This window comes from Stegastes partitus, unplaced genomic scaffold (genome assembly GCF_000690725.1).
Source record: "Stegastes partitus isolate 25-593 unplaced genomic scaffold, Stegastes_partitus-1.0.2 Scaffold290, whole genome shotgun sequence".
In the NCBI taxonomy this organism is placed as follows: domain Eukaryota; kingdom Metazoa; phylum Chordata; class Actinopteri; family Pomacentridae; genus Stegastes; species Stegastes partitus.
The window spans coordinates 106676-177135 of NW_007578021.1; the positions used below are offsets into that span (position 1 = coordinate 106676).

Below are 70460 nucleotides of genomic sequence, written 5' to 3' on the forward strand. Positions count from 1 at the left end.
AGAGGCTGCATGCTGCTTTTAAGCAAGGCCTGTCATATGTTATTACATAGCATACTCCAGTCACACTCAGAATAAGGAAAATCAAGCAATAGATACACGTCATAACAAAGCCAGGAATGCACAGACAAGCTGGCAAACCTGTGTGGTTGTGCTTGTGAAGCTTTTATGCTGATTTATTTATCTTAAGATGCCAACATTTGGTATTAGCACTAAACACAAGGTTTAACTGAAACTGGTGTGTGTGAAAGTTGAATTTTGACTTGAACATTTCAGTGATCATTTACACCACTTTTCACTCCAATCCAGTTAGTACCTGTTGAGACACACATACCAACCTCATGAAAGACATGTCACTAAACTTTTCAACAAGATTTCACACCCACATGTTGAACATTTATTTTTATTCAGTTTTGTGTCTCAAAAGCTTGGAAGCATGAAATAAAGGCTGTGAGAATATGAAGAGACTTACAGCTGCCATTCCTGTGCTGCAGTGTTGTCTGACAAACTCACCATCCACAAGCTAAAAACAAAAACTGTGCTGTGAATCCATGTGCTGTGCTATACTTCCATGTGAAGTGATTGTTTAGAGCGAAAGTTGGAAGTGATAAAAAGTCTTGGTGGTTCATCTTTCTGCCATGCTGTCAACACAGACACAGAGAGAGAGTCTTCTTCCTGAAGGGAGCGTGAACAGCCCATTTAAAACAGAGCTGAAAGCAGGAGTTATACAGTGTGGTAAAATTAACCAGCTTTGTAGTTTTTTGTATTGAAAATTTGAACGACACATTCAGGGAACATGTGTGACTTTTATTAATTAACTGAAAAGGAGCACAATGTGGAACCTTTTATGTCAATCCATTCCATAATTGTTGGGCTATTACAGTCTGGAGAGTATTAAAGGACCAGAAAACTCCCTGATTATCATTTCTATTCTTACAGTCAAGCTGCTCATGTGTCTAAAATTGTCATATGTGGTGTAGAAAAATATTTATAAAGTCACTGATTTCCCACAGAAAACTTGCTCGTAAATAAATGGAAGATCAGACTGCAATGAAAATATATAATAGGTTTGTTGTGCAGCTTATGTTTTGAATATTCCAGTTACTAGAATTGAAATGACTCACTACTTATCCAACAAACTTCCCAGGTAATTCACACACTGTCTTTATCATTTTATTGATAATTGTTTTGTGATTTGTCCAGCAGGTATTTACTTTTGTCTGGCTTGTGAGTTAATCTTCCTGCTGTTATCGGCTAAATGACAATAACAGCTGTAAAGAAACTGCAAGGAAGTGAGTGTTATGAGCAGTTTTTCCCGTTAAAAACATGATGCTCATATAACTGAGTAGCAGATGACTTTAATGTAAATGGTAGCCTATAATGTAGCAGCAGAATACTATTTAGTACTAATGTCTAAATGGAAACCACTAAACTTTTCTTATTTAGTCTCTTGATGCATCATTGCCACAGCTTGTTAGTTTTTTAAGGAGCAGCGTGTTAGTATACAGATGTTTTTTTGAAGTCAGTAATCTGACTTATTGCAGGATCCTCATATATTTTGGAGCAGCTGGGTTGGAAATATACAGGCCTAATAGGAAGCTGTGTAAAGTGTTGATTTATACCATAAACTGCATATAATAATGTAAACAGTCCATGATTTGTGCTCTAGACATGCGGCAGTCTCCCATTTTTCTTTGCGGCAGTTATTTTGTTCTTCACTTCAATGCTGTCTTCAACCAAGTTAAGAATAATTATGTTTCCCCCCCAATAGGAACGTATACCATTATTTTGCCATTTCTGTTGCAGGTGAAAGCAGTGATCTAACTCCATGACAACTGATACATTTGCTTTTTTTGGGAAGGTTTGGTTTTTTAAGACCTGATAGACCAATTGTATTTTATTCGAAGCTGTGGATGTGTAAAGGGCCGATTTAAAATTAGATCTATTTATCTTTAAGTTGTAAGATTTGGGAGAAAAAAAATTCTTGCAGCTTGTCTACAAATATCGTTAAGAAATGCATTTTTATCCAGCTGCGATTACTTTTGATATTTTGTGGTTGATTACCAATGCCACAATTAAAAATTGTATTTGTATTTGCAGTTCTGCCGTTATCTCTCACATGAAATATATATTAGAATATATGTTATTGTTAAATTATACCTTTGCACTCTCTATTTTTGTGCACTACATGTTGAGATTTGTTCTTATTAATGTTGCTGCACTTTGTTCTTTTAAATCTAATCTGGGTTTTCTTTGTTTTGTTTTCCTTTTTTGGTGGGATCACCTCCATGGCCATATGTTTTCTTTAAACATTCATGTTTTAAGTATGATAGTTGAACTAAATTCATCATGTAGTTGAGTTCAGTTAGGATTAAGTAATATTTTATTCCCACACAACTGCTTATTATTTTGATTTTGATTTGATTATTATTGTTGTTGTTGTCATTATTATTATTATTATTATTATTATTATTGCTGAAAAATCAAAGGGAAGTGAAGAGGCTGACTAGCAGGACCGAGGGCCTGTTCCATGCTAAGAAAAGTGGGTATTAAAGTCCAACACTTGACTTGAATGAACTTAACAAATCAGCCGGAACCGAAGTGGTTCCACAGAGGTCAGTTTAAGTTCACACAGTCAGGCTAATTCGTTACAGGTTTAAATAGAAAATACATGCATGATGCAGAGAATACATAAATGTGTTTTCATGCTTGGTCCTGATTTGTTTTGCAGTGTTGGTACTGCAGCGAATAGAACACAGATAGAAAATTAGTTAATCTATTAGCATTTATCACAGAGAACATTCAATAACAATAATTTCCCTTTGAGTTGTCATGTTAGAAATAAGCATCTTCACTGAGAGCACACTGAGTGGTAAAATGAATATACTAATTTATACACTTAACAATTTTCTACCAGCACTTCTCTCTTGCATCATTTGCTGCAACTGTACTTTGTGCCATAATAAATGTTTATATTCCTCATTGTGCTTTATTACAACAACCTGCTCCTTTTGACTGAAGTAGGCGGCACGTGATTGCTTCATTTTGTGCGGAAGAAGAGTCACATGATACATCAATGGCCTGTTTATTGTGAGCATACTCAGAGCTTGATGAAGAAAGTTTGTGTTGATGAGTATTTTGATGAATATCTTTTCAAGAAGTACATAAAATAACCCTAAACCAATGCTTCTGCATTGCTAAAAAGGTATTTAATGACGAAAAGAGTCACTGGGTACATTGTCATAAACATGTGCATGTTATCACACAGTCACATGATTATGAACTGGAATGATAAATATGCTGTCAAATAATGATACTTTTATCTGATTTAAACAAGTGTATGATCACACATAGTAACAGTGTGATGAAGTAGTTGTGAATATCTGAACATTGTGTACAGTTTTGGCCAGTTTTTGTTTTGTTTTGTTTTTACAGGCGACATTTAAAAATGATTTGCCATTTTTACAGCCTTAATATACATACAAACATCTGTATAACTAGATTAAAAAAAAAATAAAAATAGTGTTAAACAGTGAAACTTTAGTTCACACATTATAAGACAAAAAAATTACTATTTATAAAAATACAGTTTTATGATGTGGACACTGGGCAGTGGTGACCCATTTTCATATTAATACTTTTTAAGCAGATTTAAATACAGTAAAAATAATATAATTTAACTGTCAAATAAAAAATAATAAAAAATCATTCATACAAATACAGATTTTTGATGTGGACATGGTGTACAATTATCACCTGTTTATTCACTGTCAACATACCCTTTTATTTTGTAATGTTGCTAGTCATTTAACATAACATGGAAAATCTGTGAATAGCAGTAAATATACTTCCTACTAGCTCCTGTTGTAAATATATGTATAGATTCTTATTTGTCCTTTCATACTTTTACTTTTATACTTTTGCACCACTGGAGCTGTCTTTTAATTTTGTTGTACTTTGTGAATGATGACAATAAAAGCATTCTATTCTATTCTATTCTATTCTATTCTATTCTATTCTATTCTAAATTGAAAAAAATGAAGGTAAAAACTAATCAACTGAATGAGATTTTATTTTTTAATTTTTTTTAATTATTATTAAACTGAATTTGCTTCATGGAATCGGAATAACCTGACAGTAAATCAGACTAACTGAAATAAGTCTGGTTTATTTGCTAAAGTGCGGAACAGGCCTCGGAAGTCCGGCGGACGCAGAGACCTTTATTGTGAAGGGCGCGGCGGGGTGCGCGCGCTCATTGACGGCAGCTCAGAGGAAGAAGCGCCGCCAGGCAGCAGGACTGCAGCAAACACAGCAGTCTCAGCCTCATGCTTCGTCCTGGTCACTTCTCCTGCTCCTGTCCGCTGTCGAAAACATTGTGACACTATTTATTTCTCATTATTATTTTTTAATTATTCAGTGACAAACATAAGAAGTGAAGGGGCTGGCAGCAGGGGGCCGAGTCATGGAGCTCTACTGCCTGGAGTCGGACGCAGCCGTGAGAGCCCAGCCTGACCCAAACATCCTCTATGATGACAGAGTGCTGCAAAGTTTATTAACTATCGAGGACAGGTTTTTACCGCAGTGCTCGTACTTCCAGCGGGTCCAGAAGGATATTCAGCCGTATATGAGACGAATGGTCGCAGGCTGGATGCACGAGGTTGGTGGGCATTTTGTGCATTGATGAGCTAACCTCACCGCTTTAAGCTAATGCCACTTTTTTTTTTTTTCCTTTTTCTTTTTTCTTTTTTTTTTTTTTTTTGCATGTTGACACACACTTTCAAGCTAATTTTGGCTCCTAAAACTGGGTGTTTTAGTCCACTGAGAGTTAACCTGTTTGACAATTGAATGAGAATGACTCACAAAGGCGTGGGAGAGTCGGAAATTCCACAACGAAGAAAATGCAGCTTCAAAGAAAGAGCCTAGCTAGATATTTACATTGGTTAACAGCTTCCAAGTTGGCGTTTTCCGCTAATGAGCTAGCTCACGCGATAGGGGACAAGTTAATCTTAATTTACATGATCGAAAACCCGATGTTTTCCACCCACAATAATTATTATTAATTTTTAAAAGTGGCCCAGGCTCAGGGCAAGGCAAGGCAGCGTGAGTGCACAGACACTTTCATTTTCAAAGATAAGAAACACTTAGTGTTGGCAAACTCTACCTGTTTAAAACTGTCGGGAAGTGTTTCAGCAAAACGTGTGGACATTTTGCACACTTTGTAAAGCTTCTACGTGATTTATCTGAATTTTAAAAAATATTTCTTTGAAATGAGGCAAGCCCCAACAAGGAAGAGGAATTGAATGGCGAGGGGTGTTTTTTTTGCTGAAAGACTTCCTATTGAACTAATTTGTTTCTGCTTTGCTCTGACTTTGCAGCTTTGCACAAACTAAAGAGGTGTGAAAATGATTCATTTAACCTTTAACCCAATGACAACACCACAGCAGGAAAACATTACAGTCCTGCCTGCAAAAATCACGCTCATCTCAATGTGCTGTTCTGCTTTAAAGCAAACAGTGCAGCCTGTTCTGGAGGTTTTTCTTCTTGTACATCCAACTCAACGTGTGTCCTGTTAAAATTTCTCTCTCTTTTTCCAGGTGTGTGAAGAGGAGAAGAGTAATGAAGACGTCTTTCCTTTAGCCATTAATTATTTGGACAGATTTTTAGCAGTGATGCCCACAAGAAAGAATTATTTGCAGCTTCTGGGAGCTGTGTGCATGTTTCTGGCCTCCAAGCTAAAGGACTGCAGGCCGCTATCAGCAGAGAAACTTTGCGTGTACACAGACAACTCCATCACACCACGGGAACTGCTGGTAAGAAGTGGGATTTCAAAAGTCCCATTCATTCATTCATTCATTCATGGGAGCAGAAAAAAATGTTGTCACATTTTTGGATGATTTTATAATGCTAATAGCTGAATTGGTTTCACAGGAAGTATCCCATTTTCCTTATAAGTGGAGCTGTGCTCAGTACAGCCACATCCTTTCTTTGGATCCATGTGGACTGAGGAGGAGTGTGATGCCATCTAGTGCCAGTTATGCAGCATAGGATATGGATGTCATGCAGCATTCTGGATTTCAATTGGGCATAGAAAATATTCTACTCCTCCGTTTGTCCGTATGAGTCTTAAACATAAGAATCCTAATGACAGTCACCAGAACACTTTGGGCTCTTTCTCCCCAACATGCAGCTTATGAACCAACCTTTAGGACACGGATGTGAGTTATCGACCAGGAAACTGTGAAACGCTTCTCTTGAGAGCAAAGTAGTCCTATTGTAAGTTTTATGGCTTAGTTTTCTTTATTTATTTGCTCAAAAACATTTTACAAAATTGTAAAAGGAAAAAAAAAAAAGCCACAGCCTAAGATGACGTCTTTAAATGTTTAGTCCGACAAAGCCCAAAGATGATTCATTGACCAAACTGATTAAGCCCACGTACAAGCTTGTTCTTGACCTTCTGACAATATCACATGGTGCTCGCCGGCAAAATAGGTTTTCTCTGAAGTGGAGCTGCAGTTGATGATTCATGATCCTGAGATATTCTGCGTATTAATAAAGAGGAAAGACGGAATTAGTCAAGTAAAGATGCCGAGTGTTCTGTCCTCTGGCTGTCCATTGTGATGATTTGCTGCTTGTCTTTATGCTCCATGATAGTAAACTGAACATCTTTTGGATTGAGCATCGTAAGCAACTTGAAGACATCAAACTGTGGATTAAAAAGTTTAAAAGTTAATTTGTTGACATCAGTAATTGTTAGTTGCATGTGGACAGTAAAGCAACAGATCTCACCAGCTAAGAAGTTTGGACATTTCTGTTCTAAAAAATTACTTAAGGGCCGCCGCTTTAGCTCACCTGGTTGAACTGGCGACCCGTGTACAGGAGCTGTAGTCTCAGATGCAGCGGCCATGGGTTCGAATCCCGCTCATGGCCCTTTGCTGCAACCCCTTCCCCCACTTTCCTGTCTCTCTTTCGACTGTCCTATGCAATAAAGGCAAAAAGGCCAAAATAGTTACTTAAAAAAAAAACAAAAAAGTCTTAAATGACTACTTGTTGGTCGATGAACCATAAATCAGCTCATTCTATCAGTTCCAGACCAATGCACATGCTGAGGTTAAACCTGTTTTTTATTTCGGCCGAACTGCTCCGCATGCTCACTATACATCCTCCTGCATCGCCTACAGCTGTTGAGGGAAATGACATTAGTCCCATTTGATGCTCCATATTGTCGTAAGACTCCAGATTCCTGGATATCCTCCCAGGATGCACTGAGCAGGCAGCAGGAGCCTGTGAAAGCTGTAGCATCTCTTCCTTGTAATGAACACACTGCTGCTGCTGCTGCTGCTGCTGGCGCTTCAGCTGGAAGAGAGAAGTTTAAAGGGGGGTGGAGGGTTTTTTTGGTTTTTTTTTTTGTCAGGCAGCTGTCCAGGAAGTGAGCGTACGACAGCAAACCTCCGCCTCGTTCATCTCACAATCGCCGAACTTCACTCGGGCAAAAATAGGTTGAAGAGAAACATGTCTGCAGCAGGTTATGTTCAGGAAACCCACGTAAATGTGAATGATGGTTGACATTTCACATAGCAGATAAGCAGGTGTTGACGTCGGGGGGACCGTCCCTGTCAGTTGTTGGGGTTTCAGTGTTTACTACGTTTGCGTTTTTGGTGACACCTCTCCATAGTGGGAGGTGAGAAGTTGAAACGTATGTGTTTATTCATGACAGTGTAGAAATGTTGAATATGAATAGTTTTATGTGCGTCCAGTTCTTTGCACAGCTTCACGTTTTGTGAATATAAAAATGGTTTCTGTGTCAACACGTCTGCTCTTTTGGCTTTATGCAGCTCTATCAACCTTCTCTCTTCTTTTTCTCCCCTTATAAGCGCATAGTGAAATGACACAGTCAATCTGGCCTCTTCAACTTCCAAACTTTTACAGATTTCCAGTGTAAAACAAGATAAGGGAATTTAGTAGGATCTACTGAGCTTAGTGTTTAAGTTTTAATAACTCAGCTGTTCTAGTTTTGATTTTCAGACAACTTTGTGACTTTTGAACACAAGTTCCCATGATTTGAAATTCTGATTTTGAAAAAAACGCATCAAATTGCCCAACACCGACATATTGGTAGACTTTCCATTTCAGAGTCAAGTTGCCAGAGATCCCTTTTTATTGGTAATTTGAAGAAAACACCAGACTGCAGACTAAACCTTTACACCGGTGCCACCAAGTCTGTCACATGGTATCACCACAACCAGATTTGGTGGCACCACTTCCGCAGCCATGAAAGAAGGAATGTGTGTTTTCCTCGAAATGTTTGAAATCCCTTAACTATCAGATCTGAGCACATTCTAATTATTATTATGACATAATGAAATAACACGAGATAAAGTGCAGCATTGTTTCATGTGGAACAAAGTGTAAAACTCGGATCAAACACAGATGTGTAGAAACAAGGGCTAAATGGAAATGCATAATAGCACTTTATTGGGAGCCTGTTTTCCTTCCAGACAAGAATTTATGATTTGACTCAATAGACGGCATCTCCTCTGTAGTGATTTGATCTGCCTTGTTGAATTGGTTCACAGATCTGCATGCTGTTGTTGTAAGGCGCTAAGGTTTGGTGTTTAAAGTTTTTTGAGAGTGGTCATCAGTCTTGTTCTTCTCTGTACTGTATCTCAGCAGGCGAAACTTTGCTAACCACTGATGTTGAAATACACATTTTTAGTTGTTAGCTTTACTTTCTATCTCATTGTTGCTCATCGCCCGTGGGCTATTTGTTAGGTGTGCTGGGAACGAAGTAAGAGTCTAATTTGTTACTCAGTCTAACCAATACATCAATAAGAGCTGCTGGTATTCATGTGGTCATGCAAACATTGCTGAGATAGTTAGCGCTCAGTTTTCTGCATGGAGATTATATCGCCGACTATGATTTCAAAAAAAAAAAAAAACCCTTTAAAAACTTCAAATAAAATTGCACGTCAGTCACAGTCAGCAACTCTGAAACAGACAAGAAGAAAGCATTTTTAATACACGTCCATCCATCCATTTACTATACACTGCTTTAAATGGCTTTAAATTAATTAGCTGTCTTCAGTTCAGTTAACTCATTTTAATGAAGTTTGGTTTTAGAGTTCAACCACCTTAAAATGTGTACCAGCTGACGCTGATGCTTTAGGACAGTATACTTTTTCGTTATATTACAGAGTGATTAAAAAATATGGACATAATAGTCAAAAATCAAGCTTTGTATTCACAATCAAATGTGAAAATACAGCTTATAGTGACCATCGTAATGATCACACACAGATTTGGAGATGTGCAGTAAGATTTGAGAGCCTCTCCTAATGTCTGTCTTGATGTGTGAAAGTATTGTCATTAAACCGGCAAAGCAAAACTAACAGAAATCCTACAACAATTTGATGAGTTGATTTATCAGCTGAGAGTTTGGAAGCTTTGTCCCTGGTTGTGATTCTGATAGCGGTCTGTGTTTCTGAACACATTTTAAAAAGCATTTTTAAATACACTTTCATGACATTACTGTCAAACATGAATATGTTGGTTGGTTCTGAAGACCAAGAATTAACACATACAGGAAATTAAATGGTGAAGTGTGTGTGTACCTCTTTTGCTGCTGCAAAGACTCAGTATTAAGAGTCATCTCTGTGCTGCTGCCTGTGCAGTGCAAACTCACTGTAGCTGTTTGAGGCTTGTGACAGGAAGGAAGGGGCTAGCTGTCTCATTGGCAGGGCCTCTAAGCGGGGCAAAGCTTGTCACATGCCGGCGATATGAACACAAAGGATGCGAGGAATGAAAAAGGCACGCAGATAATAAGATACAGCGAGGAGAGATAAAGTGAAGAAATGCTACTCTTCTTACAGAGCTATTTCCTCTGGGGAAAGGGACGGGCTGTGATCTTTGTCACGGTCAATGGAGGCATGGCAGCATGCCATTTAACCCCCTGACTGAGTAGATTTTGCTCAGAAACAGAATTGGAACTGACTGACACATTTTCTCTCATCTTCCTTCTGCTTTAGGACTGGGAACTGGTTGTACTGGGAAAGTTGAAGTGGAACATGGCCTCGGTTATCCCCAATGACTTTATAGAGCACATCATTCGCAGGCTGCCCCTTCCCAAAGACAAGCTGGTGATGGTGCGCAAACACACGCAGACGTTCATCGCCCTTTGCGCCACAGGTAATGCGGCTTTGTATCCCTTCATGTGCCTTTTCTAATTTGTTTGCTCACTCACATGCTCAGTTTGCTGCCTTGTTATTCCTACATCCACCAGAATATTCCCACACACACAAACATTCTCCCATCGTGAGTCATCTGTGACCTCTTTCTTTTCTACTGGCTGCCTTATCCACTTTCTAGTCTTTCCACAGCCTGTAGTGTTTTTTTTTTTCTTCTTTTTCTTCACAGCTGCTAAAAGCTGCTTAAAGTGGTCATGCACATTTCTTTGCTAAGAGCCTGGGAAAACTCCTATCAGCGCTGTGTTTAGATTAGCCACACACACTGGTAATGATAGCGATTGTATCATACTATAACTTCTACGTAGGTATTCACGCACTGCGCTGAATGACTCAGGTGCAGCTGAACTCCTGCGCTACTTCCCTGCTGTTGTTTGTTGACAGGGAAGCTTCCAGGTTTAAAAAGTCAGGGCACTGATCCAGTGATCTTCCTTCCTCCTCCCATCCCGGCCTCATGTCCAAAATAAACTCTGGAGACTCTGGAACAAACTCAGATGTCCCCTCAGGCCTCTCCCTAGGTGAATTTGCATGGCATTCCTTTGCCTATACTAGGAATCCCTCTAATATTTTCATATCCTGGACAGAAATACTACTGCAGGATCACCTAATACACATAATATACAGGACTGCTGTGTCACAAGGCTGCCTTTCATCTCCTACCTCCTTTTAGCTAATTCAATGAAGAGAATAAATGAAGGAGGTCACTTTAGTGCAATGGAATTCCTTACAAACGTCAGTGTGGTCAGATCTGGCCAATAAGCACTTGTTTACTAGAGCTAGTTATTGGAGCCATTGGCTCTTTCAATGAGTTTCATGCCCTGTTAAGCACAGTTTTAGTGTCACTTTTTTTTTTTTATTTGGGTGTGTTTCAGTGGTCGCTTCTGCTATTCATAAGCAGCTGCTTATATCTGAGCACAAAGCAGCCGCAGTGGAAAAAAAAGGAGGCCTGCTGTGGTCATGCAGTAATGTAAATGTTTGGAGTTTTATATGGAGTTGAGATGTTATTCTTATATTGGAGGAGCTCCTCCTATGGACAGCTGCTCCCTGGAGGAGAAGATGGGCGTAGTGAAGCAGGCTCCTCTCCAGGGTTTAATCAAAGCTATCAGGCCACCAGGACTGGCTTGCACTGGGCTGGTCTAGTGCTATGGGTTGGACCTGGTTAGCTCTTAGCAATTCGGTGCCAATTCCCTGCCATGGACATGTTGAGACCCAGAAGAAGCTTGTGTACTTGTGTGCAGGTAATACACCGTCAGATTTGGAAATCTAATTAACTTTTCAAAGCATATTTTGATGGTGTGCCAGCTTGTGAGCTTAACAACAGATAGAAACAATCTAATAAAGGTTGGACAATACAGAACCGGTTGGTACAACGCAGAGTCCATCCTTCTCAGAAATTAACCATTCGATCCCCAAAACCCACAGGTGAGTTAGAAAGGCATGCTATGTTTTTAAAAACCACCATAATTCCACTATATAGCAGAGCCAGGAGCTGTAAAAACAGAATCGTTGGATTTTCAACTTTCTGATGATCCTTGAGCTAATCATCCCTTTATATGATGTTTTGTTGAAGCAAAGCCTAAAATCCGATTTCATCAGGATCACTTGACATGCCTTATTTAAAAATTTGCCAAAAATAAATTGTTTATACTAATGAGATTCTGTGAACAACAAAGAATTCTGCACTTTATAGTTCAACAGGAAGCGTTTAATGACTCAGCCGCGATCAACAGTCACACGACAAAAATTCTGGAAATTTAGAGCGGGTGTTCTTTGGCTTTTTATTTATTATTTTTTTTTTTTTAAACAAGTTATTGAAGTATAAAAACTAATTAAAAATATAAGTCACAAAAGGTGTTACAGTATGTAGAGTCACCATTTTTCGTAAAATAGTCAAGGAAAATCAACGTTAGTTATTCTTTTTTTTATGATTTATGACATTATACCTGTGTCATGTTGCACCAAAGACATTTTTATATTCCCTCTACTTCTAGTCATGGTTGTGCTGTTTCCGTAGAGGTCCAAGACTTTATCTTGCACCCACAGTAAGTAAAAATGTCATAAAAGCAAAAACGCTCACAAGTTTCTCGAGGTCTGGAAGCATTTGTAGATGTTCCAAAAAGCTTCAACTTGAAGTGGAGTAAAAGCCGGCCTTCACAGAGACTAAGGAGACACAATACCATTTTAATATGTGCACAGCGGCATATGAGTTCAAGTAGTCTCTACGCACTTGGTTGTACACATTAATAGGGACATAAATAGTTGTATCAGCACTGAGAAAATACAAGTAGAGGGTGAGAAGCTGAAATGCTGGCACCTCAGCAACATGAAGCTGATGTAGATGTCGGGTTGTCGGTTTCAGGAAGTTACAAAAATGGTTGGACACAGCCTCCTCCCAGTCCGACACTGGAAATATATGGGAGGAGGAGTTTCCAGACCAGCATTTCTGAAGAAACGCACTAGAAGCTTTAACACCACTGAGGAAGACTCAGAGTGATCAGATATTCATTAGAGTGATTAACCAGGTGAAACTGGAGTCACTAGAGAAGGATAAATTCAGCCACATTGTGAGCTTTTCAGCTCAGTACTGGTTTTCCTTGTTGTCCTCTCCATGGCTACCTCCTCTTCCGCCGCCTCCATCCAGGCCTGTTGTCACTTAAGTCTTTTGGACCTGGATATGGACTGAAGGGAGTCATGCCTGGAACTCATTGCCCAGCGAGTAGGAGGATTCCTACTCTGCTTTTCTAATCAGAGCTGAAGTTTCTATGAAGGAAACCACACAGGTTCCACCGTGCAGCTACGTCTGCTGAAATCCAGACTGTGGGAAAATCAGGTTCAGCTGTGGAGCATGCATATTGGAGATGATTCAGATGTTTTCACCTCTCATGCATCTCTCATGCTTCCTCTGGGCAGATTTAAGTGATGTTGCTCTTTGTGTCACAGTAAAAATGTGATTTCTGTCAATGTGGCTTAAAGCTGCTGCTCACCTAATCACACGTTAATACTCTTTCGTCTGCAGATGACCGCCTCGCCATGAACCCTCCTTCCATGATTGCCACTGGCAGCATGGGAGCTGCTGTCTGTGGCCTGCAGCTGGACCACAATGACCAGAGGCTGAGTCGAGACAACCTGACAGACCTGCTGGCCAAGATCACCAACACCGAGGTGGTGAGTACCACAGGGGAGGAAATTTATACTTGCCAGAAGTAATTTACTCAATAGTTTAAGTGCTACAAAACAATGCATTGTTCATAGCAATCATTGCAACATCTCACGACAGCAGCATAAAAGGAGCTTTAGTAAACAACAGCGATGACTTCAGTAGTGGCAGACTGAAGCTATTTACTTTTCATGGAGAGAGGGAGAGCAAGCTTTTGGCTCTTGGCTGGGGAGCCAGACTGCTGCTATAAAGAGCAGCGGCAGAGGGAATGTCTTCTTAAAACTCAGAGCCCACATTCTTGTGGTAGGACACATGCAATTTCTTTGCATGGCTCCCACTTTAGCTGTGTGCCCCTCCTGGTGGAGGAATACGTTTGTAATGAAGACGAGATGATCTTTTCCAGGAAAGAAGCATTAAGTTATCCAAACTGTCATCATACCTGCAGACAAACCAACTTGTGCTGAGCTTTAAAATACTGCAGAATTAAGTATTACTGCACATAACTCACAGTCACAATGAACGTATTTACATTTTATGCAATAATAACTATCTTGAAATTTGAATGCTGTTTATAGACCTTATTATAATATGTAAGTCATAAACCACACATGCCATTAAAATAATATTTTTACAGTTCATTAGTGTCAAGCAGTATTTTATACTGTATGCACATGCTGTGTTGTAAATGTAGTGGGAGTGAATGGGCCTCCATAACAATTCATTAACTAAAATTTGTAATTTACAGATGATCAATGGGCAACACAGCATTTTTTGAAAAATTGTTTTGAGTCTATAGTCTATGCATACAAAGATATAAATACAGTGATGTCTGCAAAGTGTGTTTAAATATTTATAACTGAACGTATAACTGTTATCAATCAGAAAAGCCATCATGGCTGCAAAAAATTACGAGCATCTGCTCATTTGACGCATGGATAATTTTTTGCTGCTGCACAGCAATCATGCTAATTAAAACAAAACACGACATATACCATACGTATGCTTTCATTGTCAAAATATCTTGTGATACACAGCAACAGTTCAGTGCAGAAATCCAAAAAAGCCACAGAAACAACACTGTTGCCTCTTAGCTTGTGGTTACGTTGCCATGGTGATGTGGGCCCCGCGACCCAGCCGTCACAACAGGCGCTCCGACTGCAGCCCATCGGGTTCCAATTATTCGTACATTTTAAAGGAATGTTGGCCTCTTTGCGAGCTGCGGCTCATTCTTTAAGAGTCCTGCAGCCGGTTCAGGGAGGCAGACCTCCCACATCTTCAACACAGACCTGCAGGGGGGGACGGAGACAGAGAGAGGATCCCCTTTCATAAGAAAAGTTGTCCAAAAACATCCGGTCCCACTGTCCTATATTCTGTTTTACACCCAAACTCAGGAGGTCAGAGTGCAGTAGGTCAAAGCCATTTCCTCTAGACCTCCACATGGGATTGACCGTGCTGTAAACCCAAGAGGGGGGAGGTGGAGGATGGGAGTCCAGAGTTTCAGATCTGCTTATCTATTCCCTTATAGACCCCAGAGCTCTTTTAGGACCCCTGACTCCCTCCCTCCCTCCCTCCCTCGCTTGTTCGGTCATACCACAGACATGCACATGTCTCGTGTCAGAGGATTCCTGTGCCCACCGTGCAGCTCGCTGCTCGGCATTGTTGGTATTGGAGTGTGCTGGTACCCATTGTTCTGGTCATGATGCAGACAGGACCACCTACCTCAAGACACATAAGTCCCTGCTGGTATGCCATGCATGTGACCAAAGCTGTTAAACAACTTGCATGTTGTATGAAATGTCAGCATTTTGCACGCTAGCGTTTGCCGACAGGTGTATTGATTCAACCCTTTTCCAGTCTGTCCATTCGTCTGCGAATAGAATTAGCAGTTTTATTTATAAGTATAGCAAGCTGAGAAAAAACATTTTGAAGTGTTGATGTGGTCGCACAGTAATATTTACGTCTACAGACTATTTCAATTCTTTGAATCCTTGACTGATATTTTCAGTGATTTACAATTACATACTATAAATTTCATTGTGAAAAGCACAAAAACAAGTTGGGATGTAATCACTTTAAATGTCAGCAGACTGTATTGCAGTATTATTCTTACATGTTTTGCTTTGTGTGGTGAAATTAGTAAAAATATATTTTTTCTAATACATTGAACTGTTGTGATAATATTTTGGTATTTTTCTTGTGCTTTGATTCCCACGCAACTTTCTACTTTGTTAAAATGAAAAATGCGACTGCGTGATACCTTGAGTGGAGGGCAGCAACACTATTATATGTAATTCTAAACAAAGGCAAAACGGAATGCAGGCAAAGTCTGCAAAAATGATTCTGGACTCGAGCGGGTTATGTGTCTCAAACCCAATGGAAGTGTGTATGTTTAACCACTGCTGACCCTTTTTGTTCCAGGATTGTTTGAGGGCGTGCCAGGAGCAAATAGAGCGTGTGCTGGCCACCAGCCTGCAGCAGGGGCAGCAGTACCCGCGGGAGACCGGCGTCAGAGCCGGCAACAAGGCGAGGGAGCAGCAAGACCAGTCCAGCACCCCCACAGACGTGCGTGATGTCAACTTATGAACTCCCATCGTCACCTGACTCATACAGCACTCATGCCTGCCTACCAATGAACTGACGGGAGTGAGGGAGCCTGAGCTGCCAGTATCTACGTCAGGTCGCCCCTCGAGTGATGGTGTGACAATCTATGAACTTTTAGAAATTAAGAAATTTCTAGTTTTTCTCCTTTTTGCCCCATTCACACCTGGTTGGGTGTACTTTCACCTTTTGTACGGGCCACATGTAATCCAACAAGCTATTTAAAACAAAAAACAAAAAAAGGTAAATTCTTGAAAACTTGATAGTGCCTTAGGTTCCTCGAGTGGAAACCTGAATATATTTTCATACTTGAAAAAAAAAAACAGCATAATTATATGAAATATACATTTTTTGATACAACCTAGCAAAAATAAATATGATAATGTATATTTAGCTAGCATTTAGTTATGTTATTCTTTAACCATCTTTAGTAAACAGTTATCAATTTACAGTTTTAATGGGATTTTCCTTGTCTGAAAATCCGTATAGCGGTGATTGAAATGCTGATAATACAGTACACGCCAATTATACTAAGCTGATATCCAGCCAGAGGAGCGCTACTGCAGCTAGCGACTCCATCTATCATACTGTGCACCTGTAGCACTGCTTTCTATTTATGCAGAAAAGTGCTGGCTATGAGTGGGCTGGGCCTGCTCACAGAGGAAGGACATGAAGATGGTTTGAGGTCTGGAGCAGTGGCTTCTGTCTGAAAACGTCTCGATTCCGCTGCGAACTCCACAGACCGGAGTGTTAACAGGACTGTATGTACATGTATTTGAATTCAGCAAGGCTACATTGTTATTGTACTTTTTTTTGGTGTAGCTCATACATGTTAGAGAGCGGTTTAGGAGTGTTTAGTTGTTAGTATGGAGGGGATTTTAGCCTTGGCGAAGTAGTACCGATGTCACGTTACTAGAGAAAAAAGGAGATTTGGCAAGTTTTTACCAAGTTTGAGAGGAAACGTAAGCAGGTTGAAGGGCTTCCAGAGAGGTTTTTGGAAAAAAAAAAAAGAAGGAATGTGGAAAGTGGTTGGAAAATGCAAGAAGTCTGGGTTGATGAATGGCAATGAAACAGTGAGTAAGTTCATTTTAAGCTTTATAATGTTTCTGCGGTTGCACGAAACTTGAGTGACACACAGGAGGAGGTATGATCCCTGGTGATGTCCAGGGGATCAGTTTGGGTGTGCTGCAGTTTCTCCTGTTATCAATTTTATCATTTAACTTGTTGCAGAGAGGGCGACTTGGAACAATATCGATGCACTTTTAAAACACACTCCTTAAGATTGGTAAGGGGATGATGGTTGAGGAGAGTTCAGTGGTTTTTGGGGTCTTTTTTTTTTTTTTTTTTTTTTTTTTTTTTTTTTTAGTTATTTTTTTCTTTTTTTTTTTTGTTAGTTTTTCTTTAAGTTATTTGATTTTTTTCTGGGCTGGATTCCCATGGGGGTAACGCACGTTGTCTTGAAAGCTACGCCCCTACAGGTGAGTAGACAATAGATAATCGGTGTTATAGTATAATAGTATATAAACTAAGAAAGCCAAGTCACGTGTAGACTTCAGTGCGATTATTTAACCTTGAACTTGAATTTTTTTTTTTTTTTTTAATTCATAGCCACCCCTCCCAATAGTTCTTTCAAAAAGTTACATACTGTGTCCTGCATATTGTTGTTCATGTTTTGTTCTTTTTATGTACACCGCTCTCTGAAGTTTTAAAACTGCCATTTGTGTGTGTTTTACACATGTGTATATAACCAATTTCTTGAGCAGAAATGCTTGAAATCCTCATTACACTTTAGAACTGAAATGTAGTTTCTAAACTGTATTCATGCATGTTCGACTGTGCAAAAAGCCAAATATATTTTCCCCCAAAAATGCTTTAAGCAGAAAAATGTTTATGCTATTAAAGGTTTTGTTTATAATTTGAAAGAGATAATTCCAAAGTAAGATAGATTATATACGTCATTCTCTTGCTGCTATGAAGCTTTTCTTTTCTAGTCTTACACAAAGATGCCTTATTGTCATTCACTTGTGTGCTGCTATATTATGAAATGTTGTATATGTAACAAGGCTTTTCTGTTGTATATGTACCGGAGGGAACGTAACACAGTTTGGTGCGGGACTGGAAGTACTTGTGTTTGCCGATCTCTTTGATTAGCATGTTTTATTCTTTTATTGTTTCATTTGTATCTTTATATTCTATCATATTCTTGCTGCTTCTTTGTAATGTTTGTGTACCTCAGGTTAATTTGGACAGATAGAGCGAGAGCCCATCTCACCATTACCTCATCACACTTGACATCACACACACACACACATCGACTTCACTCTTAATTTTTTTGGACGGGTTTCACTTTGCTTCTGTCTGGACGAGAGGAAGTGTGGTACTTCTACTCTTCAAAATGAGAAATGTCAGCCGCCAGATTTCACAGAGCAGTTCTAAGTGCCTACTTTAAATTTCACGTATCTGGTGCTAAGTCAAAAACAGCCTATACTGTATGTTATACATGTATCGGAAAGACAAAAAAAAAAGTAATTTTTTTTCCTGCTTGGAGGTTCATTGACATGTTTTGATCAGTTCATTGAAATAAAGTGAAATATTGTTTATTTTTGAGGTACCCATTTATTCAAAGTTCAAACCATGAGAATGTTTTATCATTGTTTATTGTGGTTGTTACTTCAAACTCCTCTCCCACTGTCCCCATGTGCAACCACATAGTGTACCTCAACAATTTGTCTTCAATAAATTGGCTAAAATCATGTGACTTGTAATTTTGTCTTGTTCCATGCGGGTGTCATTCATTTTGTTCAATCTTAGCTCTCTTCTGCCACCAGAGGGCTCATACATTCCTAGAAACAAGGACGAGGAGTAAAGAACAAACTATAGACATGTTATTACACAGCCTATATAAAAGAACTAATACTGATCTCATGATTACTGATAAACCATTAGCCATGGTTGCATCTGAAACCCTGAAAAGTAATGTTTATGTAGTATTAAGGTTAGATATAGATATGTAAGTACATATATTTTCAGGTGTGTAAAACACCCTGCATAGACACGTCTATATTGTATTAGCATCTGATATCTATTATATTTGTGCCTCTATTGCATGTTTATAAGCTTTTGTTCATTCTTCTATAAAAAAAAAACTTTGAAGAAGAAATTTGTTTTTTGCTGCAAACACTAAATACAGAACGTCTGGTGCTTGTGAATAATTGCATGTTGAAGTTACATTACTATTGTTGTGCCTGTGTCCGTTTATTTATTTTATCAAATGAGCAACATAAATAATAATACATTTATATAATTCTTTATAAAAATTTTGATGACACTTTAGGATTCTTTTGCTCTGAAAGTTTGTACACATCTACCCAAACTATTTGCTGCTGTTTCCAGCTTTGGTGGAACCATAGACTGATAATTCATTGTTCAGCACAAATATTTTCAATTTTCACAGTGTACATTTCAAACCTTACATTCCTGAGTACAGCCCTGTGATACTTGATTTTACTCTAAACTTTTCAAGTTGTTTAAATTTGTTTAGGTTGAATAAATGAAGGTCCCAATTTCAACTTGAAAGAATATTTTAGGTGACAAAACACTAAACAAAAAACATGAAATATCTCATGTATACAATAACGATCAACCAATAAACTAGTCATTTTTATTCAACTCAAAGGGCAAAACAAACAAAACACAAGCAAGAAGGATTGACAGAACAAAATTCAGTGAAACAATTCAAGATAGTACAAATAGGTAAAAAAAGAACAAAAACAAGAAAGGGGTCAAAGTTTTCTTAAAAAAAAAAAAAAAGAAAAAAAAATACAATAATATAAATTTTCACGTTTACTAAAATTATTTTTTAAAAGAAGGTAGTGTTACTTATTTAATAATTTTCATGAAAGTATGGCTCCAATATGACACAAAACAAGGATATTTATCAATATAATTTTGCTTATCTACACAAAATATTTCCACTGCGGCACCGCATTGCGTCATGACGCAAAACGTCTTACGTCACATAATTGCGGTCGAACCAACGAGGAAGTAGCACGAGAGCTGCGGCTGAAGATGTTTACGTTTAGTGTAACGCTCGTACGACAGTAAGTGAATATTTAATGAATTAATGTTCCTTTTATATTTATAAACGACTTGAAAATGAATACCGTGGTAGTGGTGCTGTTTTCTAGGAAAGCCCTGTATCCTGTCAGCTTGTGTTGACGCCTGGCGGCTGCATGTCTGTGCGGCTAACTTATCAACATTTAACTAACTTAACCAGCGCGTGCACTTTGTTTACTTGTTTCCTAACTAGCTGTTCACTGGAAGACCCAGCTATCGTCTTGTTGTCACTACTGAGGTATATTGTTATAGTTGAACTAATTCAGTGACATTGCTCTGTTTTCACACAGTGGGGAAACACAGTACAACAAGGACAAGCTGCTGCAAGGTAATAAAACTTTATTTATAAAACACTCAAAAACACAGTTATGAAGGGTTTTACATAAGGAAAGCATAACAAGTAAAATCAGACCACTATACAAGTACAAAGGCAAACAGGTAAAGTATTTAATTCAATTAAAAAAAATGTGGTAAAGATAAAAATGGTAAAGTGATAGAATGGAATTGATAAACATAAAGTATGAAAGATGTCATATTTTCTATCACCGCATTTCATCAATGTAACAACATCTATATATTGATGAATTAGTCTAGACATGTCTGGACATATCTGGACTAGTTCTTGCCCAACCCTGTCCATACTTTGTGTTATCAGGTCAAGGTGTGGACACTCCTCTGTCAGAGTTAGGCGCACAGCAAGGTGAAGCTGCAGGACAATACCTCAAAGACATCCCATTCAGCAATCTGTTTGTCAGCAACCTGCAGCGGGCTGTGCAGGTAAGACACTCATACATTTTTTATCTAGACTTTGTATTTATGTTACCGAGCGGGAAGTAAGTGTGGCATCTGGGCATCAAGTACAGGTACTATGCCATGCACAGATTAGATGACAATGAAAGGAAAATCACCGTCCTCCCGTCACCTGTGTTGTGCCTAAATAGATGTTTAATACTGATATAAAACTGTCAGATTACAGATATTTAATATAGCGTATAAAGAGTGAGCCTGGAGATATTCCATAATTTTCTTGTTGCTGACAAGACCCATGAAAACCAACAGATAAATTATTCTTTTTACAACTGTCCTCTTTGTCTCCTGAGCCAGATACAGTTTATTAACTACATTAAAAACACAAGGATGAGCCAGTCAGTTGCACTGCATGATACGCTCCCTCATGATGATGAATATTGGCCCTGCAGTTCAGTCTCAGTCAGTCCTACATACACTGTCCTGCTGGCAAAAATACTCTGTAAAGCACCCACTGTGCATTAATCATCTGCTGAAAATAGCCTCCAGCAAATACACTATTTGCTCCTGTTGGAATGATGTTTGCTAAAGACTGCAGTGCAGTGTTAAAATGATATTCATTCACATAAAGCTCTTCATTAGTAGTGAATGGGAGTCAATGACGAATGCGTTTTTATCTTTTAATCTTTTCATTTAATTTGTTGACAGTAAAAAATAAATAGAATGATTCCAGACTTAATGTTCAAAACTGTGTTATGAGATTTTTATAGATGTTTTTATTTCTTCAGTTTAAAGATTACATGTTCAAGTAAAGAAAATGCTTGTAAAGTCATGTCAGAATTAGATGGATGGTTGTTTTCAGCTTAACTGTCCAGCTAAAACAATTTAATGCTGACTAAATGTATTTGTCAGCTTTTTATGCACAGTCACAACCTAGTAATGTTATTACAATGATTTCTGGGGATGTTTTACGTGTTGTTTTTGCTGGAACTTGTCCTGTTGGCTGATTAAAATTTACTAGAAATAAGACTGCAGTTGTGCAACATCCTTTGTCAGTGACCTATGCTAGTTAAGTGATTCCAGATCCAAACTAATACATTTCTCTTTCCCGGAGAATCAAAATCTGTCCTCAGAAAAGCATCTGAAATTTACAACTACTGTAGAACTGCGTACAAATGTGTCAGGATATGTTGTTTAAAGGAAATCAACGAGCATTCATATTATTGGTCATGTCAGTATGATTCAGATTATATTTGTGCATATTTACATTCAGCAGGTCACAAAAGAAATGATTTTTAAAAAGTATTAAATTTAAGTAGTGATGTGGATGTATGTGGGATAGTAATATACGAGGGAACGAAAAGAAAAGTTTGTGTACATACGTGGACCTAAGTATATCATAGTTTTGTATAGTTTTTCCCCGCTAGCATTTTAGAAAAATTAAGGATTTCGATGTTAGTTAAAACTAACTAGTAAGCACCAAACAGAATAAAGGGAGCAACAATTCCGTTTTGTGGCTCCTTTCATTCAGTTTTATTGACTTTTTGAACCTAATGCTTTTCCCACTGAGATTTTGTGGATTAAGACACAACTAAATGAACTTATTCTACATTGTTTTAAATCCACAGGCTGACAGTGGGATTGATTATCTTAGAGGATACTTATGGTGAACAGTGTGAGTAACACTGCACAGCAAATTAAGTTATTTTTTACATCTTCATGCATTAGGCTAATAAATGGTTTTCATCAGAGGATACAAAATAGTGACGTGATTGTTGTCGCTGTCGAAGCTTTAGTCCTCTGCATGTATTTAAACATGTATGTTTGGAAAACGGTTGAGCCATGAGTATCTTATTCATGTGCGAAGAACTCAGGTAAACTGGTGAAATGTCCCCCAATTATGAAGGAAATGGGAAAAACAGGATGCATGTGAATGACTTCCAGATATGAAATAGCTGTGTGAGCATTCATGTGTCTGTGGTCTTTGACTCACTAATGACTTTTAATTTTTTTGTCCATGACAGACTCTTCTGGCAGTTGCAAATGTATTGAGTCAGTAATTTCCAGTTTGTGTTTCCTCCATCAGACAGCTGAAATAATTCGGAGGAACAACACTCACTGTTCTGGCACCGAGATGGTTCTGGAGCCGTTACTCAGAGAAAGGGTAAGATCAGTTTACTTTACACGGCTGCCAAATAATAAAACTCTACATGTATCACTACAGGGTTTTGGTGTCTGGCCTCTAAACTGTGGTTTTGTTGCTGATGCAGGGTTTCGGTGTTGCTGAAGGACGTCCCAAGGAGGATCTGAAGAACATGGCCAATGCTTCTGGTCAGTCGTGTCGTGACTACACACCACCTGGAGGAGAGACGACAGAGCAGGTGAGTCACACAGAGTCACTACACCTTTTAGAAATGGAGAACAGATGCTTTGCAACTCAAGGTTAGGAAAGTGTTGCTTGTGCAACAGCGTCATGTAGTGTTCATTTAACGGCACTGCAATTTAAACATGAAAAAATGTGTCTGAGAAGAATCCTTAGACCTTTTGAAACTCAAATAAAAGAGAGACTTTAGGACATTTCAACACTAATTAATAGCCAAATTCCTTATAGCCCCGTCAGCTTGTGTCCTGGTGTTGTCATTACTCTGTCATGGCTGACTTGGACACTTGTATAGAAAAAGAAACATAATTTTATTCCTACTTTCTTTTGTAAAAAATACATCACATCCACACAAGCCCTGCTTTTTTAAACCTCGGCCATTTGGAAACACCAAACCAGAATGGAAGCACTGTCAAAAGCATGCCAAACCAACCGGCAGCGATGTAACCTCTAAACCATGGACAGTTTGAAGTCTGGGAAAAAGTTATTACTGATTCCAACAATGGTGCATGAAGACAGGTGAGGAATCGTATGTGTAGAAGGATTCTGACGCCTCTGTTCATCAAGCTAGTGGAGGAGTATCAGTACATTTATGTGTAAACGTGTAAAAAGTCCTGCTACCAAGATTAGCACAAAATTGCGGCTTTTAAACAAGAGAGATATTTGGAAATTGCTATTTTTGGTGCTGTCATGTAGGCTATGAGAGGAGAGAGATGGGAGTGATGTCTACGTTGCTGTTGGGTGTCCACTTACTTTGCACTCTGCTGCATTGTGTTGTTTTTTTTTTAGCATTATATTAGCTTAAGATGTAATAGAATTGTATCATTTAATCATCCATCCATCCATCCATCATCTATACACCGCTTAATCCTCACGAGGGTCGCGGGGGGGCTGGAGTCTATCCCAGCTAACTTAGGGTGAAGGCAGGGGACACCTGGACAGGTCACCAGTCTATCACAGAGCCACACTTAGAGACAGACAACCAAGCACACTCACATTCACACCTACGGACAATTTAGAGTCATCATTTAATCATTCAGTCATTAAATATGGAGGAAATTTTTACTGCACATTAATAATGCATGCCTTATGCAGTATTTCTTAGTTGCCTCCTTTTTTCAAGGCTGTAACTAACAATTATTTAATTATCAATTAAGCTGCTAAATATTTTCTCTATTAAGTAGTTGTTTTTTTCTGTAAAATGTACTAAAAAAAGTCATATTATCCACTGCATCAGATGCTGTGTTTCTGTTGAACATCAGTCCAGAGATATTCAGGGAGCAGTCAGTGACACCTGCTGACGAAAAGAGAGAAGACGCGTCTCGTATGATAATTAACTGATAATATGAGCACAGCGCAGTCACCCTTTGCAGCCTTTTGAAAACTAACTGTAGTTCTTTTTTTCTTCTTCTTCCTCCTTCTTGCATTGCATTGTCAAATTCTTTGCCAAATATGTCAGTAAGATAATTAGTTATGGTTAAGTTTACTGCAGCAGTAACAGTAGTTGAGTGGCTTGATGCAGCTGTTTAGCCAACCATGTGTTTTAGTTTCAGTTCATTGCAAATTACACCTACCGACAATCATCAAGAGCTAAATACCTGTCTGACAGGTATATTTAGACTTGTCACTAAAGGTTGACTATGAGTTAGATATAAGCCACAGTCAGAGCCTGTCTTTGTGAAATATAGAGGAAAAACACACGAGAAGCTCCAACAAGCAGCTTTTTTGGCACCTTTGCTCAAAAAGTTGCTGCTAATCATACAAGTAAACATTTCAGCATTTAATTCTTTGTGTACAGTTTGCATAAGGACACAGAGTTTGACAGCTAACAGGAAGCAAACAGGGACTCTGCTGAGTTTATGACTCTTAACTGCTGCCTGCTTGCACTTTCAGACCTGCAGGAATCAGTTTAATCTCTCAGCTTCACTGTCACCTTGCTTTCAGGTGAGGCTGCGATTCAAAAAATTCCTCAAACTCCTTTTCAAGCAAATGCTCGATGAGCACAGCTTGTCAGGACCGGAGGCCTCTTCAGGGGCATCAACAGCTGGAGATGCTGCAGCCTCGGACGTCCCTCCAGGCGGCTCGGCCGATGACGGTCTTCAGGGAGTGTCGGTCCACGCTCTGGTGGTGAGCCACGGCGCTTACATTCGTGTTGCTGTCAGGCACCTTGTGGAGGACTTGAAGTGTACTATACCTGCAGGCGTGAAGAATTCACATCTGTTCTCGCCCTGTCCTAACACGGGCATCAGCCGCTTTATTCTCACTCTGAGCCAGTCTGAGTCTGGGCCGGTGCTCACTGCTGGTCGCTGTGTTTTTGCCAACAGAAAGACCCACCTAGAAAACTGCTCAGAATAGTGTGAAAGGAGTAAAGTTTCATGTCTGTGTGCATACGTACACAGTGTCTAATGGATGATAGGACTATCATAAACACAAAAGGGGAAAAAAAAGCTTCAACGTTACCACAGGTAACTGAATGCAACAATGCACAGGGTAAATGTTTTAATCATGTTTACTGTGGATCAATCTCTAAACTCATTGTGCAGTACTGTCATGTTATGAATCAATATCCTTCCACCTGTATGCCAATATGGACTTGTGTGTCATTTTTAAAATTGGTAATTTATTTGCCTATTTTATTACATTATACCAAAGTCTAAATTATTTAATGTATTCTGAACACTATCAGTAGGTTTTTCATTTCCAGCGTGATGTGTGTCCTGTTGTTGCAGTTGTGGTGCTGCTCATTTTACTTGTGCAATACAACATGAAAGCACTGACTCGTTGTTGAGTTTCTGTTTAGCAAAAACGTTTTTATGCTCAAAAATAATCCAGTATAAATACAGGTTTCACATATAACAGAATTCTGTGAAACTGTTGCATAATGCCACATATCACAGTTTTTTGGGGGGGGTCTTTTTCATTTTTATGGAATTACTGGGACATGCAGCCCATCATAACCTTGATATTCAAAACACAACATGATAAAATTACATCCTCCGTTGTACAAAGGTATTCTAATACATTAGAAAATATAAGGGAGGAGGCCTGTTTTGTTATTTATACTTTGAGAAAGAGTTTTAATGTTTATCTAACCCGTTCTGCTCTTCTGTCGACTCCACTGCTGTCAACTAATGACTGCACAGATGTCGTGCATGTTATGTTCATTGACACTAGAAAATCTAGTTTTTCAATCAATCCAAGCATATTCACGAAAAGAAAAAAAACACTATATATGGGAACTGTTTGAAGTATTTCACTTGAATGTGTCAGTGTTCATCTCCTACACATTTCTGAGGTAAATAGGACTTTTTACTCCACTGACTTACAGATGCGGGGCCGCTTTTAAAGATATTAAGAATCAAATACCAAACACCAAACCCTTGAACTGTCAATCTAATTTTCATGTTAATGCAACAATAATGTGAGTCTTAAAGGAGCCATTGTGCTGCATAATTAGTTCTTTTACTGACACAATTTTACACTTTGGCTTCAGGCAGGTTTTGAAAGCAGGACTTCTACTTGTGATATTATGAAGCGATGGCATTATTATTTCTAATGCTAACAGCAGTCAGGTAAAAGCAACACACACTATTTGCTGATATCTGAAGACGCTTAGTTGCTCCTCTTTGACGATAAATCAGTTTCCAGAGTCAGGAAAAGGAAAAGGTCAGAGCACCCTGTGGCTCTGCTCTGTAGTCACCACTGAAATGTGCAGACTTTTAACAGTTGTTACCCGACTTTAATATTCTGCTGCCAGTATCTTAGAACATTATTTTGATATTAATATAATTAACTTCAAATAAATCCCTTTGTCATTCTCCTTGGTTAGTGTAGCCTTAAAGCAATAGTCTGACAGTTTGGTAAAGATGCTTTCTGGTAGGGAGTAAATGAGACGTCTCCATCTAGGACTATGAAGTCATTCTAAACACATCTCCAAGACTTACAAATGGCATATTTTGTGTTTAATTAGTAGGAAAATGAAGTCTCAAAATGACGTTTTATGTGCCCGCGTTGTTCCGTATTTTGTCGCCACACGACTTTGTGGTTAGGAACAGTAAATTCCTGGAAATCCTTTCTTGTTGCCCATCAACTGCAAAAACCAAGCACAGCTTTTTTTCCCCTAAATGCTAACGTCTCCATCAAGAGGTCAAAAGTTAATATACGACTTTGACCAGTTTACCACGAGTTAAAGTAAAGCTGCCGCTGAAGTGTATTTTTAGTCCGATGTGACTCAGCTGTAGAGCGTGGGCCTGTTTGCTAATTAGATGGAAGAAAAGTGCAGGATATTCACTAATGAGAGGAACTGCACAGTAACTGGGTCAGTGTTAAACCTGCTTACACATTCACGACTTCCTCTCACATAGTACACGCTGTCTTATTCAAATAGTGAGCCGGCATGGGCCAAGGCTTGAGTGAAATAACACACGGACACGAAATGTTTTTTCCTTTATTAGTTTATTTTGTCCCAAGTTCAAGCAACACTCCATCTACAACTCCAGCTCATACATTCAAAGACAAACCATGTTTTTGTTTATGTACACTTTAACTGCATCCTTATAAATACCATAAATAACAATAAAGGAATGGATTTAAATAAATAAATACTCTTTGGGACAGGTTTTCTTGTGTTTGCTGGTGGTGCCCAGCACCTGTAAAAGTCACATAGCAAGAGTTCAGATTTGATATCAAGATTTCTGCTCTGTAAAGGTTATTTACCCTGTAGTTCTATTTCTTCAAGTCATGAATTAGATTGTATCACTGGTGGAAAAATACACAAATACAGATATATGACCACATCAGATACTGTACGTGACTGCAGTAAAATTTCTTTTAGGTCTAGTAACTGGCAAGTAACAAATGTTAAATATTAAAATCACCAAAATGTAAGTATTAAAGTCAGCCTTAGCTCTACTAAATGCAACCCTTCAGTATATTGTGTATATGTTGTCATTTTTAGTCTTGCCTGTGTAGTGTCACACCAATAGACAGGGCTGTCAGTCCTCCAGAGGTAGGCTAAGTTAGGCTTCTGTCACTCTGAATCGGGGGTTTCTCAGACCAGCTGTAAAAACCTCAATGAAAAGAGACTGCACAAAAAAGCACACGTGAATTTGGGATTATTGATCTTTGCTGCTTTTGTGATATTCCTGCATATTAGTGAGCATCCTGGCTTCAGGGAAACCAAACCAGGTTCATGAATAATTCAACCATTTCTCATCGAGAGAGGATGTCCACTATGTAGGGGAAATTCATTTGAATCATTTATGTGGATTATTTAGGCCACTAATATCTTCCTTTAAAGTCTTGCATACAGGCTAAATTACACAATTTGTTGATTTAAACTCCTAAAATTACAACATCTCTAACTAAATGGACAGAAAAAGGAAAGTTACAGGTGGGGTTGAGACCATTTAAGACCATGTGAATTGTGCAAAAGGGGTTGCGAGTCAAGTCTAACACTTTGTACATTCAGTGTATAAACACACTGCTTTTCTTAATGTTTGATGCCTGAAAATATATGTAGGTATTATTATTATTATTAAGTCAGTGTGACAAAGAGGAAGCAGCCTCATTGCTCTCCTCTAATTAAAGTCAGGTCTTAATGCCTTTTCCCTCATAGAATCTAGAATGTTAAACTGGACTCACGCAGAGTAAGTGAAGGGTAAAACTTGAAAATCAGCCCATGATCCCGGAGCTCCGGGGGCTGGCCGGGTTGGAAGAATGCACGTTCCAGGGGTCGTGGGTTGCCGGAGCCAGCGGGGTCTCCCGGGACACGTTGCGCCCATCGTCCCCGGCCTCCACCTCCACTTCCACCTCCAGGTCGGCGTCGTCCTCCTGCACGGCCCGGGAGTCCGAGCCCTCCTCCGTCTGGCCCAGGTAGACGTTGTGCGGGTCTGAGGGGTCCACCACCTGGTTCCTCTTCTCCCGGTGCAGCAGGAGGCGCTCCAGCGGCACCGTGTTCTTCTTGGGCAGGAAAAGAGAGGTCTGCGGCACGTTCTGACCCGCTGAGAACACCTGCCGGGAGCCTTCCAGGTTGAAGAGGATGCCGGTCCGGCTGGAGTAGTACACGTCCCGGTTGTTCTCCAGAAGCCTGTGGTTGAACAGACAGTCGTCTCTGAGGCAGGTGGGCTGAAAAGGAGAAGCAGAGGAACACAGTTAAACAAACTTTTCTTTTTTATTTATTTTTTAATGCAAAACCTCAAATATTGGTTTTGTTTGTGAAATTTAAACTTTTGTCAGATGTTAGAAAAGAATCACACCAGAATCTTATTTTTCGCAGCTGTAAGAGAAGTAAACTAAAACAGAAGATAGTTTTGCAAAAATACACAAAATAATCCATTTTAAAGTAGATAAAAATTTGTTGGGGTTGATCATTTCCACAACATTTCTAATGCAATTCGGTTTTCTCGATTCTCGGGTTTCTTTATTTTCTCTCTCCCTTATTCGTCTACTTTGTCGCCTGATCAATTTCGTCGAAAGCTGATAGTAGAAAACCCGTTTCAAAAGAAAAAAGTGGAAGAAGCTTCAGTTTCTTGGCTTGATATCAACGAAAAAATAAAAAGAAATATAGGTAATGCTGTGCGTAAAAGTTCGGAAAACTCTTTACAATACGCGCAAATTCCACATTTGGTGCTAAAAATGAACATTATCATTATAAAAGCGTTTTCTGGACCGATTGAGATCATAGTGACACTTAAAAAGTGCTGGAGAATTATTTAAAAAGTAAAGAAATTATTCTAAAGACATCCAATACAGTGCGTTTATAGTTAAACGCGATGAAAAAACGTTGCGTAAAACCTCTTAAAGTTCCACAACAAACAAACAAAGCAGAAAATTAAAAGTAGTTATTTGCTTACAGAGCTGAACGGGTTTCCCTCCAGATCCATGCACAGGTAGCGGCTGCTTTTGACGCCGAGGATGGCGATGCGCTCCCTTGTTTCAGCTTTCAGTAAAATCACACCTGCAGAGGAGAAAGAGCAAAGAGCGCACAGAGTTAAAGACGGAACTTTGGCACATAACAGATTTGGTGAAAAATGGAAAGCCTTTCTTACTGTATGAGCTCCTGGCTGTGGTTTTACGCACGGTGCCATCTAATTTGATCTCCAAGTAGAAGTTGTTGAGGTCTGTGGATGTCTGCAGGTGGACATATCTCCGCGGGTTGCCCCAGTTGGATCCAACCAGCGGCGACGGGTTCGGGGCCGCTTCCCCGAGAGGAAATCCCTGCAGAACAGCGAGCAGGAGCGCCAGCACGGTGTCTCTCATCCCCAGTCGTCTGTTGACGTCCATCCTGGATCAATCCGGTGGTTTCCACTGCGAGCTGCTGGAAGTTTTCAGATGCTCTGTTGTCCCAAACTTTGGAGACAGTTCCTATTTAAAGCCCCCCGAGTGCCACTCCTGCTCACATCCTTTGCGTAAAAAAAAGAAACTCGCCCCCAAAGCAGATGTGCGGGTTTGCTGCAGCGGAAGGGCCACTTCCACCTCTGTCTGTTTATCCCCATGCTGGTGGTCAGACAACAGGACTCTTATTTTTGGGTACATGTCTTGACTCATCCACCTTAAACGGTTTCCAAATAGAAAGGTGTGTTGGGCAATGTAAAGGAAAAAGCAGGATTTTCTTTTGAATCAAATCAGGCATGGATTTTTCTTTCTATAACAGCTAAATCTGATTAGAAACTTAAATTACATAAAGAATTTGCAGCTTCTTAAAAATATCACAGATTTGTTTAATCACAAAGTAAAAAGTTAGTTCAGTTTGGTGCCTTTACGCACCTGCACAATTCAACATGTACACAGTTTCACCAGCAGAGGGAGACACTCCCTCATCTATATTGTTTGCACTGGGAGACTAAAATGACTGCTAAAACTCGACTATAGGATGCTGGAGTTTTAACATAGGACCATTACACTGTATTTGAGTCTGTGAGAACACTTAGACAGCTTCTCCTGAAAATAAAATGAATTTCAGCTCCTGGAAATCAAACTCATACCCAATTACCAGTTTGAGGAAGTTTGTGAAATGTAATGCATTTGAATCCATAAATGTGCAAAACACACATACAAAGTGTTAAATCCCTCTACACACCAGCAGTGGAACGTACATGTAATCATGGTGCATTTTAGAGCGCAGTTTAGAACTGTTTTATGGTCATTATGCTTTTAAACTACTATTTATGCTTTTTCAGTCTTTTACTCCACATTCTTTAATTTGCAGGTTACTTTGATTACAATATTTTACATCTAAAAGAAGCATCTGATTTAAAAAAAATACACTAAAAGTCATGTCCATGAGTGGCTAGCAGTTCCGCAAAAGAGCGATTTCTATGTAAAAACCAAGAGTCCAAAAAAATCTGTGAAGTTTTGTGTTGCAGAACTTTATTGTCCCAATAGTCTCATGACCCCTCAGATTTATCTGGTGACCTGCAGAGGAGACTCGACCCCTATGTTGGAATCCACTGCACTAAACTACCAAACTGTATATAGAATAATGAAACTACACTGTAAAAAATACTTTCTGTATACAGGAAAGTATCGTTAATTTGTTTGTTCAATGAGGGATGCACTTAGTTTCTGCACTATTAAGCCTGATTATTAGTATTATGGCATTAGTCAACCTTATATATAGGCATTTCAATGATTATATATCTTTCTTTAAATGTTTAAAAACCTCCAAAAAAGAAATATGATCTCACGCTGCATTTTATTTATGGAAAATGAATGTATGTTGATGAGATTGGTATTTTCTGTTACTTTTACAGTATTTTTAATGCCCCAGCTGCTGGAATGTGGCTGTTTTGGTAGAACTTGGTCCTCAGGTCCCTCACCAGTGGCAAGTTGGTGTATCTCTGCTTCTTCCTCTCCAACACTTCATGCTCAGCGTCCTTCCAAGACACTGTGAGCTCCACGTGTGCAGAGAGTTGGATAATAGCAACAGATCTGGCCTCAAGATGGTGATGGCTGTGTCTGATGGCTCTTGGTGGTTTATACCCCTTTTTTGTTCCCCTTCCCAGACAAATGCTACTGACTGAACTGATCACTTCTCCTGGCCAGTAAGACTCTGATGGCTGTTCTTTTCTTTCCCAGAGTCACTGCCAAGCACTAAGATGTGTCTCCAGGTGTACCATCCTTTGCAGAGGCTCACTTTGTCCCCACTAAGGTTGGGTTTTAGTGTCAGCGGTGATAAAGAAAGGGGACATGGTGGATCTTCACTCCTTCAGTGGCGGAGATTTGAGGATTAGGAAGGACTAACTCTGCTCGTCTCCATCTCCCACAAGTCCTTCCAGGTGATATTCTGGTTTTTCGCACTCTCCCATTTCACCCAGGGGCCGTGTTTGGCTTGCATCACCGCCTTGGCACACCTTATAGACTCCTCCTGCGGGGGATTTCAGGCTCGACCAACTTCCACCGCTCTAGTGACGATGCCTCTACCAGCGAGGTCGTCTTTCACCGAGCCTTATCCTCCTCTTCCTTGTTGGACTCGGCCCACAATGTCTCCACGGGGGAGAGCAGATTTGGCCTGCGGTGCTGCGTTCTTGGCAGTCAACTTCCGTCTTGTTGTCAGAGTTGAGGCGACAGCTCTGATCAGAGTCACACAGCCTCACTTTACTGCAGTGGTGCTGATCTAATACAGCTAAATCATCTCATATGTATCGAGAACATTAAGGCCTTTCTGTTGATCATCCTTCTGTACATTTTTTAAAGTGTGACCTTTACATGTCATAGAATATTTTAGATGATCCACGATACAGCCACGCAGAGAAAAACTTAACAGACAACCAGTTAAAAAAACAAAACAAACTTTTATTGGTATCTCAGGAATACAGTAGACTGCTGTGCACAGCACATACGTACAAAAATAAAAGGAAAAAACTTTAATATCCTTACTTAGCATTGTCTGTTTTCAGAAATGAATAACTGAAGTTTGTTTCTTCTTAATTTACAGTCATCAGCAAAAACCAAAACTAAGGCAGAAGGTGAGGTATATGAGAACAGAGGAGAGGAATCGAGTGGAGGCTCACTCCCGTCAGAGTAGGAGTTTAAAAAAAAAAAACACATGAAGCACACACCCCTCATCAAGCTCAGGGCTCAGGCATGCTAATAGTACATTAAACATTATATAAAAAAAGATATTCCTCACCTTGACTTAATTAAATTTGACCCATGATAAGCGGTGGAAAGAAAAAAAAAAAAAGAGACAACAGATAAATCTGAATAAATTTTTTTGGTCAAAGCTGAAAGGTGAGAATTTCATTTTTAGACACAAACTTTTCCTTTTTTTAGACATCCAGCTCTATTTCTTGACAGAAAAATCTCTTCTTTACACTAGTTCATAATCCAGATGTCCTTAATAAGGTGCTACTAGAGACGTCGGACATCTTGAATGCGAGGTGGGTAAGAGAAGTGCTCATTGCTGTGCATGCGCAAAGTTTACTTCCACGCCTTCCTCAGCTGAAAATGCTGAAAATGTAGATTGTATTTTGTTTGCTGTTTCAGCCAAAAAAAACAAACAAACAAACAAAATAAACAATGACACTTTACTCCCGAGAAGAAATGTACATCAGTGGTACTACATGCAGCCTCACCTACAACTGCAACAAGTCTTTTTCATTTTTTTGAAACTTTTGCTTGGCGGTGTAGCCTCGGCACTCGCACAGAAAAAACGTCCTCAGAACAAAAACTAACAAGAGATCTTATGTTTGAGAAAAATACTGGTATAAGTCGGTCTGTGCGGCACAGACTGTTGAGCAGCAGGTGATACTGTGTCGGTGTGGTGATCGGGGGTGTTCTGGGGTCAGGACTGAGTCCGGCAGCAGCAGCAGTAGCAGCAGGAGAGGGTTCGTCCTGAGGATGGCTGTGGAGCCGTCCTGCAGGACTGGAGTGCAGCAGGAGAGGCTCTGCGTGACTCTGCTGCTCACACACCGCATTAACTCTGCAGATGTCCCCTCCCTAGAAATATCCCAACACGAGTACTTGGAAAGGGGAGTAGACAGCATGTTGTGGAGCTGCATTTTTAAGAGGTGGAGCTCTAAATTCATGGAGGGAAGTGGGGATGTTCAAAAAAGGAGACAGGGAACTATATGTTCCAGTCAGTTACAGGGTCATCAGTTCACTATGTTATATTCAATTTAAGCGTAAAGTGTTCGCTGTATCCGAATGTTAAATCCATATATCACAGAAGCAGTCTGACCCATATAGCCGAGCACCCCGGCCACTGGGGTAGGGGCCAAGGCTGGTCCGAGACTCTGACCTTGAACTAAAAAAGGCTGAAAGGAGAGGAGGAAGCTCCAGGGTTACAGCTGGAATCCCAAGGTCCCTGCCTACAGCCGGTGAGTTGTGGAAGGGGGGTAAAGGGACAGGCAGAGGTGGGTAGCAGGGGGGGAGAGACAGAGCTCAGGTATGTGGGAAGCTGCCTGTCATCCTGGCAGATCCACATTCCTGCAGGGGGTTTGACGAACAACAAAGACAGTGGGCCTGCTCCCTCGTATACGTCTTTCCTGGATTTAAATAGTCCTGCTTCCTCTCACACAAGAACGGATGGAGGCTAATGGTGAGGCGGGCTGCAGGTTTTTTTAAGTTAACAGCTGCAGAGATTACATGGGTAGATGCACTCTGTAAGACTCCCAGGAATTCTCAGAATGAGGCAAGAAAAACATCTTTGGAATATGTAACAAGATATTTGTGCAGACTAACTGTGAGTCTGCAAAGTGTGGTACGCTTTCTGGGTTTCCAAACAAACTGCTACTATGAATTTCTGAACTTTACTTATCATTTGCTGACTTTCTAACCTTCTGTGCCAATGTTCTACCATTCAAATGTATAAAAGTAGGCCTAAAACCAACAGACACAGAAATACTACAGCGTGCCTCCAGTCCACCAACTGCACTCTCCTTTAGTCCTTCGAAACACTTGATTGATTCATCCTTAATTGCATTTAAGACCCTTCGCCTTCAGCTCCAGACACCTCGCTGCCACTGCAGTGCTGCTGCAGAACACACAGGCAAGCAGGGGAAGAGGCCCAGGGCACGCAAGTCCTCCACCAAACACACCGACACAAAGATGAACTGAAGAAACAAACGTATGGGGAACGGTTCTTACCAAAAACATTTAGGCACCATCGTCGATGGTTCTCTGTGCAGCCTGAACTCTTTTTGCCTCGTTCAGGCAACTGCGACTAAGCAGCATCAAAAAGCTCCTGAATTCTTCTTTTACATTTGCAACTATTTACATTGATTTCCATCGGTTTCATGGACAGTAGACATCATTTTCAACAGCAGCTAAAGCTTTGCAAAAAATAGCAACCCACTTTACTGTAGGAGCTCTGTCCAAGACAATGTGCAGGAACATTTCTACTGTGCGCTCTATCGGCTCAGTCGATTCTTGTGCAAGCCAGGTCCAAACAAAAATGTTCTCCATGCTGGGATAGATAAGTTTTCCACCCTGTTTATTTGCTGGCGATGCCACACAGTCAAACTCATGGCCTTGCGCCAGGCTCTATGGCCGACCGCTCTCTGGTCTCAACCACAGATTGTTTATTACTTAATCGATCTAATTACAGAAAAGAAAATAAACCAGAGATAGTCAACCCCCCCCTCCCCTCCCCTTCTGAGGCCCTCTCCGGAGCGTCAGCCCTATTTCTGACTCCAGTGGGTGTCTCTTACATGCAAGTTTAAGGGGGCCACAAGTGGGAACACCAAGGCACCTTTAAATCGTGCAGCAAAGGTAGTGCATTTAAGTTTCCCCCACTGCCGGACATCGATAATCGAGCAGGGAACCATCAAGCGCTCAAAGGTTTAAAAAGAAATGATAAACTTAGCAGATATTTGAGCAGAAGTCCATGCATCCCTTAATCTAGTAAAGTGGTTCTTTGAGGTAATAAAAAGTATTCATTTCACTCTTTAAAAGCACAGAATATAGCTCATCCTCCATCTCAAAAAAAGGAAGTGACACGTAGTTCAGTTACAGCAAGCACCAAGGTAAAGTGAGACAGGCAAAGGCTTCGACTCCCCCCGTCCATAAAAACAATAAGCAGCACAGTATGGCATACATATACAAAGATAGCTATCCAAATATACATATATATAACAGAATAAATATTTGTGTTTTCTTTCGCAGTCCATGGGTGTGTATATCATGACTATGCATTTCTATATTACCTGGAAGAACATCCACATGTGCAAATTACTCAGTTATTGCCAGTTTCTCTCATAGTCGTGGGAGGAAATGTGTGACAGTCATGGCGGTGGTGGCCTTGTTGCCTCTCTTTACGCGGCCATGCTTGCTGAGGGCGATGTAGAAGCCCTTGTAAACAAAAGACTCATAGGCGTTGTAGTTGTTGGGCAGCAAAGTCTCCTTGAACTTGCACTCGTCCCTGAAGACTCTCTAGAAAAAGCAGAGGAAAGACGGGGTCAGTCAACCTCACCACAGGATGGACATCACAACTTTATGCACGGTTTCCACGTGACCTTTACTTTGGCGAGCAGCCTGCCTAGACAGCGTGCTTTGAGGGAAACAGGAGGAGGTGGCATGTTGTGGCAGAAGAAATGCCCTTTTCAAATGCAGACAGCAGCTTCCTGCTTTTACTGCTGAAGTCGTAAAAATAAAATCTCAGGTGCACTGACAGACTGGGTGACAACCTTAACACTGATCCCAAAGAGAACTAAGACCAAAGTTTAAACAGTACACACCTGGAAACACACTGCAGATGAACAAAAGTACACAATGAACTCCTTAAAATGCATAAATTAACCACGTTATTATAGTTTCACACCCTCTATTACAAAAGCTGATGGTTTCATACTTGTGCTGATCCTTTTGTGGAAGAAGTAGTAAAACCACAGTCTGGAAACATTTTGTTCCAAGTGATGTCCTGCATGTATAATGAATGCTGAAATATACTCAAACAGCCAGAAGTGAAAGTACTCATTGTGCAGAATGGCTCGTAGAATCAGCGTATCATTGGATCACGTCCCAAGCACTACTTTAATGTCGTAGATGGTAAAACAGAAGCTAATTGGTGCTGTATGCTGCTGCACAGCTGATTAGTAATAGTTTGAAATATTTTGCACTAAAAGAGTAAACTGGCAAAGTAAGAAGTGGCTAAAAGTGTCAGATAAATGTGGAGTTAAAAGTACAACATGTAGTCGATGGAGCAGTATTTTACTTACTATGAAGCTCACAAATATGTTTTTTAATCTTAACAGTTTAGGAGAAGTCGACCTTCTGATTTGACATCTAACTGAACACACATGAGAAGTAAGTTATGATTTAAAACAGAAGCTCAAACAATGAGAAAAGAGTCTGAGTGATATGCAGCAATGAACACAAGCTGTTGGATCTTTCAATGCAAAATGAAAACCTAAATGTACTTATTACATAAAATCAACTAACAGGACATTCATTAACTGCATACACTTTTAGACTAAACACAATATTAAACCTACACACTAGACTGATTATTAAAGGTTTCATCAGGTTGTATGTACAATGCTCCCATTTGTCCAGATTCTCTATAATAATATAAATATCACTGAGTACGATGCTGTATAACACATTTCTTTTTATAAAAAAACAAAACCCACTGCATTATCTGATGTCACCGGTCCCTAAAAATACATGAATCTCTCAGAGACACTTGCCTTTGATTTTGCATCTAAGGCTTTAAACAGCATGTCAGAAGTGACCTACTTTCATAGACTGACTCTGTTTGTAGTGTCACCGGTTTTGTTGCGTGACTGCTACGGAGCAGCTTTAACGGGAAATAAACAAAATATGCAGATTGAAGTGGTGGAGGGTAGCACATTTACTGAAATGCTGCATAATTTTTGATTTTGACGTGTGTCTTTCCAGTCATGCTACTTTATATTTCTACCTCATGACACTGCAGGTGAATGTGTTGCACCTTTTTACTCCACTTGTAGTTACTTTACAGCCTGAGTGACTTTGCAGATTAAGATCAGTAACACTGTACATGCTTATATTAACATACACATCTTGCTGATAATACTAGATTACTTTCACTCCGGAACAGCTGCTTAGATATTGCAGTATTGCTTCTTTTAGTTGAGTAAAGGATCAGACTACTTGAACCACGGACAGATTCTGACCCAGCTCTCTCCTGTGGGGCTCCTTGGACCCTGCTGTGAAGCCCCCCTATCATCGGGGCATATTAATAACACAACAGCGCTCATAAACTCGTGGATGCAGCAGCTACATGAACTCGTCTTACACTGATGTGTGACACAGAGAGAGAGAGAGAGAGAGAGAGCGAGCAGTGGTAGTTGCGCACAGACGTACCGTTCCGTATAACCTTCCCCTGCTGTTCATTGCGACAAACAGCTCGCTCCTCACTCCGAACAAGCTGATCACTCCTCGGTCCACGGTGGAGATCTCTATCAGACCTGAACGAAACACAGTGTTAAGATGGGAAGCAAAGACAAGAGTCACACTGCGACTGGGGGAGGGGGTGGGTGGGTGGATGGGGGGGAGACAAAGTCGAGTAACTGGCCTCTGCAGCAGTGATGGGTGTAACCTTGCAGGTGCACTGCGACTGGATGATGCTCTGTCTGCTCAATTAGCGCCGTGCAATTTGCATGTTAGACGTTGTGAGTGTGCTTTACAGCGTGCTGAGAGCGACATGAGCGTGTCCTGCTGCAGGGGGGACGCAGGGTAAAAATAAGTTAGCGTCTAAACTGGCTCAAGCATTCATGTCATGTTTTTGGCTTGGGAGGATATTTCGCACTGCACGGATGCAAGGCTCAGTACACTGTTTTTGCTTTCGGAAACTTTCAACCATGCCGACACCTCTGATTAAATATCATGCAAGACAAGTGAGCGGCTCTAACTTTTACACAGCCTGCGCATAGGGTTACACTCTTTTTCTGGGTCCAGCGCTTTGCAGGATGCAACTCACTGTATTGGTTCTCATTGTGTGCACCGCTTATCCTGCCATCCGGGAGCACCTGCAGGTGAAACCCAATGCCCACGTTGCAGTACAGTCGTCGCACTCTTTTGATGCCCTGCAAATAGTCACTCTCCCAGTTGAGCTCCGATTTCCCCCCAGTTATACCCAGATAGGAGCGGGAGAAGAGGGTCTCCCACTTCTTTTCCAACAAAGTCGCATTAGTCCTGCTCGGAATCGGATAAGATGAAGCGATTCCCCAGAGAGAAGTCCACAGTACAATAACTGCTGGCAGCGTCCAGTGCGTCCTGGCCCCGCTGGACATACTGTAGTGGCACCTTTGCGCAGAGGCCATCCAGGTTACCTTCGGGGCACGTGGTCAAAGTTACCTGCCCTAAAAATGCAACTCTTCTTATTTTGTGTCCTTTGGCATGGTGGTGGTAAAGGCTTAGTTTGGGATCAAGGCAGATCAAGGCCCCATAGCCCGAGATCTGAGCAGGAGGAGGAGAGGGACAGAGCGCGTCGGAGCTTGAATTGGTGCCGGTGGCGATGATCATCTTTCGCCGCTCCGCGCCTCTGTACAGGCAACGCTGGCCGTGGAGGGGACACCACTCACCGCAAAAACCAGCTCACCTTGCCCCCCGACTCTCACATCCTAAAATGACATCACTGTGACTTCACCGCTACACCCCCCCATCAAAAGTAGGAGATGGGAGGAGGAGAGAGTTACAGGAGCCCAGCAGCAGCAGCAGTTCTGGTAGGAGTGATGGGGGCTGCTGCACCTTCACATCAGCGCCAAGCAAGCGGGACGGGATGAGAAGAAACGCGTCCTGTGCTGCCTTTCAGCATAAAAAACCCTTTATGGAGACGTTGCTCCATCAGCTCATCTACCAGAACAGGGAGATCTCGGATGGACCCGTAGGCGTCTGTTTAGGAAGTTCCACAAATGACCCTAAAGACAAAAATGTTCTTGTTAAAATAATAATAATAATAATAAAAAAAACCTGACATTAAGCTATTTTATATTGATAACATTTTCCACTTTCGGTTTTCAAACAAATCATCCCTGATCATCACCACCACATTCAGTCATTTTCAGGGTTTTAACCCTTTAGATGCCACTGCTGTTTATCATTATTATTATTATTATTATTATTATTATTATTATTATTACAGTCTGGGATATGTCAGTATTTAGCACTGACTCTAATGCATAATTATTTTTTGTCCACTGTCACATTAAAAACAACAACATTAACTCATATTTAGGACCTTAAGGTTAAAAAAAAGAAGTGTGATTTCTTTAATATCTGTGTGATAATATTAATGAAGCGTTCTTATTTCTTCAATTTGCCAACCATTTAAATATAAATTTTAATAATGAAAAAAAAAACATTTAGGTAAAATATTAAAAATCTGAAAAATGCAAATATTGGTGCTCAGCATTGCCTGTGCACATTTTAAGCATATAGATAGTTAAAAACTACAAATGGTTAATTCCCTCATTTTATATATTACAAAATGCATATGCAAGTCAGATTTCAGTCAGTTAATTAATTCCAGAAAAGAATTTAGGTCTCCAAGTCCCCCATGCTTTTCTGGTTGTGCTTTTATCTGATATTATTTTGAAGGCAAGCTAAACCAGTCCTTCAGCCTTCCTCTATGTATCTGGGACAGCTTGACCCGGCTCTTCCTCACATGGGAGACCTGTGGGAGGGTGTGTGTGCGTGCGTGTGTGTTTGACTTTCATTGGCGTTGAGCAATCATGGGATGGATGGATGGATACAGTGTCCAGAGACCAAATCGGGACGGTGGTCATATGTCCTGGCAGCCTGCTGCCTTATTTAGAAGGAAGGTGTAAAAACAGTCACAGCCAGTCACAGGAGAGCAAATGGCAATCCTGTCTGACACTTCCTTAGCTGTTTGTCCAGGAAGTTTACACAACCAGATATTCTGCCTGGTCAGATTGCGCGTTATTATTGTAAGTAACACACCCTGCAACTAACATAAAAATATAACCTGCATGAATCAAATACATGGCATCGTTTTGTGTAACCCACTAAGTGCAGGTCCAGAAATAAAGTGGTAAAAGATATATGAGCAGAGATCTGCGGTGTTGGTTTTCATAATTAGTAAAAAATGTTCAATTCTGATAGAAAAATTACCAAATTTTGCTTTATCCCCCCCATTGAAAGACCTTATTTTATTAAGTTAATGTGATTTATTCTATGATAAATGTCCCCTTATTCTGCATTCATAAACATCACGGGCTGCTCTTTTAATAAATGGTTTAAAACATACTGTAGCTGCAAGCAGATGTAAGTGTTATAGACTGAATTATTGAACAACTAAAATTCCTTTTTTAGGAAATCATAGCAATAGTATTGTAAAAATATGCCTTTAAATTCTGTACATTCATCTAAGTCCTCTAATACCTGCGTACGAATACACTACAGTGTTCTATACTTCTTCAGGGCTTGAAGTGTGTTGTGTGTGTCTCTAAAATATGGATGAAACATTGTGAAAATAAAAATAAGTCGAAGCTGAGTGCACTGGGTTCAGCCCCCCTTTACATCCCTGTTTGCATCCCGTCTTGCAGGGTGCTGGTGGGAGATGAAGGCTCGGGGGAATTCCCGGCACGTCACAGAGCACCGAGCTCTGAGGCCCCGAGGTGCTTTCTGCTGCCAGAGAGCCTCAGGCCCACCTTAGCAACCGGAGAGGCCCTGTTGCTGATAAACAGCAGCAGCCCACGATGGAAAAACAAAAACAAAACATTTTATATATATCCTGATATGTGAAGAATCTTCTCATGTATACTGTAGATGTGTATAAAAAAACAGCAGTTTTAAGTAACACACCTAATTCGGCATAACCGCAGAAAAATCTCTGCAATCTAAGAATAGCAAATATTGCAGATATTGTTTTCACTCCAAATACTGTGCAAAACAGTTAAACTAATCTCAACCTGCTATAACTATAAAGTATACTTACACATGAATGCATTAATAGTAACAGTACACTTTTGTAATACAAAATTTTAACACAAGGTCATATTTTTATGGAATATGTACTTTTACTTGTAGTACTTAAAGTTAATTTGGTCCATTAATCCATTATCTATACACCACTTAATACTCACTAGGGTCGCGGGGGGGGCTCAGCATATTTTTGGACTTTTCAGGAAGCCGTAGAACCTGGTGAGAACCCACGCTGCACAGGGAGAACATCCAAACTCCGTGTAGAAAGATCCCAGGCCGAGACACAAACCAGGGTCCTCCTAGCTGTGAGGTGACGGTGCTAACTGCTGAGCCACCGTGCAGCCAGAATTCATTTTGTCATGTCTTTTAGTTTGATGTGGTGCTTTTGTCGGCACACATCCACTCTTTTTAACCTCAGTTTTTGCTCTCTATTTTCTAATTCTTTTTTTTTTTAAAGATTATTATTTGCCTTTATTATTCAGGACAGTGAGAGAGTGAGACAGGAAAGCGGGGAGAAGAATGGGGAGAGATCTTGCAGCAAACTGTCGTGAGCGGGAGTTGAACTCATGAATGTCATGCCGGGGAACTATAGCCCCTGGTCATGGGTCACCTGCTCAACCAGGTGAGCTATAGGGGCGCCCGCTCTCTACCAATTCTGAAAGAAAATATCTACTTCCTTCGGGGCTAAACGCTCCACTGTGTTCACCAGCTAGTTGCCAACTGTGACTACCTGCTGTTTGGTGCTGAGAAGGTCATCTCTTGCTTTAGAAGGGTTTTCATTGATTCAGGGTTCGTTGTAGGTTCATCATGATGTGCAGCTCCTTTCACAGTTTAACATTAACTACACATTGTTAACATTATGCTGTGATAGAAACATTAATTAAAGGTGCAATACAGAAGGTTGTCTCATACAAATACAGAATTATTGAAAGCAATCTGCTTTGGAAAGATATAGTACAGTTCTTATGTCCTTAGCAGAGAAGGAAGTCATACTCCATCTGTGTGTGCCTCACTGTCTTGACCCTGTTTATCACATAACAGGCCAAGAATGACTTCCAGCTACGCATTGTAAAAATGCAGTCTAGCATTCAGCTGGATCCCAAAAAAGCACAAAGAATTTAAATGCAAAGAATTTTGCTTATATTATTTCCATAATTTAGGTGCACTTGTTTTATTCCAGCTCAGTGTGAGAGTCTTTGTTGCTGTTTTCAGGCTCTCCTCTGCTTCTCCTTCTCTTGTGTCTGTTTGTTTGCCCACATTGGGTCTGCTCCACTCAGTCCAACAGTGTGTGGAAACAGACACACACAGAGTGGAACACATGCGAGTGTAGAAAAGGGGACACAGGGAAAGTAAAGATACTGCTACTTGAATTGACAAATCATTACAGCCATTCAGTGCTAGCATGGGCAAATTTTTATACTGGATTGTTTTTTGTTGGCCTCGTATACATAATCTTTCTGTTTATAAATGGCATACCCGTTTGTTTTGCTGCTGACATCCAGTTGTTCTGAATATCACACTCAGAACCTTTAAAACTGTTCAAGCAAGACTTTGAATGCAGAAATTCTACTTGTATTTTTGTTTAATATTAAGTAGAAGATCTGAATACTTGCTTCGTTCTTAGCCTTTAACAGGTCATTTCAATCATTTTTTAATGCAAATTTGTTTGAAATCACATTATCGGGTAACATAGATTAGCCACACAGTAACAAGAGCATCATATTACAATAATGCAAAAACAATTATTGCCATGATGCTTCACTTCATTTGGATAGCAAATCACAGGTCTGGAACCAGATACAATGAAGAGAAAACCAGTTCCTTTAATTCCCAGTGGAGCAGACAGACAGGACCACACTGAATAGCAAATTAATGAGACAGGATCTTGATTTGCTGCGTAAGCACATGGCCATGCAAACCACGGCAACCAATAGCCTGAATAGACAAAACTACTGGGTTATTGACAGAGTGGAACTTTAATCAATTGAGAGTGGGCTCTGTTAATGAGACGTTGCTGAGCTCCTGAGATTAATTCAGCTAATTGTGTTACACTGGCATGACGCTGAGGCGGCTCTTTGGTGATGACACCTTTCTAATATTCAAAAACCTGAGGCAAATGCTCTTCTGATGAGACTGCATAACACCGTGTTACATACCTGTTAAAATATTGCATCTATATTGTGTATACTAAATCCTGGTGTTACACAGAGACAACAACTGTCTCCGTGACATTTGCCATTCAAAGAATAAGCTGAATAAACTCCAACAACTGCACCTGAGTCACAGTGCAACCGGAGGACAGAGGGAGGTAGATGGAAACTTGCCCACATAACACAGCAGATAGGCTCGCCTTGACTGAATATATTAGAGCTGAAGTAGACGACACAGAAACTAGAGCCTCAGGCAAGAGAAAAGTGTCTGCAGTTTACTATTGTCACGTCAGCTGTCTTTTTTGCAATTATAGGATCTATTTAGTGGACACACACACACACACACACACACATCAATCAGAAAAGCAGACCGAGGAAATAGCTATACAAACAGCTTTTGTGCATATTACCAAGGTGTAAGTAACTGGATACAGGAGGATGCAAAGCCCTTTCAATCACTGTTTTATTAACGTGGGGTTTAAAAGATGATATTGAAACAACAGCTGGGGAGACCCACAGATGGAGAGAGGATTTCTCTGGCATGACATCAGAATCACTGGCATAGACGGGCAATAATACTCAGTCCAACTGTGTGTGAACTGACGACGCTCCAAAGCCGCACGGAAAGTCACATAAAGACACTGGATTATTATTTTTACAATGACAGCAGTTAGTGCCAGCTCATGTGATTAGCTTTACAGGTATTTGTTCATAAAGCAAACAATTGGATCAATAAAAATTGTCACCGGATGATGGTGCTGAACGAAAAGTCAGAGAATCACCAAAGCTATGAGGGGAATGTGAACATTTTCACCAGATTTCACGGCAACTCATTCGTTAAAAGTGGAGACGTTTTACAGAAAACCTCACGGTGGTGCTCGAGGAAAAGTCAGAGGATCCCCTGAGTCATTAGGACATTTAATCTGGACAATGTTGGTGAAGGATTTTGTGTTAAACCATCCAGTAAATGTTGGCAATTTGCTTATTATGCAAAAAAAAAAAAATAAGCAAGGGGCTTGGTGTGTGTGTCTCACAGGACTCTTTTGAGGTGACTTTTTCCTCCTGAATGCCCTGAAGTAGACATTAATGTGGTGGTGAACCATGTTGGCCCCGAGCTGTATCACTTCGAGTCGCTGGCTCCAGCCCAATGCCAGAGCAAGTTCAAGAGAGGATGAGGCGGCCTCTGAGTGGTAACATAACGCTAGTTAGACGCAGGCTAGAATGAGGGTCTGAAAGGCAAGAATGTGGTCTGGTAGCGTTTCTATAACCATCAAAAGCTCAAGTCCAAACCGTTGGGCCCAAAGCGAAAAATACTAAGTAGAACAATAGCTCAGGTTAGTGGAAACTCCTGTCAATGGTGAGTCTCGATCCGCATGTGTTCGAAAATGAGCACGGTTTCGATCCCACTCAAGTGTGGAGGCTGTGGAAAAGGGCGTTCACATTCTATTCATTATACACATATTTCATGATGTAGATAAATCCCAAATATTTAACTCTATGTCTGCAATGACACTGCAAGGTTTAGGATTATTTAAAACAGTACATGATGCACTTCAACCAAGAAAATATAGATTTTTAAACAAGTTTATAAGAAATATTAAAGTTCCATTCTGGTGAAAATTACATTTGTTGTTTTAACCTTGTATACATGTCAGTATGCTGGTGTTTGTTTTTTTTTGTTTGTTTTTTTTTGACATGTCATGAACAAAATTAACCGGGATAGGAACCAACGCTATCAACTCGCACAGCGTTCCTTTCCATATCCTTCTCCCCAGAATTCAGAACTGGTTTCTCGTTCAAACATGTTTGGCTAAATTACTCCATTGTTACAGCTTTCCATGGAGTAGTGTAGAGTAGTCTTACAGTGTTGGAGCAGACTTGTAGGTGAGCTGGTGTGCTTGAGGTACAGCGAAGCCCTTTTAAGGCAGGAAGGGTTTATTGTCATGGAGAAAAGCTGCTATTTATATATACACAGTTATGAGTTTTTAGGGTTAAATCAAATACCAGAGAGGGACTTTAACACCACCACTGATATTTTTTCTTCAAAGTAGAGTCACATTACTTAGTTTACAGCTCAAAAAGCATCTTTACGCTTGCAGTTCCTCTTTAAGATCCATCCACTGGGCACCATGACATCTGTTGCAAATTTCATTGCAATCCATAGCATAGCTGTTGAGATATTCCAGTTTGATGCTCCAAGCACTGTCAAAAAAATATTATATTCCCTGCTATGACATCCTGTCTATGGTTGTATGTGGCAAAACGGACACTATATTCTACAGAAAGACAAGATTTCCCATTTATCTCCAACCCTTAAACCATTAAAAAGTTATGAGTTCCTTTGCTCAAGCAAGAAAACTTATCAAGTAGATAGAACGGCAATCTAGTGATCGATCCAAAACAACTGGATTTCGATCCGAGGGAGCAGGGGCTTGTAAAACAGTAACGGTACCACCCTGAAAGGAGCTTGGGGTTCTGATTTTTTTGCTGAACCAGCTCATGTATAATTCAACAGCCAAAAACTGCACCGAGTTCTGCTCTTTTCCCTTTGCTGCTTTGTCGAAGCGTGACACAGGGAGAAGCAGCAACTCCTGGGGGATCCTCACTAGCATGACATTCACTGCTAGTAAAGGATACGCAATGGCTGAACTACATGAGAAATCTGCTTCTTTCATTAGTATTTTGTCAAGCTTCGAGCTGCACGGGAAAGACAAAGAGCAGCCCGTCAGAGGGGAGAGTTCCCAGTAAAAATATCTTTTCAAGGGTACAGCTTGTGCACCTTGCAGCGAAAGATGTGTGTGCTGCTAAATTAGGCGTAGAGTGACTAAGGGGAAAAGGAGCGAGGCAGAGGTGACTTTTCAGCTGGTTACAAATCCCAACCAATGACACAGCAATTTTTTATGCTCATGTCAGTAGGATCTACACAGAATTGCAAACCAAAAAAAAAAATGGAGAAAAATCTGTCATCGGATTGTTCGGATGACTAATACGAAGGCATTCGGCAGCAGACGAAGAGCCAAAACAGCTGCTGCACTAAAGTAAACTCACAAAGTAAAAAAAGCAAAGTCCCTGCTTTGATCAAAAATCACAGTTACATCATTTGTACAAACTCTGAACTCGGGTATATATTCTTAAATGTACTGTTGTTTGACATTTCCCTTTTGGGACAGGTAACATTTTGATTTCAATACGGAAGCTGTGTGGACTACTTACAACAATCACACAACAAAATGTTCATATCTTTGTATAAATACTTGGTGATTTAGGGGAAGAAAAAAAAAAAACGCTTATTCACGCTGAATCATGTCCAGTACATAGCCCAACATCATGACCATTGATCTTCCTTTAAGCTCAGTAATCCAGCTCTCTTCCCAAGAGAGCTGAAAGATGCGTAAAAGTCTGCTCAACAAGCCGTGATCAAACAGTTTTGCAACCTTTACACTGGAGCTGAAGAGTGTGAGCTCAGCAGGGTGCTTGATTCATGAAACCTTTAGCGTGAGATAGTAAGAACTGGCATCAGAGAACTGCCAGGTTTTATGTCTTACAGAGCAGTTAATACTGCACGTATCTGTTTATCTGTCATTCGATGCTGAGGACTGGACTTCCAGTTTATTGCTCCGGCATCCACGAAGAGTATTAATGGAATAACTCCAGCCAAAAAAACTATTATGTAATATAAATTTCAGCTGATGATCAAAGCAAAAAAAGAGACTTTTATTAACGTGATTAGCTATTAGATTCATTAGGGGTGCAGTTTATCTAAAAAGTGCCAATGTTTTCTCAATCCTGCAAATGTGCTTTATTTTTTTTCTCAACATGGGAGCATTGAGTTTGGTCAGTGCCACATCCTCAACCAGGTTCTCCTTTGAGGCCAAAAAAAAAAAAAAAAAGCTGGCAGACTTAGTGGAGGCCACGAGGAAAAGCTCTGTTTATGTGGCCGCCCTGCTGAAAAGTCAGACAGTTTGGTTTATGGCTGTAGGAAGAGATAGAGATCAGAGGAGGTGTCAGCTGCTGAGTCGGCTGCCGATTCCCCTGGCTCCTCTTCCCTCTCTCCCAGGAACCCAACACCAAACCAGGCCACCAGGACCGAGCAGGAGAATGCGAGGAATTCTCTCAGCACATTTGCTCACTGCTTTGCACGTTCTCACCCCTGTGGGATGAAAACGCCGCCGCCGGCCCCGAGGATGCGACCACCTTGCTCCGCGGCGAGCGGTCGCGAGGGTGGGCGAGAGGCGGCAATGAGCGGAGGATCAAGGCAATTTGGCTGATGGGTGGAGGAGAGCGTCAGGAATGGCACACTGCTGAGAGAGTGAGTCATCCTGGACGGAGCTGCTGTCATTCTGCCAGCACAACAAAGATCAGATCATTTATTTTTGTCACGGCCCCTGCTGGATGAAATCTAAACCCATAAGGAGTTGATCAAAGGTTCTGGCCTGCTGCCTGTCCTGGAGAGCAACTACTAACAAATGACATTCAAGAAAGATCCAGAAGAATCAGCAGCGACTCTTGTTTTATCCAGGTCACTTCGCTTTTTCAAAAATATATTTGTTTTGGGCCTTTCTTGATAGGGACAGTGGATAGAAGAAGGACGAGTAAGGGGAGTGACATGCAGCAAATGGCCCGACTGACCGGATCGCTGCTCGGGCCATTCGCGCCCATGTGGTATGTGCCCTAACCGCTCGGCTATCGGGTCGCCCCAACCAGTTTGACTTTTTAAAGCTAGAGTGCAGAACTTTTACATAGAAATAAACATCGGTCGTATTGAAATCTTTGCCAAATGAGTTCACAACATGCTGTTTAACCCCATCAACACCAGGCAAGTCTGTCTGCACTTTACAGAAGAGGCCTACAGGTCAATCGGATGTCTGCGGGAACATTCCTGCACAGGTGGCGTTGCGTTTTTCAACCAGCTTTAATTAGTTTGCCAGAGCTAAAGAGACGAGGAGCAACTATGTGCATGGCGGACCTTGTGGTTAGGAAAATCTACAAAGTGTCAAGAAAAGTTTTTGATCCTTTTAAAAAAGAAATCTGGTGTTCTAAGGAAGTATTACAGTCTAAAGAATAAAGCGAGGAATACACATAAAACACGCTGACTGTGTTGGTGTTACTCTCACGTCGCTAACAAGTAAACTGAGGGCAAGGTTGCAGTTAAAATGAAACAGGTGTACTTTTTTTGCACCGGTTTGTTTCAGTTTTATGTCCAACTAATGGACTAAAGAGGGCGCTTAATGATGGGACTGACTGAAGTTTGTCAGCACTTTTGACAGGAGACCCACCTACTTTCTCATTTTGGGCAAACCAATTATAAATGCTACCACCTCTACAGAACTTATGGATTATGGAACAGCCAGTCAAACAGCATCAGAATAACAAGCAGCAGGGGAAACAGGGTAAAGGCTTCAACACTGAAGCAACAATGTGCTCCAGATGACTTGGCAGAAAGTGACTGATTGCTGACTGAGAGGAAGAGCAGCTGTGTGAGCCGCAGTGACGGCTGGTGGGCAGGTGTGGAATGACAAGAGCAACGGAGAGGTGTGGAGGAGGGCCTTGATGGAAATGGATTGTAATACTGTATCTTGGGTCTTTGTAATTATTTATATTTCACTTGTAAAGTTTGATATCTATTAGGAGTAGATGTTTTAGATATTTAAGTAGATGAGTTACTAACTATTACTAATGACTGTATGTGAGGAAAAAATGAGACAACTTCACACATCAGACAAGAAAACCAAAGAGAAACAAACAACAAAGTGTGGTTCACTTGAGATGAGTTGTGAAACCTCCTCAAACATGCTCCTGCTGTGCCTTTACATGTCCCTGTCACATGAGGACATCGCCCTCTGGTGTCAAACAGGTGTTAGGACAGTCTGTCTCTGAGAGATGATAACTCACTGCATTGCAGCATTGGGACACTGGCAAGTAGTTTGAGTAAGATCGATGACACTTTACTTTGAATGAAACTTGTGAGAAGTCAGTTGCTTGGAATATCGATTCTCTGCACTACATATGTGCACAAATCTTGATGCAGTGATTGTTCACAGGAACATGCTGGCCTCATTAGAAGCACAATGTGCTGTCCAGGTACTGAACATAGTAAACTGTGTCATCCCCTGCATTGCAGGTGGTTGGTCTCAGTGGAATATCAGAATAATGTAGATTATCAGGGCATCAGCTACAGATTACTGTGAGCTTCTTCACTTAAGCATCCGCTCACTGACTGATCACATCCTAATAATATAACAGTAAAAAGTTGTGAACATTTTTCACTAACTGACAAAGGTTACATGATTACTGAGCAGGATTATTCCTTGTGGGGAATGTAGAGTCACTTTTATTGCTAAGTGCGCTGAGAGCCTGCTGCTGTCAGGAGTATGTGGACACTTATTGGCGATTAAAGATGGCTGTGTGTTTTGTGCGGCACAAGGGAGCAGTGTGCTTTGTGGGAAATGCACAGCAGAGAATCTGAGATAGCTGATCCATCAACAAATGAGGCAGCACTGAGAGCTCTGCATCCCAGGCATGACGAGACACAAGTCACCGAGGTCTTATGTGCTTGTATCCTTTCGCCCCTGACCTGCCTGTTAAAAGGTCGCCCTAATGAGACTGCTCCCCGAGTGCCCTTCAAGTGCCACGCCGGACTGCAGGAAACAATGCTGCGTTACAGATGCTATTTTGAATGGTGTCATGGTGTAAAACTGGCAGCGTTGAATTATTGCCGGCCCTTTGATGCTGTTTATATCCCTACCGACCTGTCAACACATATAATCATGCTGCACATTCCTCATCCAGGACCTGATATTGGCACTAACGCAACCCAAAAGCACAAGCGCCGACGTCTCGTCATGATGGTTCAGGACGTAAAAAGGTTTTTCTTTTGTCCAGCTTTTGCTCTTCTGCTGTGCTACTCTTGTTTGTGGTTGTCAAACTGGGATGAGCACCCTAAATGGGTCCATAGATAAATCTCAGGGGGTTTCAGGTGACGGGGATTTAGCATTGTACTCAGCATCAACAATGTTGCACCTATGCAGGGGCATTCAATTATTACCTGGTATTGTAGTCTTTTGTATTTAACATATTGTTCTTCCTCGTCACATCTGGAGCCGAGATTCTCATTATGCAACTGAACCAATGACAGTTTGGTTTTTCCTAACTTGATGACCTGTGACATTTTCAAATTTGTCATCTTCAACCCCAACTGACATTAACGCCACTGACCTGCACCTCGAAATGCACTTTGATAAGTAAAATGGCTGGAGCTTCATTATAAAGATTAAAATTTGATTAAAATGGGATAAAAATGTGATACACTGTGTTTACTTTTCTCATCCTTTTGCTTATTTTTTGTCTAAAATACCTCCTAATTTCACCATTTTAGAGCTCTGTAAATAAATCATTTGAAACAGACAAACACAAAAGAGCCACATTATGTGCGTTCATATCACAATAGAGTTGTTGTAACTACAAGTTTAGAGCTTGAGTTTTTCCATCAATATTCAGTTTATAATTACAAAGATAAATGGACATGCACGTGGAAAGACCTGTCAGCAAAACAACATTTCACTTTGGGAAATAAACCCAGATTTAATGCATAGGGTGCTACACTGTAAATGCACAGTATTTAAATCTCACGACATCGCTAAAATCATGTGATTTAACATGAAGCCACTAACACAGGAATGTTGTCTTTTCACCCTGTATGATGTGAATGCATGATAAATCCGTGACCAGTGGTGAGGAGTCACAAGTCAAACAAGTTGCCTCTAACAAACACTATCAAACGTGCAAAAATGAAATTCAGAGCTGAAATCAACGTTGCATTACTGGTGATACCATGTCTTCCATACAATCACCTCTCAACCCAAGTCTGTGCAGTCACAAGCCCACACTTCCTCAACTCTCTTCATGATTGTTCCTCTGCGGTCTCTCATCTCCCTTGCAATTAGCTCCGTGGCTGCCGCGTGTGTACTCCAAAAAAGACAACAAACTCCGGAAGCTACTGATTGACAGATCTGTCTGCCCACTCTGGTTCCTTGGCTGAAGCCGTGGCTGCTGTGGCCGTGCTGTGGTCGCCGCTGCTCCACGCCTGAAGACATCTGACGCAAGGCCATTTCTAGGTTACAATAACAACACCACGCTGACACAACTGCACCGCCGGATATCCGGAACACTAAAAGCTCATCAAGACGTATTTAGTTTGAGGCTTGTAAATAACTGGTGCCCCCTACCAATGAATGTTCTCTTTGACAGAGCACTTTGTCTTCATGCAGAACTAAAAATATGTCCAGCTTGCAGCATAATAACACACAGTTTATGAGCAGGGAGAAGGAACAAATCCCCTCTCTTGGAGCACTTTTATTACATTACACAACAGCTGCCTTCAATCCTGTTCATGCACGATATGACAATCTTTTGCATCTTCACTAAATGTCTTGATAGTAAAGAAGCAGTCTATTTTTTTCTTTGCCCTTCATGGAATGTAAATAACAACACTGCAGTCTCCGCCTGCGGAACAACCATACAGGGACATCAGGGCTGGACTGAGAGAGCCCCACACAAACTACCACTCTGAGATGCTATACAGTACATAATGATGGCATTCACATCAGTGGTTGAGGGGGAAAGCTGCGTCCTGACCACTTCCAACTAACACGCTCAAATTAAGACGCTGATGACCTCACGACTGCAAACTAGGCTAGTAAATCCAGCTGCACGTCTCATTTCAAAATAGGCTGGTAATAATGCAGACTGGAGCCAGACAGGGAAAAAAATATGAGACGGTTTTGTTAAATATCACAACCTGTTAGAAGTTACAAGACAATTCAGATCTGACGAGGCCAAGTAAAAATTTGGGAACGTTTCAGAGAGAATATCATGGTGCAATGCTTTCTGGGCCTTTTTTGAACTCATTTGTTAGGGTTTAAATGGCCGCCTTTAATTGCTGTGGTTTATTCTGGCTCTTTGCAACATCACTGGTCTATAGTTCATATCATTTTATTACATAATGAAAACCAAACACTTGTAATTCATGTATTTACTGCAACTTTTCCAGACATGTTAAATACTTCATGCCGCGCTCTGTATGCTACCAAGCAGCTTCACATTTGCTGGATTAATATTGCAATTTACATAAATGTTAATAGAAAATGTAACTGATTTGCAAGCTAACTGTGGTGTAGCTACTTCTAATTGTGTGTTGTCCCTGCAAATAGAAATGATATGAAGGATAAAATGAAATGCCTGATTGATTAAAATTCTGTGCTGACGAAGTGCTTCACACATGACAGCAAAATAACATCATATGCAAAATGGAACAAAACATTTTAAAGTGACTGTAGATGTTTCAGCTACAACAGAATGTATCCAAAGGTCAAAGGCGTCCTCGGAGTACAGTTAAGCTTTATGGTTTGATGGGAAAGGGCTTGTTTTTGCTGTTTGAGATCCCTTTCACTGCACCTTGTAGGATTGTTGATGGGCGACGCTTCACTTCTCATAAGTTCTTCTGGTTAGATGAATATAAATAAGCGTGTAGGGCTGTGCTAGCAGCTCTGTGTGGCTTGTGCAGGCATACTGTCAGCTGACATTATCACACTGCCTCTGTCAATGATATTTTGCAGACGTCATATTTACCATTGAATTTAATGTGTTTGTCTGCTAACACTGCAACTAACATTTGATGTTTGGCACTAAAAGCAAAATGTGAAATCAAAAATCAGGATGAGCTCTGCAGAAACAGTGTGTTTTAAGGAGAGATTTAACAGATACAATGCAAACCTGACCAGAAATAAGTAACCTAGTTAAGTTACAATGACATTATTTTAATTTGAAGTGTCCAGAGTGAACAAAATTCAATACATTTATTCTTGCATTTTCATTCTTGACACTTATGTGTGCAAGGAATGCTATGAGTACACTGTAAAAGCAGTTGGAGTGCCAAGAAAGTATTGTAAAATAAAAGAAAATAAACATGTCACAAAAATACATCCAATAATCTAGCTCTGACTTTACATAACATCATGTGTGTTTTTTATTTTTTGGGTCATTTAATTAAATAATAAATGATATTTACATATGTAAAACTGTGTTACACATAGTGTATAATGATAATAAACAAACAAGTCTATATAAAATTGCAGAACCAATGCTTCTTCTTAGTTAATTGTCAATAATTATATCTAATTTTATAAATTTATTTACAGTATTAATCTTGAATTTACCATATTCATCTAAAAAATAAAAAGGAAATACCAGTGAAAGTATTATAATTTTGAGATGTATTGAAATATTTAAATATTTTTATGTTCTTTTAAAAGAAAATAGTGGTATTCATGCATTATTAACATTATTTTACATTCACCATGTGCGTTCACTGTCTAGTCTGCAATGTGATTTTTCTGTTTTTGAAAAACACTTGAAAAAAAAAACCCAACGTAAAATAAAAAGGAAAAGCTCTAAAATCATAGACCTTTTTAACAGTGTGTATTTAACATCACATACCTAAATATTTTTAACTCTGGACAAATTTCAGTCAATGGCATTTACTTGAGTCATAATCTGTGAGGGTATTTCTACTTTTAGTAAAGTGAAAAAATCTAAATATCATGTTCTGTTCCCCACCAGACCTCATGTGACTTTGTTTGGGAACATATAGTGTAGGAGTGGAGGCGTAGCAATTTTCATTTCAGCAACATAAATCTAAATTATTTCCTGTAGTTAAAAAGAGACATGTATATATGGAAAAGTGCCACATGTCATCTGATTATTACCTAAAAATGAGGATTAATCCAGTGGTCAGCAAGCCACCTATCGTTACCACAGCTGTTGCAACACTGGCACAAATACAGCATCTATATGTGTGAATGGAAGCGTGATGTTGTGACCGCAATGTTTGCATGACTGGATCTGATATTTTAGTCAGGGATGTAGGCAGCGCTGGAGGAGTTTAGGAATGTGTGACCACAGGACCTTTTGGCCCCACGGCTGCACGTCTTCCTTCCATGTCTGGGTCCGAAGACACGGACCATCACATCCCTGAACTTCTCCTCCAGGTCCACTGTGTGACAAACCGCAGCCGACAGCCACCCACTCACAAAAGGGAAAATGACAACCTTCGGTACAGCTGCTGCTCTCTTAGAAGTGCAGTAAAAATGGGACGATTTCCCTTTTAGTGCACTTCAGAGGTAGCTGTGATTGCTTCCGCCCTGAGTGTGGGCGACTGGGTGGCAGAGGACATGTCAGGTTCATGTCAATCAGCCGGTCAGGCTCTGTACCTCTGTGATCTGAAGTCCTGAGGCATCAGGATCGTACTGCCATCTGCTGGACTGCTGCTGTGGGATGAATTCACTCAGTGACAAAAATGATGCTGACATGGCCTGTAGGAGGAGAAACAGAAATACCCTCTTAAAATAAACACATATTCATGATCAGCGGATGAGTAAAATGTGACATGCAGTTCAATAATTAATCTGCAAAAACTGTGACGGTTTATTGCAAAAAATGTGCATGTACATCCTGAATACACTAATATTCTGACACCTAAAGACACTGATCTTTGTTAAAGATATCTGTAAATACATTTTTAAGTAAGTGATGTTTATTTTTTCAGTCTGGTTCCCTCCTACACACACCTACTGTACATGTGAGCTCATGCAAACTTAGGTTTGGCAGCCTGGTACTGTAGGTGTGAGGATGAATAACGGCTTTAGACTCTCTTTGGCATGCAGTGTCTCAAAATGTCCCTTTTTTATTGGCAAGAGGAAGCTGAGGTTTACTCTGAAGAAGAGAAAGCACAAAGACACCAGGTGGCAGGTAGCATATGTTGTCCTCACCGTGAATGTTTACTGAAATAAATGCTGTCGTCTCAAAGGGTGCCAGTTTGATATGTGTAATCAAAGCTGATCATGTATGTAAACCCGACCGGTAATGGAATTTTGACGTTCACAGTTTTACTGATATTTAGCTTTTTTTTCCTTTTTTTTTTTTTTTTGTAGTAATGAATAGTCATTTTTATTTTGTTCTCTTAAATTTGGTTATTAAAAAAAGTTCCAAAATATAACCTGTACTGAGTATGTTTTAGTTGGACAACAAATTTGTCAAAGCTCCCTACACATTGTATGCACTATTGCACTATTTTAACATTGCCTTAAACATATCTGTGGCATTTCTGTAGGGCAATTTCTTCCTATGCATATGTTATATCTGTTCATGCCAATGATTGTTTGCGCAGCTTTTCAGCTTATTACACGGATTCTCATACAGGCTAAGTTACAATCAAGCAAACTCTTCAGAATAAACCATCCATCCATCCATCCATCCATCCATCCATCCATCAATCATCTATACACCGCTTAATCCTCACTAGGGTCATGGGGGGCTGGAGTCTATCCCAGCTGACTTAGGGCGAAGGCAGGGGACACCCTTGGTTGCACTCAAATACAAAGACTTTATATTGTAGTTTATCTTATACCACTGTGATCGGCATTATTCAATACATTTTACTAACCAAACTGTACAACTTAATCAACAAAGTAATGTGCACATTATACTGATTACAGTTTATTTATATGGCACTTATATGAAAGTGCTTTACAAATTTCAGGCACAATTCTGTTAAATATTTCAAGCGAACACCATGAAAGAAGTGATATTGTATTTAGTGAGAATATACGAGTAACAAATAGTCAAAATAGCTGTTAGTTGCAGCCTTACATAAAGGTGTTTGTGGTAAGGGTGCTGTTACAGTACATTTGGTGGTTGTCAACTTTTACAAATCAAAATAAACTGTTGAGTGATTGCTGGGAAACTTAAAGTGGTTTTAGCTATCGAAGTCTGGTTTGTTTTAACTGATGGGACACAACAATTGCTGCTGGTATGAGTGTATTAACACAGACATGAATATCCTGGATACAATGCATTTAAACACCATATTCTGATTCCAGAAACCCAGAGAAGCCCTTATTCCACATTTGAAAAATCTGAATATGCTAGCGAGAGTAGAGAAACTGGGTTAGTGTTGCATATATACGTCTTATCCAGGTTTCTGAGAGGTAAAGACAACCTGTGGAGGTGTTGCTTCAGGCAAGTGAAGCCAAAAAAACAAAACAAACAGCAGAAGTAAAAGTGCCTTACATTTAGATAGATCAGGAAATTGAATTTTGTCGTTTGGTAATGCAACAGTTAAATATACTTTGGTAGCTTAGATGGGAGAAAGCTTTGAAATGGCGACTTGTATAGGTCAAGTTACAAGTCACTGGCTGACGAATACAGAGAAAACCGCATGGGTTTCGTCTGAAGGGTGGCTGGGCTCAGCCTCTGAGATAGGGTGAGGAATTTGAACATCTCGAGGGAACTTGAAATAGAGTCACTGCTCCTTCATGTCTAAAGGAGTCAGTTGAGGTGTTCAGTCATCTGATAAGGATGCCTTCTCGGTGCCTTCCTTGGGATCAAATGGGAAGGAGACCCTGGGGTAGATCCAGAACTCGCCAGAGTGATTACATATGTCATCTGGCCTGGGAACACCTCGGTGTCTCCCAGGGTGAACTGGAACACTTTAGTGGGGAAAGGATTGTCTGGAATGCCCTGATGAGCCTGCTACCACAATAATCCGACCCTGGATAAGTGGAAGAAGATGGATAGATGGAAGGTGTTTACACGAGCTCCTGTATTCCAATAATAAGGTTTATCTAGATTTTGATCATGTAAGGGACAAGCCATTTACATGAAACAGAGAGAAATCTGTTTTTGTGTATTCCCATGTAAGAGACGCATACAAGTATAACGGTGAGTTAGGCCAACTCACACTAAAGAAAGCCAGATTAAGTCAAACTTGTTTTGTAGTCCACCCCTCAGCTTATAACCAGGATACTCAAATCCACGTAAAGCATCCAGTGTCACTTAAGCTAATATTAAAAGTCTATATGATGTTATATTAAATGACAGTCCTCTTCATTTTATACACCCCTCCCCTGTGGTTCCCAAATTCTGCCCCAGACCCCAAAAAGTTGTTGACTGGCCCTGGTAGAAATGTTCACAGCCATAACACAACATATATGATATAATTAAAAACACAGCCAATTTAAACACTCAGTAAACCAAGCTTGCATATATAATTCATACATACATTATCTCCTTCCGGCTGTATTCAATGTATTGAAACCTGAACAGTTCTGTTAGCTGCTGTAGCTGCAACACCAAACCATTTAACAGAAGCAGATTCGACACTTTTTTTTTTTAAGAAGAAAAGGTAAACTACCGTCATCTAATTAATTAGTCTTTTTTTCTTTGTTTGCTTTTGTTTTTTCTGTTTTTCTGTTTTTATTTTTTTTAAATATAGACATGTATGCATAAACAAACTCTGTTTTGGTGTTTGTTTTGTTAATAGAAAGCATAATTTTTTTCCTTTCAGGTACAACCGAATCAGCTTCCGGTGTTCGTCAGTTTGATCAACAAACGTCACTTCCGGTAGGTTCAGGCGGGCTGGTTGAAAGCCGAGATGAGGCGCTTTACTTTACTGCTGTGAGACTGAAGAAACGTTATTTAGATAGATTAGCTTGCTACTTCGTTATAATAGACACATTTTAATCGCTTAATGTCTGCCACATGTTAGTTTTCAAGCTGTCGATAGCTAGAGCTCTCTTAGCTTCTCCGCCTAGCTAAAATTAGCCTGTGCTTTTTACTGCAGACGGTAGTGTTGATATAGCAGCTAACCAGCGTTAAGGTGCTTACTGTCCGCTAAATAAAGAGCATAGTCAGCTCTGTCATTTTACAAACAATGGACCGACCGTCAAGGTGTGAAAACGTTTTTATTAACCCTCGTTCATGCTGCCATTTGCCTGATAATTCTCAATATCCGTTGATGCTGATACGTTTTTTGTTGTTGACACACAGGAGGGCAAAGATTGTAAATTACTGCGAAGCCAAGGACTTCGATGATGGTGAGTAACTAATCAAATGGTCAGACTTCACAAATGATTGTAAGAGTGATGTGGTGTAAATACAGCCATTGTTTCTTGTCATTCCTTGAGAATAGCTTTATCAGTAAATCAAGCATCTATATAAAAGCATGTCCTATGTGTCAGACACTGTTAAGTCTGAACTTCTGAAAGAACAGCCACAGTTACCGGCTTAAGAAAATACACTCATTACCCGTATTACATATTGAACTCCGTATCAAAGTTTCTGTCATATAATAGGGATTCACATGTTCCAACTAGAAAAACAAGCAAGCATGCTTATTTATGTAGCACCCTGTTATACACGCAGGGTTGCTGAAAGTGCCTTAGAGGCAAAGAGAGAAAATCAAAACATGTCCAAGATAAAATACAGCAGAATGAAACTGAATTAAATATAAAATTGTAATAATGTAAACTGTACAGACAAGTTAATTAAAGTACATGCAAACAAAAACAGAATAATGAAACCTGATTGATTAAAACCGTATAAACAGACAAAAGATTAGAAAAACAAACAAAAAAAAAAAAAAACATGGAAATGATCCAAGTATTCCATCCATGCATCATCTATTCACTGCTTAATCCTTACTAGCCCGATCCAAGTTTTCAGTAAAGAAAAAAAAAACATCCTCAAAGTGCTGTTGGAATAGAACCTTAAGAAAGTACAACTAAATTCATATATGAGCACTAGTGACTGCTCTTTGTTAATAACTGGGTCTGTATACTGGAGCACCAGACCATCTTGTGCAATGTAAATGTTGAAGCTGCTATCCTGTTGTTTTTATACATCAGTAATTTCATGATCAATCTGTAACCTTCAGTGCAATCTCCTTTTTTTAAAAAAAACATATTACCAGGGGACAAATACAAGGCTTGGAGATATATCTCAGGAATTGAAATGCTTATTGCATTTATGTTTTGATAAATGTCAACCCAGCACCTCGTATTACATTTAACAAACTTACATTGCAAAGGGGTACACACACACACACACACACATACACACACACAACAAAAAAAAATGTATTGGGAATCAAGAGCACAATATCTGTCAAAAAAATGGAAGAAACTTTCCCAAAATCATTCTACCTTCCTCATAAACACTTGTTTTTTTCACTTAGTAAAGATATCACTGTTCTTTGTCCTCATTTTGTGACAGATGAGGACTTTGCCTGTGTGAAGGCACCACCCAGCAAAAAGGCCAGGGAGGACGTCAAGCATGAACAAAAGAAATCGTCAAGCAAGTCCTCTAGTCAGGAGACCACCTCACAATCCACACTGAGCCAGAAGAGCAGGTGGGCAACTTTGTCATATTAGGCTGTGTGCACGACAAGATGATTAAGGTGGTGACAGAGAATTCTATCAGTTGAGATTGAGGGACAAATACAGCAAAACCTCATTGATCTTTGCAAAAAAAACAACGATAACAGTTGGTTGCTGTAGGTTGAATATGTGAAATGTAAGATGTGCAAATCAGAGTCAGTTTTTATAACCACGTTTTCACATACAAAGAATTTAATGTTTTGATTTGCTGCATTACAGTAAATTCTTACGAGTACAACAATTTTAAAGAAGAATAAAAAGATTTTAAAAGAAAGCAAGTTTTACAAAGTAAGTGGTACAAGACACCTAAGAAGTAAGTGTGGCAATTCAGACCGACAACAAGTCTTAAGGAATCTTAAGTCATGAAAATGAATAAAAATATTTACATTGTGCGTGAATGTTTCAAAATTTTCCCTTGACAATGTGCAAATACCTCTCAACAAAGTGAAGACGCAGAGAGCAGGCTTTAATGTTCCTACAAATTCTGTACATAGCCTTCCCTACTGCAGGTCGGACTGTCACCGTCATGGAATTATAGTTGCTGATTAATTGTCAATCAGTTAATTATGATGAATAATTTCTTTGTCTTTTTATGTTCATTTTATTACTCCATTAGTTTTAGGTAATATTCTGTCGTATTTATTCAAGTGAATGGAAATGATTCTTACAATTATGAAAACTACTCATGGTCAGCTCAAACACTTGTGATCAGCCAGTTATGTCCTTATTGTGACTGACTTTATGGCACTAAACAGTTGTCATTTGGAGCTTATGTAAAATCAAAACATTTCTTTGTTTTCAGTTCTCAACGAAATGTGAGAGGAATTTTACAGTGGAAAGAACTGCTGACTGATATGCAGCTTACGATAACAAAATGAATTTGCGTAGCCATGCAACAGAAAAGATAAACAGTACGCTAAGTAAGCTTGTGAACACATTGAGGGGTGTGTCAATGTTTGGATTAAAACCTCATGTGCAGCATGAAGTCACGCTGGTTGATGAGCAATCTTGACAAGCTTTTCGAAAGATGTTGTCAGGAACACTTTGACTGTCAGGCAAACACCAAGTACGTTAATGACGAACTGATCACTGATAACTTTACACAGGACAAAATGTTAGGAACTCTCTCTGTGATTAGTCTGCATGGAGTTCAGTGATGTAGAGGAAGACTCACAGTCTTTTAACTCAGTTTTTTTGTAGTCATTCTTATGATTTTATTTATGTTTTGTAATCATTCTTCAAAAATGTAAACAAATCTATTAGTTGTTCGTTTTAAATATCTGAGGAGTAAACCAAAAGTTGAAAATCTTCAACAGGACTTTATCCATACAGGATGACTTTATTCTTACAACATTAATTGATTTTCACAGAAAGCCGCTGGATGAAAAGCTGTATGCAAGAGATCTTGAAGCAGCCATTACACTTTCCTTGCTCAATAATGCAGATGAAATAAAGGAAGTAAAGTCTCCCACCAGTAAAGGTATGCCCTGGCTTGTAAAAATGCAGATACAGTGGTAAGCTGGTAAAGACTTTACAACTTACATTCCTGTTTAATTTATCCAGGAGATGTTACAGTTCAACTCCCAGTAGATGAAAACACAGATCCAGCTTCTTTGCTCCTGTCCAACTGCAGTGTGGATGGTGCAGTTATGGGTAAGGTTCTGTCATTTTTACTGTATATTTAATTTCCTTGGATTAGTCATATTCTGTAGCCTTTTTTTCTTCAGGCCTTGATCAAATCACATCAGACAAAGGCTCACCTGCTCCATCCAAACAGAGAAAGGCTGCCTCTAAAGCCTCTGAGGAGCTGAGAAAAAAGGATAAAGATGATGAAGATGAGGACTATCAACCCAAACTGACACCAGGTTAACACTTTTATATTCTCCATTATTTGTTGTGACTGTTTCTCTTGTGTCAGTTAAATAGCATCACTGCCTTTTCAGATTCAGAAAGTGAGGAAGATTTCAGCGAGCCAGCTGAGAGCGAAGATGAAGAATTTACGGTGAAGAAAGTCACTAAGACCAAAAAGAAGGAGAAAGTAACCAAGAATGATAAAACCAAACCGACTTCTGCTTCTAAAAAGGAAAAGCAAACATCAAAACCATCAAAGTCTAAATCACCAGCAGCAGGTATGTCCATGAGCATCATCAAAGAAGCTTTTAGATGCAGTTGTTTTAATTTTACTGTTGTAATGACATGTAACCACTTTGTCTCACAGCAGCTTCCACCCCGGTTAGAAGTCCTCCCACTGCCAAACTTGCACCTAAAAGACCTGCTTCATCCTCCACAGTTTCCACATTGAAATCTGCAGTTTCTGTGAGCCCAGCAGGGGGCAGAATACCCAAGTGGAACCCACCAGGTGCAGCCTGAGGAAACAACAGCACTGATGCTTCAGTTGTCAGAGACAGCAACTGAACACTTACATTATTACTGTGTTTTTTTTTTTTTCTCCAGCTCAAATTGGCAAAAGTCCCACATCATCCAAGAGTCCAACAGGGAAGTCTCCAGGTCAGGGTCTGCGACTCGGACTGTCCCGTCTTGTTCGAGTCAAACCTCTTCACCCCAGCGTGGCGAGTCACTGACTGAGCTGATCATCTGCCAGCGAAGGCCAGATGTTTTTGTCCTTTTGCTTTATTTTTAAGCAGTTGCTTGTAAATATTCATTTCTCATTTTCTTAATTTGTACGAGAACACAGATGAAATAATTCCCACAGCGTATATCTTCACATGATGCTTTCAGCTTTGGCCTCACACGCCACACCTTGAATTGTTAGTTCTCTAGTCTGGGAGCAGCTGTAGGGTGTTTCTTTTGTTCACTCTGGAGGCTGAACTCATAGAATAATCTCACATTTCCTTGTCGTCACTGCAGTAATTCTTCTCTCCTCTCAGTGTGAGTTCACAGCTCAGATTCAGGATAAACTGTTGTGGTTTTGTGTGGCAGGAAGAAAAGTGTGAATAGTCTCTGTCACATTTAGTTTTTATTATATCATCTTAATGCCATTCAAAATGAGTTTTGTTTTTCATTTTACACTTTGTCTGCAAACTTTGTATATTGTGTATATAAAATAAAATGTAAAAACAGTTTAATTTTGTATGCTGTTTTTACATACACAGGTGAAGTAACAGTACAAATACCACACAGTAAAAGTAGTTAATGAAAAGTCATTCAGTGAAAATGTTACCTAAGTATATGGAGTATAGTCAGGAAAATCTAACTAAAGTTTTAAGAAGTGCTCACTGTGGAAAAGCTGCCCGTTATAATGGCTACACTCGTAGTTAAAATTATTACTCATGTATTAACAGGTAGCTTTAATGGTTTCATACAGGATTATTTCCATTATGGATTAATCTGCTGATGGTTTCCCTAATTAATCAGCTAAATTCACTTCTACCCTGCTTTATCTGACCAACAGTCCTAATCATGCAAAAACAAATTCTCGACAGCAGTGTTAAATAATGAACCCATTCATTATTTTTTTCATGTTTTCATACATACATTTAGGTAGTTTAACCATATTTTATGTGAAAAAAGCTTTACCATTTGTAAATTATGTGACGCTGCCAGATAAATGTTGAAAGTGCAATATTTCTTTCTCGAATGTAGAATACAGTGTAAGTGTAAAGTGGTGTGATAGGAAAATACTCAAAAGTATCCTGATTACATTCCATTACTGTAGTTTTCCTTTAGATTAAATGAAGAATAACATCTCAGGATGATTTACCTTTATCCGTGTGCTGCATATTTTAGTAAATGGGAAGCTGTGATCTTTGCATTTCATAGGAAAAGACTGATCTCAGATTACAGTTCATGTGTTTTATCGGATCATATATCAGTGCACAGCATGAGAAACTGATAAATGTATCTGAAAAGTGACAACACAAAGCATCATAATCTCAAGGCCTCCACAGGTCTCCTCATCTCTCTGCTTCACCGTTTACCAAATACTTCAAAAACACTGATGTGGGCTGATTAAACAGGACGACTTCATACGTTATACTGGCAGGACTTGAAATGCACTTTCTTTACCTGACTATGTCAAGTATTGTATTTTGTAGGAACTTGCAAGTAAAGTACATATTTCCCTCCTGCTAGGAGACAGATTTACAGATAAGGCGGTACAAAAATACTTGATCCTGTTTGTGTTTTGAAGGAAGACATTAGTGTGGGAAAGTAGAGGGAAATATCCCAAAACAAGAAGACTAACACAAACCCATCCATCCATCCATCATCTATACACCGCTTAATCCTCACTACGGTCATGGGGGGCTGGAGTCTATTCCACCCTGGACAGGTCACCAGTCTATCACAGGATGTATACATACACACAAAAATATAGACACAAAGAGATATATTCAAATATAAAACAAAAATATACTTATATGCCAAATGTAAATTAAAAATCAGCCTCAAACCATAAACAGAGTGAAAAAAATAAAGCTGAAGGCAAACAAGGCAAATAATAAACAATAGAATTGAATAAAACAGTTAATAAAACTCCCCCAATCACAATAATAATGCCTGATATTAATGAGTAAAAGCTTTGACATGTAGAATTATTTATATTAGATATTACTCATCATACACATAGTGCGGTGATTTGATTATTTTAGTAATTATGATAAAGACTTACTGGGTGACGCCTTTGTGGAAGAATTTGCATTCACTGTGTTTCTCCATTCATTTGTTTGGATTTTTCCTTTTACCTTGTGACCAGTATTTATGTATAAATACATTCTATCTATCTATCTATCATAAAAACTGAGATGCTCCTCACATAGGGAGACGACACTGACAGCGGGTGACGTACCAGCCGGCAGATTTTGACAGCTGGCACCTGCGGCACGCCCAGTAGAGCCGCCAGATCTGGCGGCGAGAACTTCAGTGCTGTTCATCTGGATTAACAAACACCAGTTTACGTCCACTTGACTACAAATGAAAAAGTAGTTCATGTGTAGTTTGTCAAACATGAAAATTGTGCTTTTCATTGCATCAAATAAGGATATTGTGCAATTTTACGCCCGGCATCTGCCCAGGATCCGGCCAGATCCGCCGGATCCGGTGGATCTGGCCGGATCTGGCGACAGCTGGCACCTGCAGCATGTCAGGTAATAAAAGCACAATGTACATGTCTGACTAGATAACCTGAACATTATATTATCAGTAAGAAGACATGATGCATGTTTTTGAGCTAATCTGAATTACAATCTGATCCAAACTAAACTAAACTAAACAAAAAAATGTTTCAAATACGCTGTTAGCAAAGAGGTTTAACATTATTGTTGTGGTACCAAAACTAGTCTTGTGCTTTACTGATCATTCAGTCCTGTTCCTGCTGCATGCAGAGTCCTGCTGGTTTTCTCTCCTCCCAGGTAACTGCAGTTAATGGTACACACCTTGCATCCCAGGTGTAGAGCAATGAGGGCACAGCAGAGTTGAAGCCTGGACTGAGAACTGCCCTGCACACTCTGAATATGGTGAGAACTACAGGATATGAGATAACACGTTTGGTGTGTCAGTGTTTGTGACTGCTGCTGTGGTTGTGTGTGGAGGGGGTGGGGAGCCAGAGAGAGGAGAGACAGCACCTGAAATAAAAGGTAGAGGAACATTTTCTCCACCTTTTCTTCCACTGTGAGGCCAAACAGCACATTGCACCCAGAGGAGCACCAGGATGAGATCTGGCCAGGTTAAAGCTTTCCTTCTGGTCTGCATCATGGCTTTGGCCTTGTTGTACCTGGGCTCCATTAAGAGGGAGGTCCACACCCACTCAGAGAGCCTCCAGAGGGCCCACCACAACGACTCCATCAGGGGCCAGGGGATGCTCCAGAGGATGGAGAAGATGGAAGGAGACATCAACAAGCTGTGTGAGTCAGAGTCTCAAACCTACAGCTGCCTAAGTCTGCAGTTCCATTTTCTAGCAAATAAACACTGATTTGATGGTTTGCAGGTCCAAAGATGGAGATATTTAGTTTAGTTTAGCTCAGACTAAGACAGATAAATTTCCACAATTAATAATGCTGTATTGTAGTCAGGTCAATTTGGATTTTACATACTTTATGGAGTTTTTTCCCCTTAATATGTAAATAACTGGTGAAATCACACCATAAATAACACTGGATGGTCTTAACCTGATGCACTTGGACACAATCGCCCTTGTCTTAAATGTGCTTTAAAAAATGTCGACTATTTTATCTTGCTTAAATTGCACTTTTGGGATCTTATTTATTTGTCTAAATTTGAGAGGAGTTTTATTGTAAGCACTTGTAAGTTTGTTTTCAAAGAAGCTTTACAAATCAAGTGATTTTTATTAATAACAATAATAACCACAATAATGATATTAATAATAAAACCCAGACTAAATTAGTTAGTTTTAGAAATAGAGAGTTGATTATAGTATGATTATATTTCAGAAAAGTAATGATTTTTCGTGTTGAAATTAATTTGGAAAACCACTGCCAGATTTTATAATCAATTCATCACTTTATTTTCTTAAATAATCAATATTTTGTCTATTAAATGTAATTAAAAGAAATTCCTACAGTTCATTGCAACATCTTCAGATTTCTTGTTTCATGCGACCAGCTATCAAAACCAGAAAGATAAGAAGTGAAGCAGCGTTCCTCGTATTTCTGCTGGAAAAATGACCTAAACTGTGATTCACAAATCTGAATTATTTTCTAATAAAAAACAAATTGATTATTTGAAGACGTTTTATATTTTTCATGCAAATCCAGCTCAGTTTGACCTAAACTGACCTGCTATTAACCAATTCAGAAAACCAGGTTATCAGTCAGCTCTCACAGGAAAACATTGTGCGTAGTGTTGATTATGCTGCATTTACTCATGACTGCACCAGTGCAAAGACAAATACTGATTACTGCTATATTTACAATTCAAGGAGGGGCAGCTGCTGGTTCATTCACTTCACTTAGAATGCAGAAGGTTAAAACAAACACTGTGTGGTCTCTTTTGTCTTCAGTAAGTCTGATGAATAAACTGGAAAAGAGGGAACCGGCAGCCGAGATAAAGGCGGAGGTGAAGAAGGAGAGGAAGGTGGTCAGGAGGTTGTACCCCAACTCTGTTCTGTTCAGCAAGTGGGGCGACGAGCTGTCAGAGGAGGAGCAGAAGGAGGCGGAGAGGCTGTTTCTGAGATATGGCTACAACGCCTTCCTTAGCGACAGGCTTCCCCTCAACAGAGAGATCTCCGACACCCGGCCGCTCAGGTGAACACAACATCCTGCTGCTGCAGGAAGTTCTGATAGAAGTCGCACCTGGTTCACACACAGGTGACGTCACAACAGGCTGCTGTGTGATGTCTGATTAATATCTGTCATTCTATCTGTTTATGTTCCTTTTACATATGTGATCTGCTGTGATCTAAATTAATTACTTTTCAACATTATGGGTTCAGCTTTGTTTAGAAATGTAGATTTTTTTGACATAAAAATATCCAGATATTGTAGTAAACCTGCCATATAGATTATTTTGTTAATTTCAAGCAAATTCTATTTAACCCCTCTTATTTACAATAATATAAGTTGTCATTTTTACTGTATATATAGCATTAAGTAGGTTTTTTAATCAAATTAGTTTTAACCTTTTAATCTGTGTGCATCGAGTGGCTCAGTTTAGAGCTAAAACCGCTGCTTGGCAGTCAATTAAAAATATTTTTTTGAAAGAAAAAAGCCTCCCGAAATGTACCAGCACTGCTGTAAATATTTGCTGATTTTTTTTACATTTTTAATTTTTAATGTTAATGATGGAATACTAAAATATTTCTTAGCCTGTGGGTCTGACAAACAAATCAAGTTAAAAAAAATTACCTTTGGGTAAATTCTGAGGAATATTTTTTATGTATTATTGCAGCTCCAGGAACTTAAAACATTGCAGTAATAAATAAAAGAGACGGGCCCTTAAATTTTCTTCCCAAGTTTCCATCTGACAATTAGTTTCTTTTTATGGTCATCACATTACACTATAAGGTACAATTGGTTTTGAACTTTTCGATTCATTTAAATATTCTTCTGACTTTATTTCTGCTCACAGGTGTGCTGAGAAAAAGTATCCAGAGGATCTGCCCTCCATCAGCGTCGTGTTAATCTACCTGGACGAGGCTCTTTCTGTCATTCAAAGAGCCGTCCGCAGCATCATCGACAAAACTCCACAACGGCTGCTGCAAGAAATCATCCTGGTTGATGATCACAGCAGCAACGGTAACGTTTAAGTGCCTCCACAGCTGCTCTGTTTTAGGCTCTGGAACAATCAGATGACTTTGAGATGCACAAAGTGATAGATGATATGTCGTAACGGGCATTCACTTTGCATTGGTGAGATATGAAAAATAATTTATCGTGAGCAACAGGTGCACTGTTTCTGTGAAGAGATGGTGCCTACATTTAGGAACTGATGTGGCTATAAGAGTGATGCAGTTTGTTCCCTGGTTGTGTGATGTTATACTGAACATTTTAGAGAGCCACAAGCTAAAGTTGAATTCTGTGTCAGAATAGCAAACCTGCTTTTGTCTGGGTCAGAACTGAAGTGAAATGTTCAAGGCAGTGTAATGTTGAATGTGATCTGACAAAAGGTCTGACCAGACTAAACCAACACACGTTAGGTGATAGGGATAGTTCGCTGATCTTAAATAACACCACGGTTTGGTTTCTTGCTGATGGATAGATAAAAACAGGACCGTAAGTTAAACATTTCACTGGAACCAGCAAACAATTATGAAACAAGATCAAACATGGTTGACCTTATTTCCACTTATGCAAAGTTTATGTAAAGCTGCTTCTACCAGCTGCAGACACAAATGGCATCTTGTCATCTGATTTACAAGCAGAAAGTGTGTTTCCTGAAATGTCACTGTTCCTTTTATATTATTTTTAACTGGTGAGAATTTGACGAATGAAATGCTGTTCACTTATACTTACACTACTAACGTTTTTGCGTTTTGTGTCCTTTAAATTTGGATATTTTGTGATTCATCAGGGAGATTATGGTGAAGTAGAGGTATAATTAGAATTCACAGCTCAGATTACAGAAAGATGTAAATTTGTTTTTTCCTGCAGAAGATTTAATGGAGAAACTTGATGAATACATCAACTCCATCCATGAGGAGCGTCCAGACCTGGTGAAGAGAGTGCGGCACTCTCAGCAGCTCGGCCTCACACAGGCCCGACTGTCTGGATGGAAGGTGGCGGTGGGAGACGTTGTGGCCATCCTGGACGCTCACATAGAAGTCCATGTGCAATGGTTGGTTTAGATGTGATCTGAATTATTTCCTTTGAGCCACCACACCTCTTGTTTCTGTTCAACCGTCTCTGTGTGCCCAGGGCAGAGCCGCTGTTAGCTCGGATTAAAGAGGATCGCACTGTGATAGTGACGCCAGTTTTTGACAAAGTCAATTTTGACGACCTGACTCTGATTCCCTACATACCTGCGGCGGACGCCTTCGACTGGGCTCTGTGGTGCATGTATGAGTCCTTCAGGCCTGAGTGGTACGCTCTGAAGGACGACTCACAGCCTGGCAAGTAAGAGTCGCACTTAAAGACTCACCCAAATGACAATAAAACACACGTTCACACTTGACATTTTAGGATATTTGCTTTTCTTCCTGAGAGTTACAGGAGAAGATCAATTAAACTCTGTTTAATATGATGGTGAAGCTAGCAGTGAGAGTTTGTCCTTCAGATTAAATTTAAAAGCCACACTAAACATTTACACACTGATAGTTTGTGAAGTGTGGTGGCATGTTTCACCTTTTAGATGTTTCCTTTGTCGAATTGTGTCACCAGGAGTCCCTCAATCATGGGGATACTTGTAGCTGATCGCAAGTTCTTTGGGGAGATTGGAAGCCTTGATGGAGGAATGAAGATATATGGTGGTGAAAATGTGGAGCTCGGCATCCGGGTAAGAGTTTGAAGTGGTTTATAAAGACAT

The 70460-nt window shown here is 39.9% G+C and overlaps 6 protein-coding genes across 7 annotated transcripts in view; 4 read left to right on the top strand and 2 right to left on the bottom strand.

The window, feature by feature from the left end:
* Positions 1-4271: 4271 nt before the first annotated feature.
* LOC103358100 (G1/S-specific cyclin-D2) lies at positions 4272-18744 on the top strand. Its single transcript, XM_008282921.1, has 5 exons — positions 4272-4654; positions 5592-5807; positions 10020-10179; positions 13252-13400; positions 15811-18744. The coding sequence occupies exons 1-5, from the start codon at positions 4460-4462 to the stop codon at positions 15973-15975; spliced, it is 885 nt and encodes a 294-aa protein (XP_008281143.1). The 5' UTR covers positions 4272-4459; the 3' UTR covers positions 15976-18744.
* Positions 18745-20017: 1273 nt separating this feature from the next.
* On the top strand, positions 20018-26010 carry tigarb (TP53 induced glycolysis regulatory phosphatase b). The gene is made up of 6 exons (XM_008282922.1): positions 20018-20090; positions 20397-20434; positions 20762-20883; positions 22940-23017; positions 23124-23234; positions 25178-26010. Exons 1-6 carry the CDS (start codon positions 20059-20061, stop codon positions 25586-25588), a joined length of 792 nt encoding a protein of 263 aa, XP_008281144.1. The 5' UTR covers positions 20018-20058; the 3' UTR covers positions 25589-26010.
* Positions 26011-28906: 2896 nt separating this feature from the next.
* On the bottom strand, positions 28907-30517 carry fgf23 (fibroblast growth factor 23). Its single transcript, XM_008282923.1, has 3 exons — positions 30283-30517; positions 30088-30191; positions 28907-29359 (listed from the first exon to the last, which is right to left on the bottom strand). Exons 1-3 carry the CDS (start codon positions 30515-30517, stop codon positions 28907-28909), a joined length of 792 nt encoding a protein of 263 aa, XP_008281145.1.
* A 2490-nt stretch (positions 30518-33007) lies between these two features.
* LOC103358103 (fibroblast growth factor 6-like) lies at positions 33008-39838 on the bottom strand. Its single transcript, XM_008282924.1, has 3 exons — positions 39138-39838; positions 38522-38625; positions 33008-36607 (listed from the first exon to the last, which is right to left on the bottom strand). Exons 1-3 carry the CDS (start codon positions 39478-39480, stop codon positions 36431-36433), a joined length of 624 nt encoding a protein of 207 aa, XP_008281146.1. The 5' UTR covers positions 39481-39838; the 3' UTR covers positions 33008-36430.
* An 18886-nt stretch (positions 39839-58724) lies between these two features.
* Positions 58725-63610, top strand: rad51ap1 (RAD51 associated protein 1). 2 transcript variants are annotated; one of them, XM_008282925.1, is made up of 9 exons: positions 58725-59037; positions 59137-59183; positions 60361-60496; positions 61895-62004; positions 62088-62177; positions 62252-62389; positions 62468-62653; positions 62743-62883; positions 62979-63610. In XM_008282925.1, exons 1-9 carry the CDS (start codon positions 59021-59023, stop codon positions 63104-63106), a joined length of 993 nt encoding a protein of 330 aa, XP_008281147.1. In that variant the 5' UTR covers positions 58725-59020; the 3' UTR covers positions 63107-63610. The 2 variants fall into 2 exon arrangements, with proteins under 2 accessions (XP_008281147.1, XP_008281148.1); XM_008282926.1 differs by having other exon boundaries at positions 62746-62883.
* Positions 63611-66192: 2582 nt separating this feature from the next.
* LOC103358106 (probable polypeptide N-acetylgalactosaminyltransferase 8) overlaps positions 66193-70460 on the top strand; it is a 6541-nt gene continuing 2273 nt past the window's right edge. The window contains exons 1-6 of the mRNA XM_008282927.1: positions 66193-66385; positions 67501-67744; positions 68568-68734; positions 69590-69773; positions 69854-70051; positions 70316-70430. Of these exons, the coding sequence (XP_008281149.1) occupies positions 66193-66385; positions 67501-67744; positions 68568-68734; positions 69590-69773; positions 69854-70051; positions 70316-70430 (1101 nt within the window). The remainder of the gene's footprint in view (positions 66386-67500; positions 67745-68567; positions 68735-69589; positions 69774-69853; positions 70052-70315; positions 70431-70460) is intronic.

What these genes read in the sequence shown, in the direction of transcription:
- rad51ap1 (XM_008282925.1), top strand. An exon ending in ACACTGAGCCAGAAGAGCAG is followed by an intron (nt 60,497 to 61,894) that starts GTGGGCAACTTT and finishes TGATTTTCACAG; the next exon opens with AAAGCCGCTGGATGAAAAGC. An exon ending in TCAACCCAAACTGACACCAG is followed by an intron (nt 62,390 to 62,467) that starts GTTAACACTTTT and finishes CTGCCTTTTCAG; the next exon opens with ATTCAGAAAGTGAGGAAGAT.
- fgf23 (XM_008282923.1), bottom strand. Translation starts at nt 30,517, where the DNA reads ATGGACGTCAACAGACGACTGGGGATGAGAGACACCGTGCTGGCGCTC. An exon ending in CACAGCCAGGAGCTCATACA is followed by an intron (nt 30,192 to 30,282) that starts GTAAGAAAGGCT and finishes TCTCCTCTGCAG; the next exon opens with GTGTGATTTTACTGAAAGCT. An exon ending in AGGGAAACCCGTTCAGCTCT is followed by an intron (nt 29,360 to 30,087) that starts GTAAGCAAATAA and finishes TCTCCTTTTCAG; the next exon opens with CCCACCTGCCTCAGAGACGA.
- LOC103358103 (XM_008282924.1), bottom strand. Translation starts at nt 39,480, where the DNA reads ATGGCCTCTGCGCAAAGGTGCCACTACAGTATGTCCAGCGGGGCCAGG. An exon ending in ACACAATGAGAACCAATACA is followed by an intron (nt 38,626 to 39,137) that starts GTGAGTTGCATC and finishes TGTTTCGTTCAG; the next exon opens with GTCTGATAGAGATCTCCACC. An exon ending in GGGGAAGGTTATACGGAACG is followed by an intron (nt 36,608 to 38,521) that starts GTACGTCTGTGC and finishes TGCTTTTTCTAG; the next exon opens with AGAGTCTTCAGGGACGAGTG.
- tigarb (XM_008282922.1), top strand. Translation starts at nt 20,059, where the DNA reads ATGTTTACGTTTAGTGTAACGCTCGTACGACA. An exon ending in AGTGTAACGCTCGTACGACA is followed by an intron (nt 20,091 to 20,396) that starts GTAAGTGAATAT and finishes GTTTTCACACAG; the next exon opens with TGGGGAAACACAGTACAACA. An exon ending in CAAGGACAAGCTGCTGCAAG is followed by an intron (nt 20,435 to 20,761) that starts GTAATAAAACTT and finishes TTGTGTTATCAG; the next exon opens with GTCAAGGTGTGGACACTCCT.
- LOC103358100 (XM_008282921.1), top strand. Translation starts at nt 4,460, where the DNA reads ATGGAGCTCTACTGCCTGGAGTCGGACGCAGCCGTGAGAGCCCAGCCT. An exon ending in TCGCAGGCTGGATGCACGAG is followed by an intron (nt 4,655 to 5,591) that starts GTTGGTGGGCAT and finishes CTCTTTTTCCAG; the next exon opens with GTGTGTGAAGAGGAGAAGAG. An exon ending in AGATCACCAACACCGAGGTG is followed by an intron (nt 13,401 to 15,810) that starts GTGAGTACCACA and finishes TTTTTGTTCCAG; the next exon opens with GATTGTTTGAGGGCGTGCCA.